At 37.9% G+C, this 72089-nt stretch overlaps 2 protein-coding genes and 2 long non-coding RNA genes across 13 annotated transcripts; 2 read left to right on the top strand and 2 right to left on the bottom strand.

Moving 5' to 3' along the window:
- Positions 1 to 7050: 7050 nt before the first annotated feature.
- Positions 7051 to 12893, bottom strand: LOC125269559. The gene is made up of 4 exons (XR_007185152.1): positions 12761 to 12893; positions 11233 to 11839; positions 10950 to 11085; positions 7051 to 7959 (listed from the first exon to the last, which is right to left on the bottom strand). It is a non-coding gene; the product is annotated as an uncharacterized LOC125269559 (long non-coding RNA).
- Positions 12894 to 13160: 267 nt separating this feature from the next.
- Positions 13161 to 27936, top strand: LOC125269560. Of its 2 annotated transcripts, XM_048192451.1 has the most exons (17): positions 13161 to 13222; positions 14223 to 14244; positions 14352 to 14408; positions 14909 to 14930; positions 15038 to 15094; positions 15299 to 15327; positions 16297 to 16373; positions 19749 to 19838; positions 19929 to 20043; positions 20189 to 20332; positions 20875 to 20934; positions 21021 to 21056; positions 21228 to 21281; positions 21388 to 21444; positions 21515 to 21729; positions 26077 to 26236; positions 26382 to 27936. In XM_048192451.1, the coding sequence occupies exons 8-17, from the start codon at positions 19749 to 19751 to the stop codon at positions 26480 to 26482; spliced, it is 1032 nt and encodes a 343-aa protein (XP_048048408.1). In that variant the 5' UTR covers positions 13161 to 13222; positions 14223 to 14244; positions 14352 to 14408; positions 14909 to 14930; positions 15038 to 15094; positions 15299 to 15327; positions 16297 to 16373; the 3' UTR covers positions 26483 to 27936. The 2 variants fall into 2 exon arrangements, with proteins under 2 accessions (XP_048048408.1, XP_048048409.1); XM_048192452.1 differs by lacking the exons at positions 13161 to 13222; positions 14223 to 14244; positions 14352 to 14408; ... (2 more) ...; positions 15299 to 15327; positions 16297 to 16373 and adding an exon at positions 19475 to 19596.
- LOC125269561 lies at positions 24195 to 26066 on the bottom strand. The gene is made up of 2 exons (XR_007185153.1): positions 24555 to 26066; positions 24195 to 24417 (listed from the first exon to the last, which is right to left on the bottom strand). It is a non-coding gene; the product is annotated as an uncharacterized LOC125269561 (long non-coding RNA).
- A 64-nt stretch (positions 27937 to 28000) lies between the features above and the next one.
- On the top strand, positions 28001 to 48150 carry LOC125269563. 9 transcript variants are annotated; one of them, XM_048192454.1, is made up of 7 exons: positions 28006 to 28390; positions 29655 to 29706; positions 33657 to 33745; positions 36406 to 37386; positions 37479 to 37640; positions 42579 to 42671; positions 47191 to 48150. In XM_048192454.1, the coding sequence occupies exons 4-7, from the start codon at positions 36412 to 36414 to the stop codon at positions 47509 to 47511; spliced, it is 1551 nt and encodes a 516-aa protein (XP_048048411.1). In that variant the 5' UTR covers positions 28006 to 28390; positions 29655 to 29706; positions 33657 to 33745; positions 36406 to 36411; the 3' UTR covers positions 47512 to 48150. The 9 variants fall into 9 exon arrangements, 7 of the variants coding, with proteins under 7 accessions (XP_048048413.1, XP_048048416.1, XP_048048415.1 ...); XR_007185155.1 differs by lacking the exon at positions 36406 to 37386 and having other exon boundaries at positions 28001 to 28390; XR_007185154.1 differs by having other exon boundaries at positions 28001 to 28390; positions 29655 to 29691; positions 33657 to 37386.
- The last annotated feature ends 23939 nt before the right edge of the window (positions 48151 to 72089 follow it).

The raw sequence follows: 72089 nt of genomic DNA on the forward strand, positions 1-72089 counted from the left end.
GGCCATATTAACATTCAAGTGCAAGAAAGCGCAACATTTCAGAAAATTACTTTCCTTTGCAATATTTCTCATTTACTTCCAATTTCATTAGGCCTACTAACATATTATACTATAAATATTTTATTTACCATACTAAATGTAAACAGCAGTGTCTCTCTCATTGTTACAGAGTGTAATATAATTATATAATACTATTACTAATATAATACTACTAATATAATACTATTAATTGCAATAGTCTGGTGCAACTTCTCACATCCAACAAGGTGCATGGAATAAAAAAAAAAAAAATAGTAATTTAGGAACAAAACCAGCAACACTTGTGGCGTGGAGGGGTCAGAAATAAACAAAAAAACTGGAGCTATATATATATCAACTTTATTTTGCCAAAAAATAAAAATCTCTCATTGTTACATACTTTATTAGTTTTTAACATTTAGTGGAAGTATTTTCACTTACTTTATGTTAGCTTAAATAACATTAAAATCTTGCACTGAACAACACTGTACTGAACAAATACAATCCCTGAATGCATTTGTACACTCCTCTGTTTCTTGACAGACACCTGGCAGAGCTTGTGCTCACACAGCTGAGACACATTTGCCCAAGATGCCGTTTGAGCATCGGTAACGTTTAATGGTTGCATCGGACGCGTTTCGGTGGTTTAAATCGACGCTCGTGACTTAAAGTCGAGTGCTTTTACTGTAATTTAGGCAAGCGCGCTCATAATAGAAGCGACGCGGTTGAGAGCGCGGTTCATGGTTGCATAGCAACGACAGATGCCACTGGAGCGAAAGCGCATTGGAAAGAAGAATGCGGCGCGGCCGCTTAATGTGACGCGATATGTGAATGCCCCTAGAACGGCGACTTTTTCTTTGCATATCAGAGAGGTACTAGATAATAATAATAATAATAATAATAATAATAATAATTTAGCGGGCCGGATTATGTTTTATTTTTGAGATCAGTTGCGGGCCGTAAATGGCCTGCGGGCCGGCAGTTTGAGACCACTGCTTTAAGGTCTTTTTTTTATCCTTGGTTGATTTCATCTAAGGCTGTGGCTGGAAGTTTTTCACTTTTTCTGATGTTGTTTCTTTCCTTCAGTAATTCTGCTCGTTAACAGCAGGACTGGTTTACGTCACGTGACAAGCATTGATAACGACACAAGAGTGGGTAACTTCTGTCCACCTCGTCTATAGGCAAGTATTGATTCTGGAATAAAAATGTTTTTGTTTTTTTAAATCATAAACAAATTGCGATAGGTGAATCGATTTTTTTCCCCCCAGCCCTAACATCTATATAGCAATAATGAATAGTGCGTGTAATTTCTCCAGTACCGACGGCAGAACCAATATTGTTCAAGCTTATCGATACTCTGGTCTTTCAGAATTTAGCCCCGGGGCCTGTTTAATACCATGTTTCGGTACCCATCCCTACATATGGGTGAGTTCATAAGGATGAAAGCTTGAGTCAGTCTCTTGATTTGTGACTGTGCAGCTATTGTGAAACTCACCATCTTCATGTATCAAGTGTGAATGGCATCTTGTCCTGAAGAATCACAGCTCCAAACGCTAGAGATTACATCTCATCTGGTAACAAGAGCATAGTACAGCCATAACTGTAAGAACTGTAATGATATCTTTACCCCCTAATATTGCATTGATGATATAAATTCAAACACATTAGAGGCTAAGAGTATGAGCAATGAGTAAGCTGCCCAGATTTCTGTCGAAAATAACTTACTTGCCTAAAGTTGTCGACCCCCTGGACCACAATCAGCATTTATAAGTAAAAATATTTAAGAATATATCATTAAAAAATGCATGCACGTATACAAATAAATAAATACCTTTGAGTGGAACAGTATGGCGTCTGTCACTGGCAAACATAACTACAAATAGAGAGAAATAAAATAAAATAGATTAATGACCATGATATCCTGTTATCATAATAGTTAAATAAATGATTATAACTACAAGCATTATAACATTATACTTGTCACGTATGTTACCTCTTTTAGCTGATTATTTAGCCTACAGGCCTTTCAAGAACAACCTCACTGAAACAACCTGGGGTTAATGATTTTAAAATGTGAGACTTCTTTCAAAGACATGTAAAAATCTTACAGACCCACAACTTTTCAACAGTAGTGTAGTGAATGATTGAGGTTTTGCTTACAATAGTCATCTGGTTCATGGCCTTTGACAGGAGGTCGCTCAGCTCTGCTGGGGTGCAGGAGGCCATCCTCATGGAAGGATCTAGGAACATAACATGCAATTTGTCACAGAGCCAACCACAATTATTACAGGTTTATTACAAGGAACCAAGCTAGAGCAGAGGTGGAAAGAATAAAATACATAATATTAAAAAATAATTTCTTAAGTTAACAGAATTTATATTTTTAGTATTAGAATTCACTATTGTACATACAGTGTCACTTACGTTTGGATGTCAAAGCCTTCTTAACTAATGCATTAAAAATAATTTTACAAAAGAAAACTGCAGATGCATGGTGATATAGGTAAAATATATTGTGAAATAAATGCATATTAAATTATTTAATGAGCTTTCTCAGTTCACCTGTGTTTCCTCCAGAAATGCTGCAAACTTTGGAATTTACCCTTTGTTGGAGGGGGTTTTCTGTCCTCCCTGAAATTACAGAACATTTTTTATCAATATTTGTTTACCATTAGAGATCAAACCGTGTTTGAAATAGTTTCAGCTAATATTCGCGCTCATGTAAGTGACGTCACCGATTAACGGTACAGCCAGCGCATACTTTTAGGTTAAATAAATAAGTTTACCATCATTCATTGATAATATGCCAGCAAAACGTTAACAAAGCTATCAAAACATCTCATCTACACATAAAGATGAGATTAAAAGCCCAAACTTTCATTAAACAAGGGCTCAAAATATAGAGTTAGCCAACCGCTTCTGAAAACGGTTGAGATGCTAACGGACTTTTTCAAAGACACTAAATCATTTCTTTTAAGTAAATATTTAACAGAAGTGTGTCAGTTACACTTAAGAAAAGTGTCAGGAACAGTTTTATATATTATGTGTGTGATTTTGTGGACTAAACTTACCTAAAATCAGTGAAAACAACAGCGAGACGGAGGCTTGCTGCTTGACGTTTCCCCGTTTCCATGGCAACTCAGATCCGCTACAGCATTTGAAAGCGATTCGAACGTTCAACGCGCACGCGCATTAAAACACGTCACAGTCATGCAGCATTTACAAACATAAACATATAGAATTATAACATTACATACAATTATTAAATCATGAATTTAAAATGCATTTTGTAGTTCTATCGACCCATTGTGCAAAATGAGAAAGTGAAACTTTAAAAGAACTTCTTTATATTTTTGGAAAACGTGCTTGGAGTATTTTTATACTAACACTTTACTTTTGTTATATATATATATATATATATATATATATATATATATATATATATATATATATATATATATAAGCCAGTTTTTTGTGCTTTTCAGATTCTCTTTAACTGTAAAAAAATAAATAAAATAAATGTACAATATATTAGATTTATTCATGTCCACTACAATGGGCACCAGGACGGAAGCAACAACAACAACAAAAAACATATTTTAACCATACAGTATTATGAGCTAGAGTTCAAACACAGTATGTGAACTAGCGTTGAAGATTTTGAACTTAACACATACTGAAACAATGAGCAATGGCAATCAGAATGAAAAAATGTAAGATAGGATGGAGTCTCAAAAAACATTTTGATTCTTTTTGTTGGTCGAGTGGGTGAATTGAAGTATATGTACTTGCTGATTATGGGTGTAAATTAATGGCAAATGTTTTTGAAATAACATTCGTTGTTTCAAAATTGTCTCTAACTATACATAACAAATGAATAGCATTACATATACTATGTACACAGGCCTATTTATACATGTAACATGTCAATTTTTAAGGCTATGCATTTTTATATATAAATTTAAATAGTATATAAATATACACATACACACACACACACACACATTTCACACACACACACATATACACACACTCACACACATATTTCATATATGAAGAATTCAGATGCAAAAGCCTCTAAGTGCCATCTGAAATTTTCTTTTATAAAATGAGCATTTTTATCAAATTCGGCAGAAAATTCAACATTTCACATCCGGGAACTGCAGGAAGAGCAGTAGAGTGCCGATGCAAGCTTATATGTTTATGTTCAGTTATTTCACTTTAATGGCAATGAAAAGGACCTATTAATTGCCATTCAAGTGTTAAATTACTGAACCTACGAGCTTGCTATAAAAATGCTTAATGGACATTATAAAAGACCAAACTTCATTTGAAGAATAGGCTTCATACTTCAACGACGGCTACTTAGAGGCTTTTGCATGCAGTTCATCACTTAAGTCTTCATAATATAAAATAACAATGTTTCACATACAGTATGTTGCATTCATGGTTTTCATTAACGCTCCTTCTCGTGTGTTTTATGACCTGTTGTTGTATTTGTTAATCCGTGCGATACCGTTTGAGCAATCTTCGGTAGGCTAGAAGTGCAGTTCATCATTTAATATTTTAAAATAAACATCAAAAATCTAAAAGGATGACACCTAGATGAACATCGGACAAGTCATTTTCTTTAAATGCTATTGAAAGAAAAAAAAAAAAAAAAAAAATCACGGAAACTTTGAGGACTATATAGCTCATTTTATCAGTGTCAGAAGAGTTTATATGTCTGATGGCAGAGACGGATAGGGAGATAGCCTGCTAGATTTCGCTGCTCAATTGTTATGTGGATTTATTATAAATAGCCACTTCTATAAACTTGTTTCAATTTACTTAAATAGGGTTTTTATAATTAATTAAAATTATATCAGTAAATAAGACAAAAGACATGCACGTCCTATTCCGTCCGAAAAGGGATTTATAGTGCACGCAATGTCCGATTCCTCTAACCAAGTTTCAACATTTATCAGACGTTATGATTTCGATCATATGCGTCGGCGTAGCTATCTGTAAATCCGTTGATGAAACAACCTCATTTCGACATTGAATCGATGTTATATTTTCGACGTAATAACGTTCTGATGTTCCGATCAAATAGTGAACGTTGAATCAACATTGAAATTTGATCGGCGACTGATACTGATCTTTACAACCAAAAATAAACGTTGAATCGACGTCTGTTTGCTATCTGGGTAGCTACTTCATCTTATTTAAACGCAATCATGCTTAAAGTCTGGCATGTTAACTTGAACGAATTTCGTCTGAGAGTATTTGTTTAGGCCTATTTTTTACAAGCTCTGAGAGAAAGTCCGCGGGAGCGGGCGGGAGTGGACACAAACATTGCGGGCGCGGGCGGGAGTGGAGCATGCGGGTTGCGGGAGCGGGCGGTCCTGGGGTGCGTTTCCCGAAAGCATCGTTGGTGAACCATGGTCGTAAGTCCCATTGAACTCTATTGGTAACGACGGAACTTGCGACCATAGTTCGCTTTGGGAAACGCACCCCTGGTCAGATATTCAGCGGGAGCGGGCGGGTGCGGGTTAAGGAAATCAGTCCCGCGCAGGACTCTACTCCAGTGTTTTCCTCTGTGGGTGAAAGAGAATGATGGTGAACAATTCCAGGATATGCTTTTTTTTTTTCATTGGTTGTTGCGTTAAATCTTACCGAGATACAATAGTGCTATTTTCTGATTGGCTGTGTAGCCTCTTTCTTTTTTTGATTGGCTGATAAGTGGCAGGCTACTCCAGGGGAGACGCGCTTGATTCCTGCCCGGCGCAGCGGCATATTAAATATATGAAAACTATTTTTTCTGCGTGAGAAATACAATGTGTGGCGGGAGTGCGTGACAAAAGACCGAAATGAGTGACTGTCACGCTCAGTGCGTTACACTTGAGAGCCCTGAAAAACTTTCAGAGTTGCTAACACGTTAAAACCAATAGGCAACAACACCACTTCCGTTGCCAAAATGCGCGCGCAACTATTTGATCACGTGGGCTGTACCCAGTAAACACAGAACGTTCCCCTAACGTTCCCATATGGTTCCCGTTTGGTTATTTTTTTGGGGAACCAAATAAGAACGTTCTGAGAACGTTCTCTATTGGTTCCCTTTTTTTAACCTAAAGAGAACGTTCCCAGAACGTTCCCTGCAGGTTCTTTTTTTGGGATCATTTTACAACCTAAGGAGAACGTTCCCAGAACGTTCCCTGTAGGTTATTTTTTGGGTTCATTTTATAACCTAAAGAGAACGTTCCCAGAACGTTCCCTGTTGGTTATTGTTTGGTTTTATTTTTATAACCTAAAGAGAACGTTCTGGGAACGTTCCCTGCAGGTTCTTTTTTTGGGATAATTTTACAACCTAAGGAGAACGTTCCCAGAACGTTCCCTGTAGGTTATTTTTTGAGTTCATTTTATAACCTAATGAGAACGTTCCCAGAACGTTCCCTGTAGGTTATTTTTTGAGTTCATTTTATAACCTAAAGAGAACGTTCCCAGAACGTTCCCTACAGGTTATTTTTAGTTATGAGTGCAGCTGTGTGATTTGAGATTATAATGCATTGACAAAGTTCAAAAGTAACCATTCACAGCAGCCGAAAATGAATCAAATTTGATGTGCACACTTTCTACAGTCCTTTAAAATGTTTTAAAAACTAAGATGTAATTTGTAATAAAAAATATTCACCGAAACTGTGATCAGTTAATTCAACAAGCCAGATATTACATTACCATTATCTCACAGTAGAGGACGCTCATGCACAATATTTTTTGTGTTTTGTTGTAAACATTTTCGGACGAATATTAACTGTATAATATCCATCTGTATAATATGGTGTAAGACAGTACATTAACCAGGTCTAGTGTTCAAACAGCTGCACTACATGAATAAGTGGTCAAACATTTCTGTACTCAGCTCACTAGGAAAAAAAAGAAAAAAGAGGCAGTCAGGTAAGGCAATGTAAATATTTGTGTTTTTTACCATTACACACACATTTTTGGGTTGTAATCTCTTGGGCAAGACTAAAGACGACAATACAATAGCAATTCATTTTTAAAAAGTTTTATTAAAACAGGAACAAATTGAACAACAGAACAAGGTCTTGTTACAGCATTAAAAAGATATAACTGGGGAAATAGTTTTAAAGCAGGACCAAAAAAGGGGGGAGGGGGGGGGGCAAGAGTGTAAAGAATGGTTTCAGCTTCATGTACACAACAGTAAGCAACAAAATAATCAACATCACTCAAAATCAACATAAAGAACATCCCCATACACAATAAAACAGTGATAGGCAGCGATGTCAGGGATAGTGTGTCCATTTTAAATTGAGAGAGCCTTGGTGAGCAGCTGCAGCACTATTAAAGGGAGATAATAAATTAGAAGCATGTTGGAAACATTGTAATGCTGATTTCACTTGGCTATTATTTAGATATTAAAAGATGGGGGGGGGGGGGTTAATGTTTTAAATTGTTACAACTTCTACTGTGGTCTTAAGGGCTTTGTCGACAGCTCACAACTAGGTGTTGTTCCATGAAACAAAAAGTCATACATGACTGGAGCAACATTAGGGAAAGTAAATTACAATTTAAGGTGCTATAAACACTATTGTCACATGTAGTAATGAGTAAATTATATATAGGTTTATTTTTTTTGCAGAGAGTTTCGCCAAGAATTTTTGTAGCACATGTCCATGAGCCTGCAATGCTGGAGACTGACACTTGGAGGGCTCTGGAAGCTTTATGTTAAAATGACACTACACAGTCAGGCAGGATTAACTAGAAGCCAGTCAGATTGGTTTTGCACATTTCCATGGACACTACGAAAAGTTCATGTTTAACTTAACCCTTGTACTTGTGTTGTATTTCTTCTGCCTGTTTTGTGTCATTGACCATTCAACCATCTGTGTCTTTTCTGTAATCCTTCCAAACCAGCCAAATAAGGAAACAGATGAACACCTGTAAAATAATGATCGGAGATTAAATTAATAATGATAATCATCATCGACAGGTAAACAACAGGGGTTTGTTTTTCGTATGTGAATTAATCATCAGTATTTACAGTTGATGATTAGAGATGATCCAGGATTGTTAGATTCTTTGAAGTCATTAAGCTCAAACTTGCTCAGGAGCAGGCATATTTGACAGAAACAAAATTAGACTGTCTTTATAAGGTGAAAGTTTATCACAGCCACTGTTACTTTCTGAACCAGGGAAATAATTAAAAATATAAACTTACTTGTCATTACATACAGTTGTGCTCAGAATTATTCATACCCTTAGTAAATATTACCAAAGAAGGCTGTGAAAATAAATCTGCAACCGTTTATTGGAGAATAAGAATTTTAAATGGTTAATAATACTAATAATAATCTCATTATGAAATAAATGTTTTTTTCTCTAATACACACTGCTCACAATTAATCATACCCTTTTAATCTGTTTGTAACCTCTTTTTTTGTCAAGATAAGAGCTATGAAAAGTACTGCTGGAATATTGTGGGCCTATTTTTCCGCCGGATATCCAGGACATCTTGTTCAGATACATGGCATCATTGATTCTATCAAACAGCAAAAGATAAAAAAAATAAAAAAAAATCAACTTGACTGTCCCTGTTAGAAGTCATATAATGGCTATCTTGGCAAAAGGAGGTTAAAAAAGTTTTGAATAAAAGGGTATGATTAATTGTGAGCAATGTGTATTATAGAAAATCATTTATTTCACAATGAGATTATTATTAGTATTATTAACCATTTAAAATTCTTATTCTCCAATGAACGGTTGGATTTTTATAAAGTTTTAAAATAAAAGATCAAAAGGATGAACAATGCAGATTTATTTTCACAGCCTTCTTTGATTATATTTACAAAGGGTATGAATAATTTTGAGCACAACTGTACATAATGTGTAGTCAATAGAGACAATTTTACTCATTGAGAGATTTATTTGTGAGTGAATAATTATCTTAATTTAATTGGAGCTTTACATTAAATACAGTTTGGATGAACCTTGCATTAATAATCTGAACGATGACAGCTATTATACTTTATGCAAAATGTAAACAATTAGGATAGTGGTTCCCAACCACATTCCTGGAGGCCCACCAGCACTGCACGTTGTCCCCTCAATCAAACACACCTGATTAAGGTTATCAGCTCATTAGTAGTGACTCCAAGATCTAAAATGGGTGTGTCAAAACAATCATTTACAAATTTTATTTATCTATTAAACATTTTATATTATTTTGCCAGCTTGGCTGTTTCCTATTTTAATTATATGATTTATTTATTTATTTTATTTTTTATTTGAATTAGGACAGTACACATTGATCAACAAATCAGCAATGAGCATCAGTGTAAATATGCTGGAATTAGCACAATTTCATCCGTTGTCCTAAGGCAGGTATCATAAAACACAAAATACAGATTATTTACAAACATAACAACATACATGTAGACATATTACACAGAACAACAAAGACTAAGTACTGTAAACAGCAGTCACATAGAAGTTAAAAGGCCAGAAGGTATGAGACCAGATTGTATAACATTAAGTTATGTAAATATCATTGCATGCATATAAGCCTTTGCTGACTCAACAGTAAGAAAAGGCCATATACGTTGGAAATTTGACAAGTTAAATTTTATAATATTTGTGATTTTTTTTTTTACATGTTGCTTAAATGTAAGATGTGAATCAAAGACCACACCAAGATACTTAAATTGTTCTAACACATCTAGTCTATCTCCACTGACAAAGACAGATGGCTCTGGCCCCACTGCTGGCTGCCGTGAGAATACAATACTGTATCATCAGCGTATAATTGCATTTTTATATTTGAACAGACATTTGGTAAGTTATTAACATAGAGACTGAATAAAATCGGTCCCAGTATTGAGCCTTGTGGGACTCCAGCAGAACAAGTAAGATAAGATGACTGTGAATTTCCTATTTGTACAGCTTGTTTTCAGTGTGACAAATATGATTGCATATAACAATGTGCTCTTTCAGAGAAATTAAAATAAGTCAATTTAGCAAGAAGCACATTATGATTAATGGCATCAAAGGCTCGTTTCAAGTCCAGAAAAACAGCCCCTACAAAGCCCGCTTTTTAAATTCTCAAGAATTTAATTAAATATTTAATTTAATTATTTAATTAAGCTTTCTCAAGAAAATAACAAGTGGCTGTTTCTGTAGAGTGATGTTTGCGAAATCCAAACTGAATTGGATGGAAAGGGGTATCACTACTGTTTAGGTGTTCAATTAACTGTGAGGCAACCCATTTTTCAGCTATTTTGAAATTATTGGTAGAATGCTTATTGGACGAAAATTCTCTGGTTTTGACTTATCACCAGCCTTAAAGACTGGGATAACCGTCTTCCATGTCTTCCATGTTTAGGGCACTATTCCCTGTTTTATAGATAGATTTATCAAGTGTGCAATTGGGCTTGCAAGAGCCTCTTTATGGAGTTTTAAAAGATCATTAGTGAAACCAAAAGTATCTCTGGCTTTTGAACTTTTTAGAGATGAAATTATTTTTATAACGTCAGTAACAGATATATCCTGTATACTAAATATTGGTTTATTAGCATCTAGAGGCTTGTATGGGATGTTTGCGCATTTAAAATGCATTGTCAAATCCTCAACTGAGCTAATAAAGTATCTGTTAAAGCTATTGACGATAATGTCTAAATTATCAGTTAGCATACCTTTAACTTGAAGTTGCAGATCTTTGAAATTTATATCTTTATTTCGTCCTAACAGATTATTTAAATTTTCCCATATTAATTTTCCATTTCCATTTGTCCCTTTAATTATCTCAATAAAGAAATTTGCTTTAGCTTTACGGATCTGATTTACATTTTTAAAGTGATGTAAAAATCTGATGGTCACTTGTAATTAATTATATGATGCTGTTATGGTGCTTCCTTTCTGGGCATGTGACTTACCCAGAGGTGAACAACCTCATTCTATGCACCAATGACACATGATAAGACGTCATGGCCCATCCGCTGTGCCATTCACCTGTCACCCATCAATGTCTTCCCAGTAACACTGCCAATTGGTCCCACCAAACCAGCAAACCTGGATTTTACAGAAGAAGCCATAAAAGACATTCAGGAACTACTTGAAAATGGTTTGGATGGAAAAGACATAAAAAAACAGATGTGTTGTGTGTGACACACCCGCAAGAGCCATGGTAAAAAAAGTCTACGGACCAATGCCACATACCGTGCTGAAATGACAAGACGTCAGGAGAATGAAGACATTCCAATGTCTCCATTTTTGAACCTCCCACTGGACATGGTAGAGCAATTTTCAATCGACTCCATGCACCAAGCCTGCCTGGGTATAATGAAAAAGCTCATCACAGAGTGGGTTAGAGGAGACAGAAAGGTGAGAATGTCTGCTGGGCAAATAAATGAAGTGACCCAATGGCTGCTGTCACTCCAAGGGAAGGAGGTCATTCCAAGCTGTTTTGCCCAAAAACCAAGGAACCTGTATACAGTGGTGCTGAAGGGAATTCTGGCGGACCAGTTGTACGAACATTTCATGGCGTTCAGTGTTGCCTTGGGTCTTCTGCTCTGCCCTACTCTGGCAGTGGACCACAACAGCTACTGTAAAGAGCTGATGACATACTTTGTTGGAGAAACAAAATAAATCACTTCATGGTGTACAATATACATTCAATGGTGCATCTACCGGGACCGATTTTGGGAAACTGAAACGTCTCGTAAGGTCAGGAAAGCAGCCACTTACTCAAGTGGTCAAACGGCTGGGGGAAATGTCAAATTCCCCACTGTCTGTGGAGGCTTCCAAGTCCAAAATCAAAAGAACTCTATGGAGAAAAACAAAGTCATAATTTAGCATATGATATGCATTTTTCAGACCACTGAAAAGGTGTCAATTTAACAATTTATTCATGAAATTATACTGAGATCCCAATATCTCTAGAATTAAACAGTATAGGGCCTTCAAAATGACAATAACAAAAGAAAGTTTAAGAACCAGAATCTAAAAGGATATTAAGATATATTAAATATTTCTTTAGTTACAGGTATGGGGTATTAAAATAGCAACAAATATTGCTAAAAACAACAGATTTTCCAAATAGACCTACCAAGCCTAATGGTTAGGGAGTCAAACTTGTAACCTGAAGGTCACAGGTTCGAGTCTCAATACAGGCAGGAAATTACTGAGGTGCCCTTGAGCAAGGCACCTAAACCCCAATTGCACCAGGCACCAAAAGTGAATGGTTGCCCACTGCTCTGTGTGTGTGTGTGTCTTCACTACTCACTACACCTAATGTGTGTGCACTAACTTCAATGGGTTAATAGCAGAGGACAAATTCTGGGTTACCATACTTGGCCTTCACATGGCACTTTCACCTTTTTTTCAATAAACAAAATTAATAAAATGATATAAAATCAATACTTGGTCTTCACTTTCACAAATGTCATTTTTACCCCCTGTAATTTGGGTTAATTTCAGGTGACATATTAATTTTCACCCCCTCTACAAAATATGTGATTAACGTTACTCAATAGCCATTATTTGTCATGGTATTCTTTGTAATAAACACCTAATAACATATAACTTCTCTGACACATTTGATTAAGTTTCAATAGTAAAGATAGATTTTAACAGTGATCCATTTTCAAAGTAATTTTATTTAGCGCGTGCATACCATAGACTGCATACACTGTGGTGCACGTCGGGGGGAAAACACACATATATCCCACAAATGACTACTACGTACCTCCAACCACTTGCACGTCAAAAACATCAAATGGTCCCACGCAACGTAGTTCTCTCGTGCATACATGCTTCTTCTCTTCCAGCATCTTTGGCGACTCACTAGCGATATCGCCACCTATGGGTTGTTTAATATTATATACATTATATACTATATTATACATATTTCCACATCCAGGTATCACCAATATAATATAATATAATATAATATAATATAATATAATATAATACAATAAATCTAAGTTTATATATAATATACAAGGAATCAAAATTTACATTATATATATATATATATATATATATATATATATATATATATATATATATTGTCTTCATTTAAATTCTTACTCGCGTGCCAAGCCCGCGAAACCTGCCGACGGGCAGATATAAGCTGGGGTCTTGTGACCACCGCGCGCAGAGCACGGTACCTTGTGAGAGGAAATCCCATCCTGCGAGTTTTTCTCAGGTAAAGTACTTTTTTATTTAACCGATTTAGGTAAATTACTTTGTAATGTATAAATGACTTTAATGTAAATGTATGAACCCACTATAAATGTAAATAACATTTAAAACTTGAAGAAAGAAAGCAAATAATAAAATCTAATTATAGCCTATACTCAGGGTATACCACTAAATAACGGCCACTTTTACATAACGAACCTTTTAAATTGTCATAAAACTGATTAACTGTCATTTCCAGTAAATGTACATATATTGTTCACATAAACAATGGATTTCTGTCTTTTTATCCATTTATCAGCACCGTCAAATACCTGGTAGCGTTAAATACCGTTAAATGCCGTTAGTCTGTGTGACGTCACTTGGGATAATAGAGCATATCCGCTCGGATTGAGAGAAGCTCTTTCATTTCAGAGTTATGTCTTTCCTGTTAACCTTGCGTAAAAAGAAATAAATTCTACAATTATAATATGTTCACTTTGTAATTATAATATAGGCCTATTCACTTTGTATGGAAAGTAGCGCCTTCAGGGCTGCGAGCGCGCACACGCGTCACTTCTAGAGCGAGACAAAAGCCGCTGTAAGATGAAAACTGTATAATGAAATTAAATATTGAAATTTTTTAATTTAATTAAAAAAATATTATTATTGTTATTATTATTTATTATTGATACTACTACTATTAATATTTCATATTTAAATATATTAATTAATTAATGTTTAAAATTATTATATTTTAAATGATTATATTATACAATTATTATATTTTATTTGATTATTATTGTTAACAGTATTAATAATAATAATAATTATTATTAGTAGTAGTAGTATAAACAATAATACTATTATTGTATTAATAAATTATTTAATGTTATTATTTTTATAATTCTTCCTATTAATAGGCCTATTATTACCACTATTATTGATATTATTTAATATTTAAATATTTAATCATTAATTAACTTTTGTAATTTATACTAATAATTATTCTCTTCTCTCTTTTTTAGTGTCGATTGTCGTCTGATTATTGTAAGTGATAATTCTACACATCCTGATAAGTCAGAAATCGCTGATGCAACTGAAAGCATTTTAATTTGTATACTCATGTTCTCGCCTCTTTCATTGTGTGTTAACAGCAGTTAAATACACCCAAAGGCTCTTTTAAGAGCCCAGCACAGAACGTTTTTGGCTTTGTAAGTATGTTTGATTTTTTTTTTTAAGACGCATCCTGCATCTCTGATTTGTCATGCTCCTCATAACCTTAGTCATAAAACACTGATGAAACTGAATGCATTTTAATTTATATCATATTCAGACATGTTTCTATCCCCTTGTGTTTCTTACTTGTTATTTGGTTACTAGTATTAGTAATACCAATAATAATAATAACAGTTATTATGTTTTGTTATTATTTTAGTTTAATAGTAATAATACAAATAATACAAATAATAATAATAATAATTAGCATATTACTATTGTTATTGTTATTATTATGATTATATTCAAGAATGACCATGTATTTTACTGACTTTATATGGTTTCTTACTTGTTATTGTAAAGTTTTATCAGATGCACTGCTGCCTGCAGTCTTCTCATCTTCATGCACTTTCAGAAGCTATTAATAGTTCAAGAGCCTTAAGTAACTTTTGTAATTTATACTATAAATAATTATTCTCTTCTCTCTCTTTTTCAGTGTCAATTGTCGTCTGATTATTGTAAGTTATAATTCTACACATTCTGAGAAGTCAGAAATCGCTGATGCAACTGAAAGCATTTTAATTTGTATACTCATGTTCTCTCCTCTTTCATTGTGTGTTAACAGCAGTTAAATACACCCAAAGGCTCTTTTAAGAGCCCAGCACAGAACGTTTTTGGCTTTGTAAGTATATGTATGACTAACAATCAGACATATTTGGGTTTCTTTAAATAACTGAAGATTTTTTTTTCTTCTTTAAAATGCATCCTGCATCTATGATTTGTCATGTTCATCATAACCTTAGTCAAAAACCACTGATGAAACTGAATGCATTTTAAATCATATTCAGACATTTCTACTTTCTCTCCCCTTTCCTTGTGTCAACAGCAGCTACACAAGTCATCTTAGACTTTCAGGTAACTTCATATGTTTTAATGTTGTTTTACCTATCTAGACATGGCTGTTCAATAAAATATTTTGTTGTTTTACCCCCAACTCAAATCCATTTTTTTTTTTTGTTTGTTTGTTTTTTGTTTTTTAAAATCTCAACTGAAAAGTTTACCCCTTGCAGAATCAGCAAAAAATGTTAATCATTTTAACAAAAAAGGATCATGAAAATTGCATGTTATCTGTTCTGAATAAAGTATTTCACATAATGGTTGTTTACATAAAGTGCACAAGAGAAAAAAAAAGAGCAGAATTTATAAAAATGACCCCATTTAAAAGTTTACATAGCCTACCGTTGATTCTTAAAACTGTGTGTGGTTACCTGAATGATCCACGACTGTTTTTATGTTTTGTGATGGTTGTTCATGAGTCCCTTGTTTGTCCTGAACAGTAAAACTGACCAGCGTTCTTCAGAAAAATTCTCCAGATCCTGCACATCATCTTCTTGTTCAAACGTTTTCACCCCCGGCTCTTAATGCGTCATGTTTTCTTCTGGAGCATTGAGTCCCTCAGTTGTCCTCAGTGTGAAAAGATGGATCTCAAAATCATTCAGTCACTGCTGGAGAGGGTTCAAATATGCAAAAGGTGCTGGTAAACTGAAGAATTTGCAGGACCTGAAGGATTTTTTCTGAAGAACGGTGGTCAGTTTAACTGTTCAGGACAAACTAGAGACTCATGAACAACCATCACAAGGTAACCACACACAATATTAAGAATCAAGGGTATGCACATTTTTGAACGGGTTAATTTTATATATTCAGCTATTTTTTGACTTAGTACTGTATATTCAGGACAGTACTATCTATCCAAATTACCCAAATAAGATGGGCTGAATTCTTCTTGTTCTATTTAATGGCAGGTCACAACTTAACTGTTATTATGGACACTTTCTGTTAGCAAGAACACTAATCTCTTCTACCCCCTCCCCTTTCCCCCAGTCTCTTGACCCATCAGTGCCAAAGCTTCAGCAAGCACTGTGTGCTCAGCTGCTCTGGTCTCCACAGTTCAGGGAAAGGTAAGAAGTATATAGAAATATTTGTGTTGCCCCAATACAGTTTTCTAAAATTTCTAAAAAAAAATTAATTTTTCAGTGATTTCAAGGCAAAAATTTTGTAATCGTTTAATGATTTTCAAACATGACAATGAGTTCAAGGTGCATATTTTTATTACACACACAAAAATGTTTATCTTTAACTTAATCATGACTCTTTTAAACTTCTCTTAACAAATGTACATGTGCCACTCAAACAGCAAACGAGGAGCAAACAATCATCTAAATCAGACTTTGCTGTGATAGTGCAACATTAAAGACAGTATCAGAGGTGCATATGCAGGACACATCACTTCAAGAAAACAACAACAACAAAAACAGAAAATATGATTGTGCTATATACCAAATATTATGCTGAAAATTGCTTTATTTACTATTTATGTTTAAATATGGTCTGAAAAATCTACAGAGAGGTTTAAAAAAGTATGGAAAGAATTTTGAAAGGGAAAGTTTTACAGGCATTTCCTCAATTGGGATCAAACAATTTCACTGTAAAATGCAAATCTCTTGCAGTTAACCATTATGCATGCGATAATATAAACATCACTGTGTTACTGATTTCACAGTTATTGCTTTTAAATAAAGCAACATGCAGCATAACATCAATATTTTCTGGCCCATGTTGAGACTTAAAGTTAGATGTTAAAGACATCTTTAATGTCTTCCTTTATCAATGCAGAAAAGTTTTCTGAAAACACCTACAATACTGAAAGAGAACTAAAATGAGAAAATTCAAGGGTCGATAGCCCAACTAAACCAAACACACAAATGAAACATTTTCAACCAAACATCAACATCTAAACTTCTGTTAATCTCAATAAGAAGATTGAAGATTGCCAGTGAGTGTGATGTTTAAGTGTCCACATTCTTTTGGCCATGTAGTGTAGGTACAGTGAAATATTGCAAAATATGCCATTACCACATTTTTATCAAGTCTAATATTTTTAATTTAGAATGGATTCAAAATCCAAGAGGCAGCGCTACACAAGGCAGTGGAAATATGCACGAAGATCATTGGCTGAAAGGTTTATAGGAGAGGAATCGTCAGAAACATCTGATCATCCGATAACACCTCATTCAATAACACCTCTTCCAATAGCACCTCAACACATCAATTCCATTGATGAAAACTTGTCAAGTGTTATTGAAAGTGTGCAAATTGGGGTCAGTGGGGAAAGCTGCAGTTCTGGACCTGGCAGTGTGGATGATGGGCTCAGTGAAGGAAATTTCATCTCAGGAACTGAGAGTGAAAAAGAAATAGCCTCAACTTCCCTCACAACATTTTTACAAGAATGGGCAACAAAACACTTAATCACACATAATGCCTTAGATGATCTCCTGAGGGGACTTAAAACAAATGGACACCCAGAGCTTCCATCAACAGCAAGGACATTGCTGAAAACTCCAAGACTTGTTAAATCAGTGATAAAGTCTGGAATGGAGTGTGTCCATTTTAATTTAAGAGAGACCCTTCACATGCAGCTGCAGCGCTATCCAAGGGAGGTAACAGAAGGAGTTAGCACTTTGGAACTATCATTTAATATAGATGGCCTGCCCATTTTTAAAAGCAGCAGGGCACATCTTTGGCCCATCCTCTGTGCCATTCACCTGACACCCATCAGTGTCTTCCCTGTAACACTGACACTTGGACCCACCAAACCAGCAAACCTGGATTTTACAGAAGAAGCCATAAAGGACATTCAGGAACTGCTTGAAAATGGTTTGGATGGAAAAGATATAAAAATCAGATGTGTTGTGTGTGACGCACCCGCAAGAGCCATGGTAAAAAAGATCAAGCAGTATTCTGGGTATTATGGGTGCGACAAATGCACACAGAAGGGCACATGGGTTTCTGGTCGAGTGACTTACCCAGAGGTGGACAACCTCACTCTACGCACCAATGCCACATACCGTGCTGAAATGACAAGACGTCAGGAGAATGAAGACATTCCAATGTCTCCATTTTTGAACCTCCCACTGGACATGGTAGAGCAATTTCCAATTGACTACATGCACCAAGCCTGCCTGGGTGTAATGAAAAAGCTCATCACAGAGTGGGTTAGAGGAGACAGAAAGGTGAGAATGTCTGCTGGTCAAATAAATGAAGTGACTCAAAGGCTGCTGTCACTTAGGGAGGTCATTCCAAGCTGTTTTGCCCGAAAACCAAGGAACCTAGAAGACATCGACAGGTGGAAGGCAACAGAACTGCGTCAGTTTGCTGTATACACTGGCAAGATCGTGCTGAAGGGAATTCTGGCAGACCAGTTGTATGAACATTTCATGGCGTTCAGTGTTGCCTTGGGTCTTCTGCTCTGCCCTACTCTGGCAGTGGACCACAACAGCTACTGTAAAGAGCTGATGACATACTTTGTTGGAGAAACAAAAGAACTCTATGGAAGTCACTTCATGGTGTACAATATACATTCAATGGTACATCTACCGGAACAGGCAATGGCTTTTGGCAGTCTTGATGCGTGCAGCGCATTCCCATTTGAGAACTATCTTGGGAAACTGAAACGTCTCGTAAGATCAGGAAAGCAGCCACTTACTCAAGTGGTCAAACGGCTGGGGGAAACGTCAAATTCCCCACTGTCTGTGGATACTTCCAAGTCCAAAATCAAAAGGCCTAACAATGCCTTCATTCTTGCTGAAGGACATTGTTGCGAGGCCATCGAAGAGAGAGAAGAATTGGATGATTCAGGTTCCCAGATGCTGTTGTGCAAACTTTTTGAAAAAACTGAACCACTTTTCAGAGATCCGTGTGACTCAAGAATACTTGGCTGTTTCAAAGTGCAATCAAGACATTCAGTTATGAAGCTCATTCCAGAATGGCAGCTGACAAGAAATGCCATAATGGTAGAAAAGAGACAAGAGATGATTTTCTTAGCAATCCTGCATGAGCACTGATCACACTCTCTCTCTCTCTCTCTCTCTCTCTCTCTCTCTCTCTCACTCACTCACTCTCTCTCTCTCTCTCTCTCTCTCTCTCTCTCTCTCTCACACACACACACACACACACACACATTCTGGTTTATACTGCTGGCCCCACTAAGATAGTAAAGTCAGGAATTTACAACGTTGTGGTGAAAAGAACACACACAGACACACACACACTGCACTAGACTGCCAATGTTGAGATCTCCAGTTACAGGACATTCAGAGAAATCAAGGACAAGAAACAGTGAAGGTCATTAAATTTATAATGTTATAATACGCAAATACGCAATAATAAGTTGTTGAATAACTGTAATGCAATATCTTTATCTTTACATTTATTTATATATATATATATATATATAATGTGTGTGTGTGTGTGTGTGTTTAATTTAATCTCAACAGATGGACACAAAAAAATATGCAGTGGTGGAATTTACAGAGGACAGTGCAGTGGAACTAGTCCCAACCTCGTGGTTGGAAGAGACCAAAGAGGTATGTTTTTGGTTTCAATAAGCTTTCGCAATCATTTACAGTATAAATGTCTGTTCAAGAATGGTAAAGCAACCCCTTTTTTTCTTTCAGGGAACGTTCTGTTACTGGACATTTGGAAACATAAGGCAGCTTGTAAAAAACTGCACAATGCCAGACAAAGGAAAGTGGAGGCGGTGTCTAATAAAAAAAATCTGGCTAAGAACAGGTAATTTAATAGTTTTTGCATTATTTAAATTAATCTACAGTATCTTCAGTACAGTGAGGATTGTTAAAATCATATCTAATTATCAAGAAAATTGCTTTAAAAAAAAGAAAAAAACTATACTTTACACCAACAACATATTTTCCAGACTCATACACCAAAGGTGTCCAGAAATGCCGGCGTGTTGTGGAGACCTCAAATATTGAAACAGAGGAAAGCTCCACAACGAAAAAAAAGAGGGCACACAAAAAGCCAACAAGATATCTGTCTGAAACAGATTCCTCCTCAGATGGTAAGTATTCAATAATGTTTTTGAGGATGAATTTTGTCCATGTTCTAAGCAGGGTCTAATCGTAATGTAAGATTATTAAAAAAAAAATTCAGCAAAAAAAAAAAAGATAAACTTTGACAAAAAGTAATTTTTATTCTTATAATTGTGATTTCATAATATTTAGATATGAATCCAACTGAAAAAAAACTTGTGAAAAGATATATTTCAGTTAGTCAAATAGCACAAATCAAAAGGTGGAGCTCTGCAGCCATTTACTGGTGAAAGATTTTTTTTTACTTTTAAAACTGCATTTTCCAAAAGATGGGCAAAAATCTTACACTAAACCATGTCAAATTATCCATGTTATCCACTTGAATGAAAGTTAGAAATGTGGGTCTTTTATAAAGTGATTTAAAGAGAGACCCTGAATGTACCCCAAACAAAGATCGCACAAGGGTTAAGAAAAAATATATATATTTATCTCAAACATTATGGAGTGCACGATGTGTCATAATTGTTTTATTAATTTCAGTTCTATTTGTGAACTCTGTTTTTAATTTTAGATGATAGCAGAGTTTTCCCAACTGAGAATAAAACCCTTTCAAAACCTCTTCCACCCAAATGTAAGTTGTTAAACATGTAACATGATTAACACATAACTTTTAACCAACCTATTAGATGCCTTTTCCTTTTTATTTTATATTCACAGATAAGCCATTCTCCAATTTTCAGCCTCTGGACAATGGTTTGTAGAATATACAAATATATTTTTAAGTATAAAGACATAATTAAAAAAAATATTTCTCTCTCTGCCTTCTCACTGGCAACAGATACATTTTGACTTGTCTCTCTTTTTTATGTATACTTATCCCTTCAACTTATGAATGCTAAGTCTGTTTGGATTTTATTTTTGCAGCAGAAGCATCACCGCCAGCATCCCGGCTATCGTGTATGGCACAACCCCTTCAAGGTATTTTACAAAATTTCATTATATTATTATATTATTGTATTAACCATTCTAGATAGAGTGATTTACTTCTAAACTTTGAAAAGTAAATTCTAATGTAATGCCACAGCTGCCTCACAGCTCCTCTTAGAAGAGCACTGGGGTTCTTCAGAAGCAGCAACAAAGAGTAAGTCACGTTTTTGATTTTTCACACTATACTGTATTTTCAAGTACCAATCTGCAATATTGCTTCACAGACTATCGCACAAAAGTCTTGCAAAAACTGCAAGACATTGCAGAAACCCAGCAAGACATCTTAGCGATGCAAAGAAGCATACTGGCTGCTGTTGCTGGGACGGTGACAGTGACTGAGGAAGGGGGGGACATCCTGGAAAATGGACCATGCCAGACTGTGGATGAGCTGAATACGCTAAACACAGAACTGGGAAATAAGGACAAAAGGACCAAGCTGGTAATACATAAGTCACTTAAATGTACAACTATCTTTCGTAAGGTTGGTTAGGACCACTCTTAGCTGTACCTTATCACTGTTGACAGTCTATACGAATATAATTCTGAAGCTGTAATACACCCAGTGTTAGATTAGAATTATGGCAAAAAAATAAACTGCAAATATTCACTGCTAAATTCATATATATAACGGCTCCTGATTTTTTTCTCTGTGATTAGAAAAAACACGCTTCAACTGATGCCTTTGTTTGCTTCAATTATAATGTCTGCTTCTTAAGAATTATTCCCATGGTGCGGAATGTACCAACTATTGCCTTCTTTTGGTGTGGCATCTGCATCTTTGGCATCACCAACTTTAAAGACACTGTTCATAAATCTCAAATAGTCCTCTCTGTACTTAGGACTTTTCTCCAGTTTTCTTTTCAAATGCTTCAAATGAACTGTAGCATGCTGCTTATTGTTTAGTAATTGAGGAAGCTCTCTGAAAGGTAAGGGCATTTCCACATGTCCTTCTTTGTTGTGTTGAACCCTTTCATCCAACTGTTGAAGAAATTGAAGCAATTTTTGGTTTTCTTCACAATCGTCCAAAACTTCTAGACCTACTACATGAGGCATTGAATTTTTGCAGGAGATGAGGAAATCACTAAACTCCCTTAACTTCTGTGATTCCTTAGGTCTGATTTTTGGCCAATTACTCAGCTTTGCCCTAAATGCTCTTTCAACTACAAAAGGGTGTCCATAGCGTTTGATCAGGGCATCCCAAGCTTGAGTGTATGAATCCTCATCACTCCTATAAAAGGTTCCCTCTAGTACACTAAGTGCATCTCCACTTATGTACCTTTTAAGATAGAACAGCCTCTGCGCTGGGGTTGTGTAGTTCGTTTCAATCAAAGCTTTAAAGCAAGTGCGCCATTCAGTGAACTTGAGTGGATCACCTGTAAACGTGAATGGCTCTGGAGCTGGAAGTTTGGTCATCATCAGGGATTCTTTTAATGCCTTCACTAACAAGACCTCATCTACTTTCGTCCCCAGCTCCTTTTCAGACCAAGGTTGAGCTAAAGTTTCTTGGGAAACCTTGATGCATGAAGGGTTATTGTGTTGCAGAGGGTGCTGACATGGAGGCAATGTGCTTCTCTCTTTAGTATCTCCTATTTCAGCGTTCAATCTTGATTCCACTTCTGCATACACAAAGTATTCAGCTTCCATGACTTCAAGATCCCTTTGCTCCTCCAGCATTTTTAACCTCTCTTGTTGGGCTAGCACCTCTTTTCTTTGAGCTGAGATTTCTTTTTCTCTCTTCAGTTCAGCACGTTTCGCAGCTAAGCGTGCCGCTGCTTCCGCTCTTTTTACTGACATATGGCTTCCTGCTGACTATCTCCTTCAGCTCTCGAAACAGTTGATCCATAAACTGACCTGGCGTCATCTCTTTGAAGTAGCTGGAGGAGTGTTTCTTTTACAGCCTCCGCATCAAACACTTTAGTACCAACTTGTGCGCAGCCTCTTTTCAGTGCAGTTATTTCACTAGTAACCGAAGCGCAGCTATCCATTCTCCTTCTTATATCTTGAGATGGGACGTTCAATGCACGAATGCTCTCATATAACTCTGCTTCACGTTTTTCTGCAGTTACCATCATGTTGTCTAACTCGGTTTTAGAGCACTCTTCTTTCAGTTTAGATCTGATAAACTGAGCTTCAGCTTTAAAGTTTAAGTATGTGAACATAAACTTCCGTTCTCTTTTAACTAACTCGTCACGTCTCAACTCAAGCATTTTTTCTGTTGGACGCCTTTCTCTTTCTGATCACCTAACTTCTTGCTCAACTCATGATGATGATTCCTGGAGTCTCTTTTAACTTCCAGATCTGCATTAACTTCAGCTAAGCATTCTTCACATTTTTGTCTGTCTGAGACATCAATTTCAGTTTCTAATTTCTCCTCTAATTGTGCCTTTTCATCTTCAAGAGCTTTAATCACTTGGTCTAATCACTTGATTCTAATCACTTGGTCACTTGGATCTTTAAACCACACTATTATTCAGCTTTAAACACTAATAGCAAGCTGTAATACCACAAGAAAATGCTCAATGACAATTATTAAACAAGTTACACACTTCTATAAACTAAGCAAATATTTGTTTCAACCATTTGCATACAATTTCAACTATTAAAAAAATGTTAAGGCAGCATAAACCAAGAAATTAAATTTCAAGCTGAAAAGATACAGTCTGACCTGTGAACCCAAAGGTAGCAACTCTTATTGACAACCGAATTGTCATAAAACTTTGCAACGTTGTCGCCTTGTGGCTATCTCGTCACTGCAGCAATAACTTCTTGCGTTGCTCTTCTGCACGGCAAGGAATGCAGTCACGATAAACAATGGAGTTTCAATGCGACGAAATCGCGTTGCTCCCTGAATCTTCTCCATCACCAATGGCTGCAGTTTTCCAGCGGGGTCGATTGGATGCTCTTCACGTCGAAGTCTGACAACGATCTTTCTTTTTCCACGATGAAATCTGGCACTCTTCCAGGGAATGTGAATACACGTTTTTTCACTATAACGACTCCTGAATTTTTTCTCCGTGACTAAAAAAAACACGGTTCAACTGATGCCTATGATTGCTTCAATTTTAATGTCTTCTTCTTAGGAGTAGAGACAGTCGACATCACCCATCAAATGAACACCGTGAAAAAACTGAAAATAAATACAAATTACAATCAAATTTGTGAAGTGAATTTTGCCATGACGTCGTTCAATTAAGCCCATAGCTTATTAAACATAATACACACAATAGCTACCTTAAATTATGAACAAAATATAAGCAAACATACCGTGTGCCTTTCAATAAGGATCCAGGAGACATTATGAGACATCTTCTTATCAAATTCTCAATCTTTGTGTCAGATCAGATCACCTCTCAATTCGTGTCATCACCTCATGTTTTCCGTTGCTCACGCAGCAAAAAAAGTCACATATCAAACGCTAGTCATGTACTCCACTAGATGTCACTATTGCTAGCTATCATGCAAATAAAATATACAATACCCAAACAAGTATTCAATTATTTATAACAACATTTATAACAAAAATAAACTTTCAAGTGACCAAAATATTCAGCGAGAAAATGCTCTTTATCTGCGACATCTACAGTGCTTTAGCGCTGATCCAGAGCCAGACGCGCGCTCCGCGCTTGCCATGTATCACAACTATTCGGTGTTTTTAAGTTATAGTTAAATGGTTGGTGAATATTTTGAATTAAACATGAAAAAAACGATATAAACGCGATACCTACATGTCTGTCAGCTGCATGACGCGTCTCAAAGGAATTAAAACTGTTCAAAAATAACGGCCTTAAACTCAGGCTGATGGGGGCTCCGCGCCCCCAGAATATAGATAAATTACATTATAGATTTAGTTTGCAATTTGGATTACATTTATAACATCCCATGAGTCCCGATAAATGCAATTTCTACTTCTGAAGTGCTTCTTTTTATAAAGAACACGTATTTCTCACATAATGCAGTGAAGCAGCCCCTGTATAGAGTTAATTATCGATTCTCGAGCCATCGATATCAACCAATTCAGCACCAGCGCCGTGGACAGCACCTAACGTCGCAATTAAGAAGATATACCTTAAGCAACCTCCTAAGGAACAGTTCGGGGAACACGCCTGGAAACGGTAGCCTATATTCAGTTAAGGTCTACCTTTAGAGTCTTCGTAGCGCGCTAAGAAACAACGTTATCGGGAAATCCAGCCCTGATCTCCAGCTTAACTAGCATAGTAGCCTACGGATGCAAACGTTGGTTAATGATGTCACGCAGGTGGTGAAATAACTTATTTAAATTAATCTGTTTGAGATACAGATTTTTGCTGTATTTTTGCAGATTTTTGCTGCAAATAACGGACATGGCATCTGATGACTAATTCCTCAGTTATCTTATTGATTTTACATTTTTGCTCTTAGTAAACCTGTGCATGTCTGCCTTGTTGTGACGGAAACAAGTTGCGCGAAAGCCTTAAAATGAAATGTATTGATTTGTTTAGTTACAAACCCTAAACAGAAGTTATTTGTTAAGTTTAAAAGCAATTAATTAAAAACTATAATTACGATAAAGACATTTCAAAATAAAATATATTTGAACAGGTGTTGTTGCAAAGTACAGTAAATCTTAACAATGGAGATGAACGCGCTTCTGTCTCTCTTTCCCTTCCTCATTAAAAAACTTTATGAGGAAGGATTCAACAGTTTCCATTCATTCAAACAAACAAAACACTCTTTCAGCTGCTATCATAATGGCAAAATTCTAAATAACAGTGTTGTTTAATTATGATTTTTGTTTGTTTTCTAACAGATGAACTACCTTCGATCGCTTGGAGGAACAAATTCAGGGGCAGCCGTGCGCAAAATGTTGCGCAAGGTTGCATCAAACAACGTCTTGAGTGCCTACAGTTTAAAAGGGAAAAAAGGGAAACTAGCCTTCAAAGACTTAATTATCTGTGATATAATTATAGGCAAGTTTTTTTTTTCCACAACTACTATCAATCATTGTTTTGTATTTTGCACTTTGAAATAAAATAAATATTGTTATGGTACCATATCTCAAATCTAACACCAATTTTCGCATAAATCAACCTTCTATGTTATTCTTTCTTCTAGGAGCAACGCAAAAGCTTTTTAGGTCTTTAAAGGCAGCTGACGTGGAAGACCTTATTTCAATGGTGCTAAAATTTGCCCCACACAGGCATTTAAAATGGTAAGCAATAATGCTAATTTTGTTTTGAGATTATCAATTATCAATGCTATGTCAGTAAGAGTTGGTGGTAGCCTACACCATTGTTTTGTCATTAATAGGCTCTTTTTTATTACTCAGTATGACTCTGACATTCAGTTTATATCATGGCATGACTCATCAATTCTATCGATTTATGACCTAAAAACTAGACTATTTCTAAATATTCGCATATATAATAAATCTTAAACAAGTAATGAAAAATTAGAGACTCGTTTTTCTCAAATGGATCCACACAGTTATTAATAATTAACCCAAACACTGTATCGCGACTTCTGGAACAGTCTTCCTTGCTTTGTCATGCGTATATTTCTCATGCGCCATCACATCCAGCACATCTATGGCCACTAGCCTATTGCGCTTTTGCGCTACATTTGTAACAATTATAGTTAACTAACAAAAACTAAAACTATTAAAAACATTTATGCTAATCGAAATAAACCTGAAATATAATAAAATATAAATAATAGTTGAAAAACCTAAACTAAACGAAAATGAGAAATGTTGCCTTGTCAATATCCTTTCGTTTTTTCCCCCTGACTTTCAACCGACGCGATCATTATCCTTTCACCTTTCATTAACCGACAAGATTATGCTAAATTATAATTAAACAAAATTAGAATGAAGACAAAAAATCCAGGGGTTTAGTTTTAGCCTACAATACAGGCACAAATAGCAGAATAAACAACAGAACACGAGGATTCATATTCATCATCATCATCACGCACCGGCAGCGCTTCTCGGAGAAAAAAATAGGGTAAAATCATATAAAAGGAATAAACAGCCTATGCCTATACGCGAAATATATTTCACTTAAACGATTAACAGATAAAAAAAAAATGAAAGAAAAAACTGCGACAAGTAATAGTCTATATGCTGAGTTTCGGTTCATTTTTGAGAAGCTCAAAGGAAAAGGAGACGGCCGAAAATTACTTTTGTTTTCTTTATTTTACAAGCAATGTTTTGTTTTTATTGTGAGTGTACAAAAATAATAAGCCTAGCCCTTCACAGATTCGAATGAATGATGTTACTCTTATGACCATAAACTTCTAAGTATTTTAAGTTTTTTCCGCTTTTATAAGAAAATTCAAGTGATAGCGCCGGCGCCTCACGGGCACGCACAACATAAGAATTTTTAGTAACTTGACATTGCAGCCTGTTCATTGTCAAAATAAAATACAGTCAACTATATAAAAAGTTACACTCCTCATTTTAAATAGTCTGTGTACAATCACAGAGTTTAAATAATAGTTTAGCATCCAAATACATGGTGATATAACATTTGGATTTGTGCCAAATGAGAGAGGTCGGTTAACGCCGGTTTCTGTTTCAAGTTTTAAATGAATTCATTTTGGCTTGACGTTTATATATTAGATTTTTCATTCTTATTCTGTTCTGAATAATACTATTAAGTTTTAAAGATTTGTTGTAGTGTGAGGGGAAATAAAATAGCCTATGTACACTGTAAAAAAATTTTTTTTTTGAAAAATTTTGGAAACTGACAATTAAATATTGACTCAACAAATTGCTTTCAAATAATTATCCCCAAACAAAAAGATGCGTTGGGGTAATGGTAGCTTATGGTCTAAAGGTAAAATAAAAAAAAATAGATTCACTGAACATATTAAATTGTGTTCAGCCAATTCATCAAGTAAAAGTGAAATATCTGTGTTTGCCGAACAAGCCTTGCGGAGGAAAAAACGCATGCGCATGCCAGACAGGCGCATGCACCTGAGAGAAACCGTTGGTATAGTGGATTCAAATGTATCTGCGCGGGAGAGTGAGGAGACTGAGGAGACTGAGGAGTCGATGCTGAAGTACGACGACAGAAGTTCAGACATCATTTGCAAAAAGATTTTTCTTCATTTAAGTTATGGTGAGTACTGAAATATGTATTTATTAAGTCTTGTTTACGTTAAACCGAGTGCAGGTCTCAATGTTTCAGCATAAAACCGTAAAACATGGGCATTAATGTTACACTACCGCGGCCATTACACTAGCATTGGGTAAGGTTAAACGAATTAACGACTCTCCGAATGTTTTACTTGAGGACATAGTATATTGTAATGTCTGAAAAATGACAGACAAGGGAAGCTCTATTTCCGAACTTTTAATCAGAACGAAGACAGTCTATGAGATGAACACTGTTCCGGACCTCCGAACTATGCTCCGAACTTTGTTAAAGGATTAGTTCACTTTTAAATATGCTTTTCCTGATAAATTTACTCACCCCCATGTCATCCAAGATGTTCATGTCTTTCTTTCGTCAGTCGAAAAGAAATGAAGGTTTTTGAGGAAAACATTCCAGGATTTTTCTCCATATAGTGCATTTCAGTGGCTACCAACAGGTTGAAGGTCAAAATTACAGTTTCAGTGCAGCTTCAAGAGCTTTAAACGATACCAGATGAGTAATAAGGGTCTAATCTAGTGAATCGATCGGTCATTTTCGAAAAAAATACAACCGTTTATGCTTTATAAACAAAATATTCCCTTGAACGTACTTTCCGCTTCCGCATTCTTCATAACGCTTACGCTGAATGTCCTACGCCTTCCCTATTCAACTTACGGAAAAAAACTAAACTGGCGCCGCATTCGTTCAGAATGATTAGACCCTTATTACTCATCTGGTATCGTTTAAAGCCCTTGAAGCTGCACTGAAACTGCAGTTTGGACCTTCAATCTCTTGGTAGCCATTGAAATGCACTATATGGAGAAAAATCCTGGAATGTTTTCCTCAAAAACCTTCATTTCTTTTCGACTGACGAAAGAAAGACATGAACATCTTGGATGACATGGGGGTGAGTAAATTTATCAGGAAAAGTGTATTTAAAAGTGGACTTATCCTTTAACCCCATCACTGCCGGTGCAAAACAAACAGCAGTTTCACAACTATGAAGAGTCTGTGCGCTACAATATTTTCCATAGCCTACATAACATTGTATTTTGTAGAATAACAGTGAATTCACGCCTTGGTTTCATGATAGCCTTTTATAAACTAATTTAGCCCGATACTAATATCTCATTTTCTATTTATTGAACTAAATAATTTTGTCAAACTACATTGTGATTATGTTAAATGTATGAGACACTAGGTATTAGTTATATGTTTCTGTTATAACTTTTTTTTTCTCTCAATGTAGCCAAACATCGTAGGTCTGACTCAACGGAACGACTAACGTTACGACTTTCACAGTGAGTATTTAAAAGTTTTTATTGCATATTTGTTCATACCATATTCGTGTCAAATACCCTTAGCTCTTATGATATTTAAATTGTGTTAAACTGCTTTATTGAGAGCCGCCATGAGACGCTTCTAAAATTTGTGACACTGTAATTCAGGCTGCATAATTTACAAAGTGGTTGGCCATTTTGTGTTACACCCGTTTGACACATAGGGCTGTGACGATAACCGCATTACCGCATAACCGCGGTGATAAGATGTCGACCGCGGTGTTTAGGTCATCACCGCACTCTTTTTTTTTTTTCTTTTTATTATTTGCTAGTGAAAGTTACAGGAATGCATATGGTGTGTTATATGAAGTACAAACAATTTGTCATTGTTTGCCAATTTACTGTCTTCTGTCCCGGCAGCATCTGCAGTATTTCCTCTGTGTTTTTTTTTTTTTGCAAGGTGGTGGGGGTGTCTGCCGAACGAACAGCAATAGCAGAACGAATTTGTCAAACGTTTTAAACTCAACAAAATTCTGAAATGCATATAGCATGCTCACAGATGAAAATAACAGAGAACAAAACAGCGTTGAATGAAGTAGATTAGCGCCCTGCACAGTCCTCAAATATAGGCCCTCTCCAGTCTTTTTTTCCCCTTCTCCCAAAACAGCTTATATACTACTGTTTCAGCTATTAAAATAGTTCAGTTTTGTATGTAATGTAAAAATGGTTATATTTCGTTTCTTTTCTTTATAAAATTAATTTACAAAAACGTTTTGAGCATTTTTTTGTTAGTTAAATGTAAGTTGTTGTTTTTTTTTTTAAGTAGGCTAATGGCCAAGCGGCCAGCGGCAGACAATGAGTTGATCATAGCCTATGTTTTAATAAATTTAGCCTTCTCAAATCATAAGGACTTGTCTAAAATATAATCTATAGATATAAAACAGTTCAAGCATATCACAATGTTAGTTTAAATGTTTAACCTAAATAAATGTGCGCTCTTAGACGCATATCCAGTCGTTTGTACGGAGTGAAGCTGAAGCGGGCTCTGCAGGACATGGAGGCGTTAGCGAGATCTCTTGCATTTTTTTTTAACAGTGGAAACATCTTAAAATAGGCATTCATTTTTGCTCATAAAGGTAAGAGTAATATGTCATTCCAAACTGTAAAGGTCTACTTTTGTTCGTGTACACTCACAATATCAACAAAAAGTTGTGCTTACACAGGCATGACGAATATATATAGAAATCTTTAAATTACTACTTTAAAACGAAAATAGAAACTCTTTCATGTAATCCGTGCATTTCTCTCTAAAGGCACATTCAATGAGGAGATGGCTAGTCATTTTTTTTCATAACCATAATTGATGGATGTCTAAAATATAAAAATAAGGAAAGGCCTAAAACAGGCCCGATTAAAATTTGCGTTTTATTTTATAATTCGATACAATTAAAAAAAAAAAAAACACACAAATTATAATGGCATATATGTAAAACTTTGTCCTATAATCGTATAGCTGCTTATATATTCAGATTTTTATGTTGCTCTGTTCTGAATAGGCCTACCTTAAAATTTAAAGGATTTGCTGCAACGCAATTTTGTCTGATATATGAATATATTTACTAGCCTATTTTTTAATCCATACAGCAAATGCTTTAAAACAGCTTTCATATATAGCCTACATCTCAGGGCCGGATTTCCCGATAATGATTGATCTTAGCGCTTAAGAGCGTTTTCTACGAGGCATTTTGCTCAATGCATAACGGATGAGTTTGTTCATTCGTTGCAACACATTTTTTTTTGTGTTATCTCTTCAATGAATGAGGAATTCGTTGGGTCTTCTATGCAAGGAAACAATGCTAATACTTACAATGTTAGTTGTTAGTTCTTGTATGACATGGCTGTCTTTTCATACAGATTACATAAACAGAGAATGTTTGTTTTTGATTTGACTTGCACGATTTAAAACCTGACATTTCAACGTTTCTTTTTTTTTTTTTTTTTTTTTTTTTTTTAAGATTTATTTTTGGCGTTTTTGCCTTTATTATGATAGGACAGTGATCAGACAGGAAGCGAAGTGGGAGAGAGAGAGGGGGACGGGATCGGGAAAGGACCACGAGCCGGGACTCGAACTCGGGTCGCCCGAAGCGCATTAGCGCTACATGTCGGCGCACTACCCATGAGGCCACCGGCGCTGACCATTTCAACGTTTCTTTAGACATAAGTGTAATTTTTTTTTTCATTAGTATCCACTAAGTTACAGTTCATTTTCTGAGAACTATCAGATTGGAGTTCGTTCAGAGGGAGACGAGAGATCACGCATCATGTTAGTTTTCTTTATTTTACAAAAAGCACAACATTTTGTTTTTACTCTGAGTGTACACAAATGAAAGAAGATATTCCACAGATTAAAATGGTGTATAACTCTTAATTGTATGTGCAACATTGACGGAGTATTTTGAGTCTCTTTCACACTGGTAAGAAAAAAAAAAAAAACGCGGTGGTATCGCCGGCAATACCTCAGACCTCAGAGTGTTAAATAATAAAGAAGACCGACTGCTTTATTTCCATGTTCATTTACAAGCTGCATGCGTTCTTAAGTCATTATATTTCCACGGAGGTCGGGGGAGGGGGGTTGCGATTAACCGCCAAACCGCGGTGATATGTTGCGTCTTCACCGCGGTAAGAAAAATCCCATACCGTCACAGCCCTATTGACACATACTCCGTCTGCAGTACTTATGTGCGTGTTGCAGTACATGTATGGCAAGCTATAAGGCTCAGAATTACGTAATGTTAATTAAATCACTATTTATTAATAGCAATCTGTTAATTAATAATTAAATACTGTTGGGTTTCTCACACAAACCGATCATTTCATGTCAGACATCAATGTGTCAGTGACAGTATTTATACCTCAAATCAGCCGTCCCCACACCATCACTTCTGGTAAGTGAGGTCAAATTACACGATATGGCATAGAGATACGCACGAGAGATCACTTCTGCCGCTTGCATCCCATTGAGATACGCCATATTGTGTACATGACTTTGGAACAGAGTAGAGTTATAAATTATATTCAAATTAAATGCACATGTGTTAAAATTACTAGATTTACTAGAAATCAGATACATTTTAAATTAAAACTTACAACAGGCTTGACAAAAACAGCCGATTCTCATCTTTTCTTTTGTTTTAAAATCTTTTTTACAAGAAATTCTGCAGGTCATAAAGAAATTCGTTTTTCCACCTCCAAGAAAGGATGAGTGCTAACCATTATGTCACTAATGCCAGGTATAGTGTCATTTTCCTTGCTTTATCCAAGGAAAAAAGCCATGTGTTGACTTTGAAACAGTAGACTTTAAATTATGTGCATCTGTGGTGAAATTACTAGATTTTCACGTCAATACATGTTTATTTTAATGCGAACAATGTGCTGTCACTTTAATTCAGTGGGTCCAGCACAGCAAAAAATAGACTCAATGTGGAAACGCCGCACTGCTGCAGACATACCGCACCTGGAACACACTGCCGGACCGCATCCGCTTGCAGTGTGAAAGCTCTAACCGGTTAACATACGCACTGCAAATGGAGTATGTGTGAAACGGGCATTAGTCTGGGAACCAGTTTTGCCAAACCCCTCCCTCAGAAAATCTCTACAAACTTGAACAAATTTTATTTTATATAATTTTACATCTAATTAATTTTTTCTAAAGATTTCTAACTCTTTTTTTTTTTTTTAGATGTAACAGTAATTGATCAATATTACTCTGGGTCTTTTGCCCTTTCAGCAGTGTGGACTTGACTATCACCAGCATGCTGGTCACACAGTCCACAGTTTGCTATATTTTCCATTAGTTGCTGTACAGACTGCCTGACAACTTTTCCCCATTTAGCTCTATCTTTAGAAAGCCTTTTTTATGCAAAAGTATCAGCTATTAAATATTTCAGCTTTGTCATTTATTTATTTTGCAGGTTTAGAAAAAGTCCATGCAGTGCCGCTTCTGCAAGTTTTCATCACCTCACCAAGACCTAATTTTCAAGCACTACAGAACTTGCCATTGGTCAGTTAATGCAACTTCCTTTCCATGTTTACACCTAGAATGTGTTTGCATTTTCAAGACAATTGGAGCTTTAAAAACACATTTGTGGAGGGTACATCCAAAGACTGGCAACAAGGGGAATACCACATTTTCTTGTGACAACTGCGATTTTAGGGACATCTGCTCTCAATCAACATTTCTTCACCATTTAAGAGGACATCTTAAAAACCACGAGAGGGTTCATTGTCCATTTTTAAATTGTAATTTTATTAGCAACAGTTACCGTACATTCACATCTCATAAGAACAGGAAGCACAAATCCCATGGATTAAATGACTTCCGGACATCAGTTTGTCCTGAGAACAGGTGCAATGATGCGAGTCCATCTTCTTCCTTAGGATGTGCACCAAATTTAGACGAAGAAGTACAAGTGCATTTAGACGAAGAAGTACAAGTGCATACTACTGATACTCCTGATGATAACCCTGCAGAAACTAAGCAAGCACTTGAACATAAACTTGCAGCCTTGTTTTTGTGTATGCAAACACAACTACATGTGTCCAAAAGGGCCTCTCAGCATATCAGCAGTGCTGTAACTGATATTCTAACTATCTCCAAATCAAATACTTTGGCTGCAATCAAAGACATTCTGCAGTCACATAATTGTGATGTTGATCAGTCAGTTTTTACTGATATTGCACATGTTTTACATGAAACTGACCCATTTTTGACTGCTTGCTCTCACAACGGTATTCTTTCAACTGAATATAAACGAACCAACTACTTTAAACAAAAATTCCAAGTAACTGAACCAATTGAATATGTGTTCAGCAGGGCAGACAAACAAACATTTTTTTATGTTCCCCTTCTGAAAGTCCTGCAGACATTGCTTGATCAACCGGAGGTATTTGAGAAGACATTTACCACCAATGAAAGTGCCCACGGTGTTTATCAGTCTTGTTTTGATGGAAAATATTTCAAAGAAAATCGCCTTTTCAGTAGTCAGGATTTTTCACTTGTACTTGGGTTGTACGTTGACGACTTTGAAGTTGTCAACCCCTTGGGCACATCCCGCAAAAAATATAAACTAACTGCAGTTTATTGGGTCATCTTGAACTGGCCATCCCATAATCAATCAAGTCTCAATTCAATTCAGTTGGCACTGCTTGGGAAAAGTTCAGAAGTGAATGCAAATGGATATGAAGCCTTTTTTGACCCTTTGATAAAAGATTTAAAGTGTCTTGAGCAGGATGGCATCTTTGTTCAAAGGCTTGGAAAGAACGTTAGGGGAACAGTGTTCACTGTTTCTGCGGATAATCTTGGAGCACATGGACTTGCAGGGTTTCAAGAGAGTTTCAGGGTGGAGAAGTTCTGTCGCTTTTGTTTGGCATCTTTAAACGACATTCAAAACACAGAGGTGAAAGAAGGTATTTTTCAGCTAAGAAGTCCAGGACAACATGATTGCTGCATAACAGAGTTGAACAGCAGTGAGACTTTATCATCTGTGGATGGTGTGAAATCTGAATGTGTTCTCCAGAAACATCTTAAATTCTTCCACACCATTACTGGCTTCCCTCCAGATCTAATGCACGACCTTTTTGAGGGAATAGTGCCTTTTGAGATAAGTTTATGTCTGAAGAAATGGATTGAGTCTAAATATTTTACTCTTGAAGAGCTAAACAACAAAATCCACTCATTTCAATACTGCTTTTCTGACCAGGTCAACAGACCTCAAAAAATTCCAAAGACTTTTTCTTCAAAGAAAACAATTGGAGGAAACGCTCACGAAAACTGGACCTTACTAAGACTGATATCTCTGATGATTGGTGGTTTGGTGCCTGAGAGTGACAAGACATGGGATCTCATCATGGATTTGAAAGATATTGTCGAGCTTGTGGTAAGCCAAAAACTAACAGTGGAGGCTGTCTGGTATCTGGAAAGCAAGATTTCCTGCCATCGTGAGTTGTTTAAAGAGGTCTTTCCTGATGCATACTTGCGTCCAAAACATCACTTTCTTGAACACTATCCTCACCTGATCTGTTGCTTTGGTCCTCTAGTGGATCTGTGGACAATGCGCTTTGAGGCAAAGCACAGTTTTTTCAAGAAGGTTGTTCATGAAACACAGAATTTCAGAAACCTTCTCAAGACGTTATCCAACAAGCATCAACTCATGATGGCATGCACAATTGACTCGCATAGCTTTTTTAAAGCACCTCTACATGTCGAAAATGTTAAGGTACTTAAAATATCCTCTCTTGATGCAAGGCTGAGATTGGCAGTTGAGAACAAGTATGCAAACCAAACTTCCTTTTCTTTAACCACAAAGGCAACTGTACATGGAACCCAGTACAGTCGAGGAATGATTCTGTGTATTGGAAATGGAAATGGATTTCCAGAGTTTGGTCAGATTGATCATATCCTAATTTGTGGCACAGAGGTTGCATTCATTGTGCACAGACTTACCTCATGGTACATTGAACATTTCCGGGCATATGAGATAAATCAAAGTACGCACTGTGATGTTGCAATTGTGACTCCACAAGAGCTTGTTGATTTTTATCCTCTGGCTGCTTACAATGTTGGCGGAAGACGCATGGTTGTACCAAAGAGATTTTTACTTGGTTGATTACTTGGTTGTTCTAAACTTACCAATTCTGCTTATACTGTCCCCTGTCCTCCAGGTTGCAATGTTGCTGCGAGTCATTCTTTCACCTGACAACGTTAGAAAAATATCTGTGCCTACCCCATCCTCAGTAGAAGAACTTTGCACGTGTCTGTGTGAAAAATTGCAAATAGAGAAAGGCTTTACCATTCAGTATGAAGATCCAGATTTCAATAATCAACTTTGTAATCTGCATGACATCTCCGAGCTTCCACCAGAAAAAGCTACTTTGAGACTTCATTGGGAATTATTTTTAACCCCAATTTCAGTGCATTCTGAATTGACAGATCCCCTTGCAGATGCAGAAAGCACATTATCCGTCCAACCATCTACATCAGCAACTTCCTCAGATTCAACACAGGTCGCTTCTCTATTAAGGTCAGAACATTGGCCAAGCAAGTTTCCAATACCCTGCTTCTCCTATGATGTGGAACTAAAGCTTCAGAAAGCCAATGAGGAATACGAGAAAAATGGAAAGTCCTTAACTGTCTCAAGAGACATCTTGATGGAAGTGTTGGGCAAGTTGGCAGAAGCCATATACATATTTAAGGCATACCCAAAGGACACTGATTTGAAGAAGGTTGTATCTGCATTGATAGAGAAGCATCCCTGCCTTAAACGTCCTGGATCTGAAACTGGATGTGAAGGATGGACATTAAGTTTGAAGAACAAAATGCAGAATTACCGTCAAAAACTTCGTGAGCTTGGTTGTGCAGAATTGATACTGAATAGACGAGATGCATCCAAACAAACACTGAAAAGACCACGAAGATCTGAACTGAACTTTCTTCCTGACATTCCAACTGGTTCTGATGAAGAAGCTTTGGAGAATGAACGCAAATGGATGGAAGAAGAGGTGAAGAAGAAAGATGTGAACATGCGTGCTTTGAACACAAAGATGGATTTCACCTTCTCTCTTAGAAGACGTGAGGTTGTTGAAGATCAGCCTCTTGTATCAACACTCAAACAACGATGGCCAGCACTCTTTAATGAGGAACAGGTATGTTTTCTAAGGTCATATTGTACAGACAGTTGTTTTGTTTATTTGCTTGAACTCTCTCCTTTTTTCTTTCTCTTATGTTTCTCACATAGGTTTATGCAGAATTTAGAAGGATCAACCATTTAGACCTTAAATCCACATTCCTTACATCATTGGATAACAACTCCAGAGGCTTGCTGAAACTCTTCAGGGCAAAAGTAATACAGAGAGGCGATTGTGACTTGGAGACTTTGCTGGACAATCTAGATGAACAGGTAGGTCTTAATTTTTATTTAAAGGGATTGTTCACCCCAAAACGAAGATTATGTTGTCATTTACTCACCTTCATTTTGTTCCAAACTCATAAGAATTTTTTTTATCTTCAGAACACAGATGAAGATTTTTAATCAAATCTGAGAGATATGCCCCTTCATTGAAAGTCTGTTCACCCAAAGCTTTGACACTTCAAAGATACATTGATCAAAAATAAATCATTATGAGCCATTTAATCTGTGTTGTCGAAAGAGATTTGTTGCTTGATGCATGAGAACATTGGTTCTTGCAGAAGCTCAAACCAGAGCCATATTCAAGGGCTCTGGTTCAAATGTGCTGGCCTGGCATGCGAGAACCTTGTTGGTTCTAATATTTCGAGCAAGCATACTTCAGCTTCCTTGATCAAATTCCTTCCTTGTGTCACAGACACGTCAGGCTCCACCGTGCACCAACCACAACGCTCCCAATCACCGGAATACTAATCACCATCACCTGCACATCATTATCCCCTTCATCACCATCAGTATTTAAGAGCACTCACACCCTGCACTCACTGTCCGGTCTCGTTGAGCTATACTTACCTGTATGCTTACCTCAAGGACTCCCACGATCGCTACTTACCTGTCTCCTGTGCTACCTGATCTCCTAGTGTGTTCCTCGTCTGCGTGTGAGTGCTCCTCCATCTCCTGTGGTCTCCTGCTCCATCCAGTTCTGAGTCTCCACCATCTGCAATCACAAAAGGACAGTAACTATCACCAGACTTTACCATTGCTCACCTGCTTCACTCTGCTTACCATATCTGCTCACTGGTTATCAATAAAGACTACTTACCTTTTGTACATCTGTGTCCGACCCCTCTGTATCATAACAGAAGACCGGACCCAAACCGCTAAACCAGTATGAGCCAACAGGATCCCTTCCAAGCACTTGTGGATGCGCTACGCCGCACTCTGACCATCAATCCACCAACGCCATCCACAATCCCCTCTCCTTCACCGGCACCTGCAGTCACCACCGTCAACACAGCCCTATCTCCTTCTCCACCTGTGTACGCCAGTCCCATGGCCAAACCAGCGCCCTACTCAGGATCAGCGGAGGACTGCAGCGGTTTCCTGCTGCAGTGTGAACTGGTCCTGGAGATGCAGCCGCACCTATACCCGAACGACACAGCCAAAATTGCGTTCCTCATCTCTCAACTCAGCGGCAAAGCATTAAAATGGGCTGATTCTATCTGGTCACAACATGGCGCGGTAACTCAGTCATATTCAGCCTTCATTTCCCACTTCCGGGAGGTTTTCGGAAAACCCATCTCAGATTCGACTGCTGGTGAGAAACTTTACAATTTAAAACAAGGTTCCATGTCAATTTATGATTATGCTTTGCAATTCAGAACGCTGGCTGCCGTAAGTGGATGGAATGAACAAGCTTTGATCACGACTTACCGCCAAGGATTGGAGCCTCGGGTGTGACTGCATCTCGCTGCATACGAGGATTCCATCGGCCTAGAAAAGTTCATCCAGTTCTCCATCCGCTGCGCCACTCGTATGCAAGCGTGTCTTCAAGAACACCAGGACCAGTCATTCTCCGACTCTCTCCTCTGCCGGTCCGAACCCGTCAGCTCTCCAGAACCAGCCAATGAACCCATGGATATCGAGAACTCTCGTCTCACCCCCTCAGAACGAAGACGTCGGCTGACCCTGAACCTCTGTTTGTACTGCGGTATGCCGGGGCATGTCATCTCAGCATGCCCCACACGACCTCCTCGCCCAATGGTGAGTGCCATTCTTCCCTCTACTCATAAAATGAAACCACTCACCACTGTTGGCAACTTCATCTCCGGCGCCCTCTGCTGGCACCTCAACCTCAAGACCTCTCCGTCTCCGGTTGTCTACCAGATCAGTTCCATAACGGGAAAACCTCTCAGCCGAAAACATGTGCGCCGTGTGGTGGGACCCCTTCAACTGCAAGTCGGACTTCTTCACGTGGAGACCATTCATCTGCTGGTTCTGGAGGAATCCACCGCTGACGTGGTTCTATGGTTGGAGCAGCACAACCCGACCATCTCCTGGAAGACCGGCGAAATCCTGAAGTGGGGCGAGGCCTGTTTCTCTCACTGCATCTCTACGCTTCCTGTTCCACGAGCTCTTTCCAACGAACTTCCAATCTGTACAACCTCCATCGAAAGTCCAGTCGAGAAACATTCCATCGACATCCCTGAGTGCTACGCCCCCTTCAGCGACGTCTTCTGCCCCAGAGAGCCTCTAAGCTGCCTCCACACCGGCCATGGGACTGTGCCATCAATCTGCTTCCGGGTGAACCAGTGCCAAAGGGTAAGATATACCCACTTTCCATCCCGGAGGAGTACATCAAGGAGGCCCTCGACCAAGGTTACATTCGTCCATCAACGTCCCCTGCTGCATCCAGCTTCTTTTTCGTGGCCAAAAAGGACGGAGGCTTGAGGCCCTGCATAGACTACAGAGCCCTCAATAAGATCACCATCAAGTTCCGTTACCCCCTTCCTCTCGTCCCAGCGGCCCTGGAACATCTCCGTGGTGCCACTGTGTTCACGAAGCTGGACCTCCGCAATGCGTACAACCTCATCCGGATACGTGAGGGGGACGAGTGGAAGACCGCCTTCATCACGCCCACCGGCCACTACGAGTACCATACTACAGTACGAGTCATGCCGTATGGTCTGGTCAACGCCCCCTCCGTATTCCAGGACTTCATTCATGAGGTGCTCCGGGAGTTCCTCAACCGATTCGTTCTGGTGTACATCGACGACATCCGAAAAACCTGAACCGATCATTCCAAGTTCCCTCATCGTAAGCCCCATCACATGGTCGGAGGAGACCATACCCTCCACGAACCCTCCGCCGGGTTGCCCACCAGGCTTGCTCTTCATCACCGGGTCACGACGCACTCAAATCATCCACTCAGCCCACACGTCACTTGGCACTGGTCAATGGAACCCTCTCGTTGCTTAAACAACGCTTCTGGTGGCCCAACATGGCGGCAGACGTCAGAAGGTACGTGCAGGGCTGCAGGGAGTGCGCCACCTCCACCAGGTTCACGTCACCTACCAGCCGGCAAGCTCCTTCCTCTGCCCGTTCCAACCCGGCCCTGGTCACACCTAGGAGTGGACTTCATCACCGACCTTCCAGCCTCCGATGGATTCACCTGCATTCTGGTTATCATCGACTGCTTCTCCAAGTTATGTCGTCTTATCCCTCTGAAAGGACTAACTACTGCTATGGAAACAGCTGAACTGTTATTCAACCATGTGTTCCGGTACTTCGGAATTCCAGAAGACATTGTGTCCGATAGAGGACCACAGTTTATTTACCGTGTCTGGAAGGCCTTCCACTCACTCCTAGGTGTGGCCGTCAGCTTAACATCTGGATACCACCCACAGTCGAACGGGCAGACAGAAAGGAAAATCCAGGAGATCGGCCGCTTCCTCCGTACCTTCTGTCAAGACCACCAGAACTCCTGGAACCAGTACTTGGGTTGGGCCGAGTACGCGCAGAACTCCCTACGTCAACCCACTACAGGACTTACACCATTCCAATGCGTACTCGGGTACCAACCCCCACTGTTCCCCTGGGATGGGGAACCCTCCAACGTGCTAGCAGTGGATTACTGGTTCCGGGAGAGCGAGAGGGTATGGGATTCAGCACACCATCAACTGCAAAGAGCCCTGCGCAGACGCAGAATGACAGCCGACCTTCGCCGTTCCGACACTCCAGTCTACCAGCCGGACAGAAGGTCTGGCTGTCTACAAGGGACATCAGGCTGCGTCTGCCCTGCAGAAAGCTGAGTCCCAGATTCATTGGCCCCTTCAAGATCATCAAGCAGATCAATCCAGTCACTTACCAGCTCCAGCTCCCACCAGGTTACCGCATTCACCCCACATTCCACGTGTCCTTATTCAAACCTCACCATCCTTCTGTTTCCTCCTCCACAGGGCCTGACGTGGCAGCCGCCGAGCCTCCCCCTCCACTCATCCTAGAGGACGGAACAGCCTACGAAGTACACGAGATCTTGGACTTCCAACGCCGTGGTGGTCCAATACCACCACTTCCAATACCTCGTAGACTGGGAAGGTTATGGCCCTGAGGAACGCTCCTGGGTTCTAAGAAATGACATCCTCGATCCCAACCTACTCCAAGACTTCCACAGTAACCACCCTGACAGACCTGCCCCGCGTGGAAGAGGACGGCCACCACGACGTCGGGGCCTCAGGAGCGGGCCGTGGAGGGGGGGGTACTGTCACAGACACGTCAGGCTCCACCGTGCACCAACCACAACGCTCCCAATCACCGGAATATTAATCACCGTCACCTGCACATCATTATCACCTTCATCACCATCAGTATTTAAGAGCACTCACACCCTGCACTCACTGTCTGGTCTCGTTGAGCTATACTTACCTGTATGCTTACCTCAAGGACTCCCACGATCGCTACTTACCTGTCTCCTGTGCTACCTGATCTCCTAGTGTGTTCCTCGTCTGCGTGTGAGTGCTCCTCCGTCTCCTGTGTTCTCCTGCTCTATCCAGTTCCGAGTCTCCACCATCTGCAATCACAAAAGGACAGTAACTATCACCAGACTTTACCATTGCTCACCTGCTTCACTCTGCTTTCCATATCTGCTCACTGGTTATCAATAAAGACTACTTACCTTTTGTACATCTGTGTCCGACCCCTCTGTATCATAACACCTTGTTAGCTGACCAGTAGGGGTGTGACAATACAGGGTTAGTTCACCCCAAAATGAAAATTATGTCATTAATTACACACCCTCATGCCATTCCAGACTTGTTAGATTTTCATTTGTCTTCAGAACACAAATTAAATGAAATCTGAGAGAATGTCTGTTTGTTTATACATTTACAAATGTTATTAATCAGATGTTATTATTTTCATTTCCTTGTACAGATGGCAGACTTAACTGTGCAGAGAAGGGCTACTGCTCTTCGGGGTCTTCCTTTTTATTTCAAGGAACATGGAACCATATGCAAGACTATTCTGGTAATTTTTTTTATATTCTCTACTGTTCTTTGAAAATTAATGGGATCATGTTGTTTTGTCACTGCGTGTCGCTGGCAGTGTGAATGGGACTAACCTCCCTCAAAAGGCATTTTCTCCACCTAGTCACCCATAAATCTTGTACCCTCTAGTCACCTATCTAGTCACCCTAGCAAATCTCCTCCATTAAATCAGGTGCTTATGACTTAAGTATAAATAAATTAATAAATACATAAATGCATAATTTAATAAATAAATAAATGTAGAAATGCATAAATAAATGAATAATTAAATAATAAAATTCTAAAATAGATAAATGCAGCTATGCATAAATGAATGAATACATGAATAATTTTGTCCAAAGAATATTTTTTTAAATTGCGCTATGTTTGTACCATTTGTGTTATACTACATTTATGTATTTCTACATTTATTTATTTTACCAGTCAGAACAACCGTTTCTGTTAGGACCACTGGCTCAGCTGTTGCTGGATGTAGCTGACCAGCTTGAAAACAGTATGTTTCTCCAGTTTATATCTGATAGGTTGGTAAAATAATAAGTAGCTAAATGAATAGCTGATATACAGTACTGTGCAAAAGTCTTAGGCATGTTGGTATTTTCATACAAAAAGTTTTTAAGCCAGTTATTTATATCTTTTACTGTAGTGTGTCATTTCCAAACATTCATTTTGCAATTAATTGTAATAATCCAGTGAGATTTTTGTATGCATAAAGAGTCTGACAATAGTCTCTATGCTCCACATGGAGATCTGATCTCATCTTCATTGAGTCTGTCTGTGATTACATACAAAACTGAGATGGACTAAATCCAGAAGAACTGTGACACTTGAGGAAACCTTCCTGCAAAACTACATGAATAGGTGTAAGAATAGTTGCAGGTGACAAAAGCAGTGTTTCCCACAGGATTTTGTGAGACTGTGGTGGGTGGACACCAGTCCCTCTATGGGGGTCTGGGGGCATGCCCCCCCTGGAGGAAAATTTTGTACATTTTAAATTTAAATGCATAAATCTGGTGCATTCTGAGACCAAAATTTAAGTGATTAGATCAATGAAGAAATTTGTTATCTTGTAAACAATTTTGTGCTCTAATAGTAATTTATTTATTGGTGATGGCAGGGCACATTAGTCACGTACACAACATATAGTAGGCTAAATGATAGGTAATATGTGGTCAAACATGTAGAGTATACATTTAATCCATTAAAAAATATGTAGCAAAAGAGGTTACCTTTGTTGAATTAATTTATTTATAGAATAATTAGTGGAGGGATGTATCTACAGATCTGTATTTGTAAAACTAATGGCCACTCTTTGATTTGTTAAACACAATCCAGAATGCACTAAACACACTACTTCATTATAGAAAAAAATAACAAATGAATAAAAATATATAATCATAAGCTGACCAATAAATAAATAAATAATCTAGGTGACTATATAATTCAGCAGCAAAAAGTATGCTAGCCTAATTCTTGAAAAAAAACTTTGCACAGTAATTTTATAAAATCTGAATGTTAATAAAGTTTAAAATTACTATATGCATTCTTATGAAAGGAAAAAAAAAAAACATTTACATTTGATTTATATATTAATGTAAAGACATATGTATTTATAATAATCTAAGATTAAAATACATTTAAAAATTTATTTTAAATGTATTGAGCAGCTGTTTAATGAGAACAAAATAGGCTATTGATAAGAACGAAAGAACAAAATAGGCTATTAATAATCTTTCAGTGTGCAAAACCATGATAATATGAAACGCTTCAAAACAGCAGCAAAAAAAAACGCTAATGCACATCCCGGGTGCATAATGATGTGCTTGAAGCAATATCGAGTCAGAGCACGCAGTTGCGCAGCGCATTGAAAAGTTCACGGCACAAAGATAACCCCTGTGTATATCTGCAACTAAGACTTTATTGATCGTATGTTTCTTTTCAGTTTTAAATACCAGTTATTGTGCTTGTGACACCAATTCATAGTCCTTGTGTTGTGCGATCTAACTGTAGCCAGTATGACATCGTTCAGAAACAGCAATAAACTCCAGCAAGATTGTCATTTTATGCAAATCCACAGCCCTTTATCTACATATCAAGTATTATAATGGGAATATATCATATTGGAGAGTTTTACCGTGCAGACTGTCGTTACCGAACGCGATGCGCTGTTTGAGTGCTGAACAGAGAATGATTGACAGCTGCAGCGGAGAGAAGACGAGTTTCTTTGAACTTAAATTTAACAATGTACATATTCTTCCGTCCTCACATGAAGCTATGGAATGGCTTCAGATGAGTTTGAATATAGTGCACAAAAACTTAATTGGTGCAAGTCTATTTCTGTTGCCCTATGACTCAATTATCAGTCGATTATTTAAATATCGCGACAGGCGTACTTTGAGACTGTGGCGGGACAAATTAGAATGTGGCGGGCCGCCACAGTCTAGTCAATGTATCGGAAACACTGCAAAAGCCATTTCAAACGCAAAGGGTGCTCACTACAAATATCGTTTTGATTTAGTTAATAAAAGTTAATTCATAAATAAAAGCTATTTATGTTATTATTTTTGACAGCATTCTCACTTTAAAGCATTCTGATAAGTGCCCAAACTTCACAGTACTATAGTTTTGCAGGTAGGTTTCCTCAAGTGTCTGGGAGACGCTGCCTTAGTTTTTCTGGATTTAATCTGTCTCAGTTTTTTTCTGTTTCTTCATGTAATCACAGACAGACTCGATGATGGTGAGATCAGATCATACCGGCTGCTATCAGACTTCTTGTGCATAAAAAAATACACAATTAATTGAAAAATGAATGTTTGGAAATGTAAACTGATATTTCCTACTGACACACTACAGTAAAAGATATAAATAACTGGCTTAAAAACATTTTCCGTGTGAAAATATCAATGTGTCTAAGACTTTTGCACAGTACTGTACATCAGATATACTAATCAGACCGTTTTTGTGTAGAATTATTGGCAAATTTGCCTCCTACGTCACTTGCTTCCAGACATCCAGTGGACAGTAGATTTCTACAGCAAGATTTTAAAATGCTAAATTACTGAGCTACGCTATAACTAGGGATTGATGGTTTTTAGTCGAAAGAAAAATGGAAAATTTTAGTGGCAGAAAAATAAATGCACAAAATATCTTAAGCCCCCCTTCCATCAGTGCTTGCACAGTTTCACTGTAACTGTTATCAAAGGACAATTGTATCAGCCCATCATAACAACGAATAAACCAATAAATATAATAAGAAAAGCTCAAAAGAAGCAGACAGAAAATGACAAGCGGTTAAATAATAATAGTTGTATAACATCAGTGCTTGCACACACTTTCACCTCAGCCATTATCCAACCCTTATGGTTGACTATAAAACAACATAAAGCGCAGTCCCATGTATCAATCAGGTTTTGTCATTTACTGCTTATGGCACCTAATTCTACACAAAAACGGTCTGAATAATATATCTGCTAGTTATTATTTTATGAACCTATCAGATATAAACTTTGTAATTCTTTGTTAAAATTTGTAATACATGCATGGCCAAATTAAACCAGGGGGAACCACCATGAAATCTTTCAGAACAACAATCCTAATTAGACACTAGTGTTGTCAAAAAAAATATTACTTCGATACATATTGATACTAAAAATATCTGAAATGGTTCCAATACACTTTCTCTGCAGTATTGATACACCTGTTTCAGCTGCACGTTCTCACTCTTTCTTCTCTCCGATGGTGAAGTGACATTCACTCTTCTCATTTGCTCTGAATAGTTGAAATAGTGCTTGTATTGTGAATCCTTTTAGTCATTCCTACAAGTTTCATGCTCACACCAAAAGCATGTGCACCACTGATCTATATAAGTGGCATGCACAAAGCCTTCTGTCAGGTAGCTTTTGAGTTGCAAGTACCAAAATGAGTGGTTTGCTCCGCTTAAACAGTCAAATACACACAAAATTGTAAACGCCTGTATTGGTGAGTGGTCAGTTAAGCCATCAGTTTTGGAATGTAAATGGTTGTGAAAGATAATGCATGTTGTGTAACTGTATATTGGATCCGTGCATAAGCTCTTAAAGAGACAGCAGTCTAATAAGCCTGCTGCTGTCTGTCATGTTAATCAAAGAGAAAAAGACAAATCAAATCACTCTACTCTTGACTGAATAAATTTTGTAAGTGTAAGCATTCATCTGTATTTAATTTTTACAATGAAGACTAACCAGGGTTATTTTACATCTGATTACTTTGATTTATGTAGTATTTCTTAGTTCTCATCTTATTATTGACTTTTTTTATGAAAATGAAATTTTGCAATTTTTTTTTGTACATTCTGTCAATTATATTTCTTAGAAGTCTGTATCAGCCGGTCACACTATATATTTTAAAGTGGGAACTTTTTAATATTTTATTAAATAGCGAGAATATGGGGAATGAAGATGTTTTGTATTGTTCTGGATTTATTCACTATCAGTATTAATATTGCTATTTTATACTTTTTACAGAGTTCAGAGGCATTGGAGCATCACAAAGTTGGAATGAAAATGGGAATTCTTGAAGTGGTGAGCAGCAACAGTTCCACTTCAAGATCCCTCTCCGATGTGGTAAATGTTGCAATTGTCCTTGAAGAGGAAGTTGTCCTGGAAAACATGGGAGACTTTGTGAGTGCGTTCATTGTCCTCTTTGGCATGCTCTACGCACTTAACATGGAGTACAACAAGGACTTAAGATATACTTTTGAATTCATTCAGAAGGTCTTTTTGAACATGGGAACTGAGTGCAGCAAAAAAGTGCAAACTCTGATGAGCAAATTATTGGAAAACTAAGTGAAATTTCACTTAACCCTCACGGGAGAAGTACCCTTAAGCTCAAAGTACCTTTTGTGAGAATGTTTTTTGCTGCTTTCTATATATCTGTAAATGTGTTTACATGCTTAATATTTGATGAGTAAGATGCAGTTTCATGAGCTCATATTAAGATGAAATTAACTATAATAAACTAAACACAACCCTGAAGTAATTTTTTACTTCAGACTTTTGCAGCGTTTCAAATATTTGTAAATGTTTTACAAAAATTCAAGTAAATTTACACTGAATATTTAAAGTAACCCTCTCCTGTTACTTGCATTTTATGTTGTGTTGACGTTTTTGCACTTTAGCAAATATTAACATAATATTTTAAATTATTTAAATGTTTAATATTGTTAGTGCAGTTTCATAAATGTAGTACCTAAATACCAAAATGTCAGTGAAATTTCTCTAAACACTGATAATACATGTTTTTTAAATAATTGTTTTGTTAATGTAAGATCTAAGGTCTAATGAGTTTTGTGTATCTTGGAATCCTGAATTGAAATGCATGATTTTTATCTACTAAGGTCTACTGTGCAGAAATGTTCAATGTATTTACCATTTAAGGTATTTTCACAATACTGTTGTAGATTTAATAAAATGTATTAAATAAAATGTGGCAGTATGGCTTGAGTGTTTAATATATATATATATATATTTTTTTTTTTTTTTTTTTTGGGGCAACGGGGAATAAACAATACAGTGAAGTTGCTTTACTAATATAAATTTACCAAAATACATTTTTAGTTTAGGTAAAACTAAAAAGGAATGCTACTACAATTTAAAATGTATAATTGGGCCAATAACATGGGTTGGTAAACTAATTTCTTTTCAATTGTTTTAACGAATTATTTCTCATTGAGCCAATGTTAACAGACTATTGCTACAATTGATAAAATTACATTTACAGAATTTCACTTGGGCCAATTGAAAATTTTAGATGTGACCAGTCACTAGAAAATTTTGAGTTGGGAAGATTATAAATTTTTTACAGTGTACAATGTCATTTATGTCAGGCAAATACATAGGGCAAACGCTTGAGGTCCTATGTGCTTAAAAACTAAAGAAGTCAATTGGTAGCGGTAGATTGTTAAACTATTATGGATTTAAATCGGATTGTAGGTTTTTATTTCTATTTGGGTTTGCAATACAGAGAGATTCTCGAAGTTCTTAGCCATCAGCATGGCATAATAATGTGTCTTAGAACTCTCCAAAACATACTGAGGAAGAATAGGCTTTGTCGGAGGAAGAACTTTACTGACGTGTTAGATGTTGCTTACTTTGTTAATCAGCAGATTGAAACGTCGGGCCAGATGGCTGGCTATCGGATGATGCACCTGAAGTGCATTCAAGAGGGACTTGTTGTGAAAAGAGAAACGGTCAGATTGCTCTTAAATGTTTTGGATCCAGTTGGAGTGGCTCACAGGCGAGCGAGAAAACTGCGACGGAGGAGATACCACAACCCTGGGCCAAATTTCATGTGGCATCTCGATTCATATGATAAATTAAAACCGTATGGCCTCTGCATAAATGGATGTGTAGACGGGTTTTCACGGCATCTGATGTGGTTGAAAGTCTCTTTTACAAATAGCGACCCAAAGGTGATTGCATCATACTACATTGAAACCGTGAAAGAAAGGCGAGGATGCCCTCAAAGGATCCGTGCTGATCGTGGAACAGAGAACGTCGCTGTTGAACAGATGCAAATGTTCCTTCGACGTGCTGCTACAGATGACTTCGCCTACCACCGCAGTTTCATTTACGGTTCGAGTAATCACAACCAAAGGATTGAAAGCCTTTGGGGTATACTGCGCAAGGAAAATGTTCAGTTTTGGATGAATTTCTTTCAAACTCTAAAAGAAGAAGGGCGTTTTACTGGGGATTTCCTTGATCGATCACTTGTACAGTTTTGCTTCATGAGGATTCTGCAGGTAAGTTAAACTTTCAACTTTGTTTATACATTAATATACAACACGATCATGAGAATGCGTATCAGTAGTACGAGTGTGTAATCTCGTAGAATATATACGCCAAAATGAGTTTTGGCGTGCTTATTGTACGCAGTTTTTCGCGTGCATATTTATGGCGTATATATAACACGCTCTTCGTACGTATAATATGCCATAAAGTGCGTATCATATGCACGCGAAAAACTACGTACCATAAGCACGCCAAACTCATTTTGTCATATATTCTACGAGATTACAAACTACTATTGATACGCATTTTCGTGTGATCGGCCTCTAATATAAGTGATCGGAAAACCAAACAGACCATATAATAAAGAACAATAAATTAAATGTCATGACATTTGTTACGGACTTCACTCCACACGCGACGTTCTTGTTTTTTTTTTTTTTTTTTTTTTGGTTCCTATTTATTAAATCCAGGCAATTGGTTGACGAATCGTTGATTAAAATTAAGATACAATTTATACAAAACGAAATTCACTTTAAAGAAAGGCTTTCTACAAAATAAAACATAATGAAGTGGTCATCTTGACCATATAGCCTATCTTTGCGCATCTTATGTGCTTAACTTAGTCATGCTGTTCACTTTTCATAGTCAACATAGATTACATTTAAAAACTAGGCTATTAGGCTACCAGAATCTAAATAGGCTACATTTTAATCACTCTGGCCGATTAACGCGCCGGCGCGTTCTGGTGGATTTTTTCTTCATGCTTTAGGTATAACAAGATTTCATAAACATTATTTAACTGCATTAGTTAACATTAACAATGACCTGCACGCTTCACAATTCAGTTTTCAGACCAGACAATGCAAATGCAAAAATGAAAAATTGAAACCAGGCGTTCATTTTTCTTGTTTTTCGTGTACTTATTTAATAGATACTTTTGTTAAATTATGACTTTAGAAACAACCATTTGAATAAATTAAATCTAACAGATTTTCTATTTTTCCATTTTTTTTGTCTTTTAATTTGCGTAGTGGGCTGTACCATTAGCACGGGGTGTGGCCACGGACTATCATCTCATTGATGTAATTGCTTTATTTACACCTTATGCATGTTGAGGAGTAGTTTAAAAGACTGAACAGAGAGGATGACCTTTTCCACCCGAAGTGCTATCGTTTTTATTGTTAATATAGTAACTGCTAAATATAAGGCATGGACTAGCCATCGCGAGAAGCTAGGAAAAGTGAAATCCCGGTGGCTTGGCTGTTTTGGCACATTGTCCAGGGTAGCGTTTCCCAAAAGCTGAAAAAGTTGATCGTAGCTCCACTGGTTTCCTGCCCAGGTCTATCATCTCTAGTCACACACTTCAGTTAGCCTATGTGTCCCACCCCAGCACACACCTGAGAAAAAACTTTGCAGATCATATGAGAGAGAGCATACTCACATTCAGTGAGCTTATGCTGCATTTTATTGTCAGTAAAGGTAAGGGCGTTGTAAAAAGAAAAAAGGCATAAGTGGGAAAATTAAATCTATTTTTTCATTAAACGGCAATTTAAATATTTAATTTCTATAGATTATACAAAAATGACCAAATAAAAAGGCTGAATAAGCTGATCTATCATGTTAAATGGTGGCATCTTAGTAAATGAATGGTACACCCCATTAAGCTCACAGAAATGGTTTGACCCAAGTTCTCAGCAGCCAATGACACTGACCCGTTCAAACAGATTTTTAACGCGTATTTCACATGTATTTAACGCGTATTTCACATGTATTTAACACGTATTTCATGCGTGAAATACACGTCAAATACACGTATTTAACGTGTTGTTGACGTGTTAAATTTCACGTGTATTTGGCCCTCTTGTCTTTCCATATTCAAAATGATTTGCTATAAAAACGCGCGTTATCGGCGTGCGCTTTAGCCTCTTTAGTCTCGGGACCCGTCACGGGTATACGCGTGTTTGTTAGCGTTGCGCTTGCCTCTAGATCTCTGTTCACAGCTACCAGACACTCGATTGATGCACGCGAGCAAACAAATACATGAATAAGAGCAGGACTGCAGGCTTACACGGAGCCAAGAGACGCGCTCCATTTTGGACAAAAAAAGCGAATAGGGCCTAAAATATAAGATAAGATGACAAATAGTGCAATCCTGCTCTTATTTATCTATCTGTTTCACGCAGATCAATCGGAGTGTCTGGTAGCTGTAGTACGGCAGGTGAAAAGCGTTTGGTTTATGATATTTTGTGCGTCCCGTTATGACTCCCGCTGGATACGCGCTGCATTTTGTTTAAAAACACCTTACATATTGTTGAAGATCGCGAGGCAGGTGCATATCTACTCGTGACGGGTCCCGTGGCAGGCGCTCCCCCTGCCACGCAAAGATTTTACTTCCTCTTAGCCTTGCATTTTAAGGCTTATTCTGTTATGTCTTCATGTTTTATCCACGTCCACTAAAATGTTAGGTTTGCATTAGTGTAGTCTATAATAAAAAAATCTACTTTATAAAGAGTATACTTAACAAGATTTGTCTCGACCATTCCTTTTTTTAGGGGGAACTCGACGATTTTGCTCAGATGTGGAATGCACACCGCATACGATCACAGCGTAATATTGCTGCACCACATGGACGACCGGCCGTAATGTATATGGCTCCTCACCTTTACGGGTCAGAAGATCATATCTTTCGGTGTGACCCTGCTGATGTTCAAAATTGCCAAGAGGAGTGTGTAACACCGACGTACCCATGTGATGACACAGTTTTTGAACTTTGTTGTTTGATAATGGATGAACTTCATCTCAGTTTCCCAGAAGATGCAGAGACTGGCAGAGCCCTGTACATCAGGCTTAGGCAAGAGATACTACGCGTGTTGTAATTTGCCTTTACAATATCTTTGGAAGGAAAAACATATAGTGTAATCTTATAAGTTAATAAATTGAGTCATTTTTATATAATTTTAAGTTTTTTTGAGTAGGAGCCTGCGATTTAAATTCTAAGGGTATGTTATTTTACAACACTTGGACATGATACTGTAGATTTTCAATCCCTTTTGTTATAAAGTCTTTACTTATAGATCTGTAAATGTATAATGCACACATTATCAAATAAAAGACAGCTTTATGGATAGCCTACTTTAGAATTTATTGAACATAAACATACAGTGTGAGACTGAACACTTTTCTCATTCAGCCAGGGACTGTTTTATGCTTGAAAATATAGTTACAGAAAATAAGATGTACAAAGAGGTACTGATATAAGGTAATATAACACAAGATTAAAAAGTACTGCAGGCTATTTCTTTTTGTGGTTCAAATAAATTCTAGAACTGCCTTATAAGAACATAACATTCAACTGAACAGTCAGTTCCCAACATTTATTCAACAAACCATATTAAAACACTAGTAAGACTGAACTTACTGATATTTATGTAACAGTGTAAGGCCAACAAACAGAAATGACTGACAATGTATGTTTTGTTTTTTTTAAAAACTGAAATGTCTTATAAGACCTATGTCTTTTAACCAATGTATTTTAGTTTGTCCTAGAAAACAGATTAACAGAGTATAAAAAAAGAATCCTGATTCATTTAGTTTAGCTGGAGATCATTTACCTTGCAAGCTATTGTCAGCTTTACAACAGATCCATTTTCAAGTAGTTTGTATCCAAAACATTTACAAACTCTCTTCGAAATTCAGAGTATGTACTGTAAGTGCAGGGTATCTGCAACAGTGGACCACATGTATGCGCCACTGGATACCTCTGTAAGCCCCTTACATCAGTAAACTCAACATCAATGTGTGAAACACAGATCACATCAGCCCCAGTGGTGAAACGCAAAAACTTATGCAGTTTTTCTTTGTCAAGTGATCGAATGAACAGCTTTAAAAACTGCATTGTTTTGGAGTGAGAAGCTTCCTTCTCATTAGGTTTAAGCAACGCAATGATGTTTTTAGCCGTTGGAATTTTTGCTTCATAAAGGGCTTTAACTGCAGAAACAGTTGGAAGCAAAATTTTAAAAGAAGACTGAGCACTAGCGGCCATCATTTTCAGAGCATACATTGCCTCTTGTATTAGCTGTTTGTGTGCAGTCTGTATGATGGTGTCCTTTACAGCATCTCCATCTGGTACAGCGTGCCCACCCATTCTGGAAAGCATGTCCAGTAGGCCATCCCTGTCATACTCTCTTCCTTCTAGCACAGAGCTGATGATGTCTTTCTCAAATGGCGTGACAAACCTTGAATTAAACAGAATGTATAAAACAGATAAATTACAGTGCATAGTGGGATCCAAGTACCCCAGAGTGCAGTCTGGATGATGGGGCAGGTCGACACACACACACACACACACACACACACACACACTATATTATATATATATATATATATATATATATATATATATATATATATATATATATACACACAGTCATGCCCAAAATTATTAATATCCTTGGCAAATATGACCAAAGAAGGCTGTGAAAAATCTGCATCATTAATACTTTTGATCTTTTATTTAAAAAATCTACAAAAATCCAAACTTTCATTGGAGAATAATAATTTCAAATGGGAGGAAAATCTCATTATGAGAGAAATGTTTTTCTCTAATACACACTGCTCACAATTAATCATACCCTATTATTCAATACTTTTTGCAACCTCCTTTTCCCAAGAGAACAGCTCTGAGTCTTCACCTATAATGCCTGATGAGTTTGGAGAACCTGAGGAGAGATCAGAGACCATTCCTTCATGCAGAATCTCTCCAGATCCTTCAGATTCCAGCTCCATGTTGGTGCTTCTTCTCTTCAGTTCACTCTACTCATTTTCTTTAGGGTTTAGGTCAGGGGACTGGGATGGCCATGGCAGAAGCATGGTTTTGTGTTCAGTGACCCATTTTTGTGTTGGTTTTGATGTTTGTTTTGGATCATTGTCCTGATGGAAGATCCAACCACATTGATTTTTTAGCTGTTGGTATTTGCTAGAATCCATGATGCCATGTATCTGATCAAGATGTCCAGGACCTCCAGCAGAATAATAAGCCCACAACATTAAAGATCCAGCAGTATATTTCATTGTACACATGGGGCACTTTTTACCCCTGTGTGCACCAAACCCATCTTAAGTGTTTGCTGCTAAAAAAAGCTAATTTTTTTGCTTCATCTGACCATAAAACATTTAAAAAGTAACTGACACTACTGGAACTTCAAACGGGATGGGTTATATAGTCAGATAAAGCAAAAAAATTAGCTTTTATAGCAGCAAACACTTAAGATGGGTTTGGTGCACACAGGGGTAAAAAGTGCCCCATGTGTACAATGAAATATACTGCTGGATCTTTAATGTTGTGGGCTTATTATTCTGCTGGAGGTCCTGGACATATTGATCAGATACATGGCATCATGGATTCTAGTAAATACCAACAGATAAAAAATCAAAACCTGACTGTCCCTGTTAGAAATCTTATAATGGGCTGTGGTTGGATCTTCCATCAGGACAATGATCCAAAACAAACATCAAAACCAACACAAAAATGGGTCACTGAACACAAAACCATGCTTCTGCCATGGCCATCCCAGTCCCCTGACCTGAACCCTAAAGAAAATGAGTAGAGTGAACTGAAGAGAAGAAGCACCAACATGGAGCTGGAATCTGAAGGATCTGGAGAGATTCTGCATGAAGGAATGGTCTCTGATCTCTCCTCAGGTTCTCCAAACTCATCAGGCATTATAGGTGAAGACTCAGAGCTGTTCTCTTGGGAAAAGGAGGTTGCAAAAAGTATTGAATAAAAGGGTATGATTAATTGTGAGCAGTGTGTATTAGAGAAAAACATTTCTCTCATAATGAGATTTTCCCCCCATTTGAAATTATTATTCTCCAATGAAAGGTTGTATTTTTGTAGATTTTTTAAATAAAAGATCAAAAGTATTAACGATGCAGATTTATTTTCACAGCCTTCTTCGGTCATATTTACCAAGGGTATGAATAATTTTGGGCACGACTATATACATATATATATATATATATATATATATATATATATATATATATATATATATAAGCTAAATGCAGTGTGGACAATTGGTAGCCTATTATTGTCTTATTTCTCACTGCGATTTTGCTTTAAAATGTAAAATCAAATGCACTTTGGGTTTATCCAATGTCTTAATAAAATACAGTTAATTATGATATTACATTTGTGTAAAATCCCTATTCCCAATCATAATGGAAATAAGAAGCCTAAATAGGTATTGTAAAAATAGAGCCCTGCATGATATCGGCCTGTAGAAAGTATCTTTCTTTTGCAATGCCATAATTTCATGCAGTCTTAAAAGTGGCACTGACTTATCTACTGGATATAATAATAAATACAATATAGCTAAGCTAAATCTCAAACTATCATATCAGCAACATATTTCTATTGCCCGCTATAAAACTGTTCAATATTGAAGCTTGCAGACAACATGACGTTTTGTAAAGCTACTTTTGAAGCAATGTGTATTGAGAGTTATACAAATAAATCTAACTTTATTAACTTTATTCACAATGTAGTTTGACAGAAATTCCTTTCCCCAGATTTAGCAGTATGATAGAAAATGAGCGATTAGTATCTGGGCTGAAGAACTTGGAGATGCCTACCAAGTGCTATCAGTACAACCAACTTCGTCGAAGATTTAAGTGTTAAGTTCATCAAAACATACAATGTTATGTAGGCCGTAACTGGAAAATCACTTGTAGCGTTACAGACTCTTCAATAGTTGTGAAACTGCTAGTTTGATTTTGCAAACAGGCAGTGATAAGTATTTAAAGGATTAAGTCCACTTTTAAATACACTATTTCCTGATAAATTTACTCACCCCCATGTCATCCAAGATGTTCATGTCTTTCTTTCGTCAGTCGAATAAGAAATGAAGGTTTTTGATGGAAAACACTTCCAGGATTTTTCTCCATGTAGTGGACTTTCAATGGTTACCAACAGACTTGAAGGTCCAAATTACAGTTTCAGTGCAGCTTCAAGGGCTTTAAACAATACCAGATGCACTTAATAAGGGTCTTATCTAGTGAAACGATCTGTCATTTTCGAAAAAAAATACAACCGTTTATGCTTTATAAACAAAATATTGCCTTGAACGTACTTTCCGCTTCCGCATTCTTCATAACGCTTACGCTGAATGTCCTACGCCTTCCCTATTCAACTTACGGAACGAACGCTGTGCCAGTTTAGTTTTTTTCCGTAAGTTGAATAGGGAAGGCGTAGGACATTCAGCGTAAGCCTTATGAAGAATGCGGAAGCGGAAAGTACGTTCAAGGCAATATTTTGTTTATAACGCATAAATGGTTGTATTTTTTTCGAAAATGACCGATCGTTTCACTAGATAAGACCCTTATTACTCATCTTGGTATCGTTTAAAGCCCTTTGAAGCTGCACTGAAACTGCAATTTGGACCTTCAGTCCTGTTGGTAGCCACTGAAGTCCACTATATGGAGAAAAATCCTGGAGTGCTTTTCCTCAAAAACCTTCATTTCTTTTCGACTGACGAAAGAAAGACATGGAACATCTTGGATGACATGGGGGTGAGTAAATTTATCAGGAAAAGTGTATTTAAAAGTAGACTAATCCTTTAATTCATAAAGTAGTACATAAAGGAAGACCCCAACCCAATCGTCCAGACTGCACTCTGCACTTACTAACGTGATCTCATCAGAATACGTTTATTTTTATGTAAAGTGCGGTTCTAGCAAATGTGAATGTGTTTTGTGGCATTAACAGTGGAACTAAACAGAGGCATTAAATTAAAATCCTTACATTAATGTATATTAATTAATGTTGCATTTATTAAATGGAGTTTAATCATCTACTTAATATGTTTGTGACATTTCTGTTTGTGACTTGTGCTGCAAACTCGTTTCGGAGGAATACATATTGTAAACAAGACTACACTTTGAAACCTTAAAATGAATAACATTTCTGTAATTGTTTAATTACAGTACATACCTCATAAAAGATTCAGTCAGCATGCCTGGTGTCACTTTGTTCTCCCCATGAAGGAGACAGACTGCAAAGGCCAATGATAGCTTCACTGGAAAGAATCCATGATCCTGGTATCCTTTTAGTAGAATTCTACCAACTGCCTCCCATTCTTCTTTTCCATACTCAGGCTGAAGTGCTGGGACATACTCAATTTCCCCATCTGCACAATTCAGGAAAAAATCTTCCCAAAAACCTGAATATGCATCCCGGGCAACACCTGATGCATCAATGCCACATTCATCAACAAAGATAAATGACAGTCTGGCCTCCACAACACTGGCATCTTTGAACTGTTCCACCATATCATGAATGATGTTGACACGATGCAGTCTCAGCACCTTTGGAGCAGAATCTTGAGGTGTTAACAAATGAGCTTCCTCTCTTGACTGGGATGGTATCTCTTCTTGAGGTGTCACAAAATGTGCTTCCTCTCTTGACTGGGATGGTATCTCTTCTTGAGGTGCTACCAAATGAGCTTCCTCTCTTGACTGGGATGGTATCTCTTCTTGAGGTACATCTATGGAAAGAGTATCGTCAGAGTTGTAGTCAGGATCCTCCACTGGACCAAACTGTATTTCATCATCAGATGACAAATAGGTCTCGCCTGTTATGTAGCAGTCATCATTTTGTTCTGATGGTGTGTCTGAAGTTTGAAGATCATCAGAAGAAGCTTCAGATTCTTCAAGATCAAGTGTTACCAAGTAGAATCTCAGTACTCCCAGTTTAACCGATTCATACAGCCCTCCAACCGTGATATTACGTGGCATTTCACACTCTTGAAAATCATATATTTTGAAAGAGAAATTGATTTCAGGACCTTTCTTTGACTGACCCCGAGGGAAAAAAAGCTCCTTTCCCAGCTTGACGAGGTCATCATAAACAGCAGTTTTCGGAACATTCAGCTTTCTTGTCCCCCCACCACATTTGGTTCGAACTTGTTTTCCATTGTGTATCCATCCAAGTTCAATCCGTCTTGAGTCTTTGCAAGCATTTTTGTTTCCAATCATTGTCTTTCTTGTGGTCCCACATTCCTCATTTTCACCAGCGTCCTCTGAGAAGATTGAGCCATGTCTAAGTTTCATTTTTTTCCTTAGTTTTTCAAGAAGACTTAGTTTTCTAGATTGTTTAACATAGTTGTCATTGTCACAGTAATGCCTTAATGCAACCCTATCACCAAGGGCTGGCAGGAATCTCTCCAGTGTGTTGTCATCCATTGTTTTTACAGTTGATTGGTCAATCTATGAACATAAACATGTGTAAAGACATGTTTAGGGATACATAAAGGCTGCAGTTTCACCCATCATGAGCAAAATTATTGACACTTAAAACTTACAACCCTAGTCCAAAGATGGAATATGTCTGTTAATGTTCTATTTGTAACATTTTATTTAATTCCTCTTGTAATTAGGGATGTAACGATGCACCAGGAACTGGTTGAAAATCAATTAAAATATGTGACGATTCAAGTCGGTTGAGATGCTAAATGAATCGCGACACATTTGGGGTGGGATTTATATGAATGTATAGCTGAGGGGAACTGACTGTTCAGGAAAATGTTTATTTGTATACATTTATTTATTTGGTTTCACGTTTGTTTCAAATTTTAAATTTAGTTTTGTTATAAAGTAGATATTTCAATTTCACAAAGAAATATGCAACATTTTGTTTAATAAATATTAAAAAGAAACTTTCTCATTTATAATGTCTTACATGTAATTTTGTTAAAACTCGTATCGCATTGTGAGTTGAGTAAATGCATTCAAAATAATGAACATGTTTAATATGCATGTTTAAATCACCTTTTGCTCAATCATACGCTTTACTGTGTCCTCTGACACTCCACGATTGCGAAGGAAGTCATACAATTGATCCTCCTTCTCCGCCATGACTGCGATGTTCAAGGCCGTTCTCTGCGTTTGCTCCGGTTTGCTGCCGCCAGCTTTGACCTTCCGGTTGTGTTGCGATCAAATATGGCCGATGTACAAATGTAGTTTGGTCAAAAAACTCTTCTATCTTGTCTGTAACTTAGTAGGTTTAATAATAGTATACTCTATCACCTACAATACAGTAACAACAAAAATAATAGTTAAAATAATATTATTCGTAATAATAGCCGGAGCAAAGCAGTGCAAACCAAGTAGATTAAAAAAGAGTTTCTGATCGGACCAATAAAAGTCAAACACATAAAGCTACATCATAAGAAAGAATAGGGGATTATATGATACATGTAACTTTACATTATAACTTTATGTAAAGTTAACAAAAAAAATAAATTAAATCCATAAATTATAAAGCTGGCCGAAAGAGCAAATACTAGCAATTACCACAAAACTAAATAACTTAGCTATGTAATTGCTAAATAAGTTAATTGCCTATTAGGCCACATTAGAAATTATTAATTGGTAGAAGATGAAGATCCAGTGTTATGAAAACTACAGAACACTCAACTGCTATTTTGAGTCGCCATGAAATATGAACTAAAATGTGCTACTAATTCTAGTATGATAAAAGCATATTTTTAGCATATATTTTATTTTTGAGACATTTTTTGTTGTCAGTTGTTGTTTCTCCGTTTCCATGGCAACTCTGTGCCTGTTTAAATGCGGTTCGAATGTTCGCACCAGGGTTCGCACACGTATTCAAACACGTCAGTCATGCAACATTTACATAAATAAACATGTAGAATTGAAACATTAACGTTACATTAAAAAAAAAACATGAATATTAAATAATGAGTTTTGTAGTTCTATGACCCGTTCATAGGGGCAAAATGCCACCCCTGCACATGATAGTGGGACAATTGTGGCACTTTTATAACTTGAGATTTTATATTGTTGTTTTTACAAACATTCAACCACCTTATTTAATTTGAAAGCGTGCTCAAAAACAGTTTTTTATACCAACACTTTGCTTTTGATACCTATAGGGTATTTATGACAACCTTTTACAGTAATAGCACATGGGCAAAATAAATTTAACCGCAATAAGTGTTAGCCTGGAATGAATGCATATGCCTGGCATTAATGCAAATTCCCATGATAAAGCTCTGGGATTTTGGAGCACCAAATTGTAACAGTAGTTCAACATAACTATTGCGCTCTTTAATTGATTCCCTGTCTTATTCTGCCCTCTAGTGGGTAATATCGAACATGCTGCTAACCCTGCCCAATAAATACTTTTAAATGTTATTAAACACTCGTTAGGCAGGTTATTTGCACTTTTATAATATTGTTTTAATTTTTATTGAAAATGAATGCCTTTTTTGATATGTGATGTGAAACTAGAGAAGAACGAACTCGGCAAAAGGCGGATTCGAAACCGCGGCGATCGCAGTAAAAGCTAGAACTGGCGGTCCAATACTTTAGCGTTGCGCCACTGAGGGACGTTGGTCACGATGACATCGTCCTTTATCATACTTGATAGATAATGAAGAGTTATTATGTTGAAATAACGACTTATTATGTCGTTATAACGACTTATTATGTTGAAATAACGAGATATTATGTCGTTATAACGAGATATTATGTCGTTATAACGACTTAATATCTTGAAATAACGAGACATTATGTCGTTATAACGACTTATTATGTTGAAATAACGAGATATTATGTCGTTATAACGACTTATTATGTTGAAATAACGAGATATTATGTCGCTTATAACGACTTATTATGTTGAAATAACGAGATATTATGTCGTTATAACGAGATATTATGTCGAAATAACGAGATATTATGTCGTTATAACGAGATATTATGTCGTTATAACGACTTAATATCTTGAAATAACGAGATATTATGTCGTTATAACGACTTATTATGTTGAAATAACGAGATATTATGTCGTTATAACGACTTATTATGTTGAAATAACGAGTTATAACGACTTAATATCTTGAAATAACGAGATATTTTGTCGTTATAACGACTTAATATCTTGAAATAACGAGATATTATGTCGTTATAACGACTTATTATGTTGAAATAACGAGATATTATGTCGTTATAACGACTTATTATGTTGAAATAACGAGATATTATGTCGTTATAACGACTTAATATCTTGAAATAACGACATAATATCTCGTTATTTCAACATAATAAGTCGTTATAACGACATAATAAGTCGTTATTTCAACATAATAACTCTTCATTATCTATCAAGTATGATAAAGGAGATTCACCTATTAACGTCCCCAGTGGCGCAACGCTAAAGTATTGAACCGCCAGTCTAGCTTTTACTGCGATCGCCGCGGTTTCGAATCCGCCTTTTGCCGAGTTCGTTCTTCTCTAGTTTCACATCACATATCAAAAAAGGCATTTATTTTCAATAAAAATTAAAACAATATTATAAAAGTAATTATGTCGTTATAACGACTTAATATCTTGAAATAACGAGATATTATGTCGTTATAACGACTTATTATGTTGAAATAACGAGATATTATGTTGAAATAACGACTTAATATCTTGATATAACGACATAATATCTCGTTATTTCAACATAATAAGTCGTTATAACGACATAATAAGTCGTTATTTCAACATAATAACTCTTCATTATCTATCAAGTATGATAAAGGAGGTTTGCCTATCAACGTCTCCAGTGGCGCAACGCTAAAGTATTGGACCGCCAGTCTAGCTTTTACTGCTATCGCCGCGGTTTCGAATCCGCCTTTTGCCGAGTTCGTTCTTCTCTAGTTTCACATCACATATCAAAAAGGCATTCATTTTCAATAAAAATTAAAACAATGTTATAAAAGTGCAAATAACCTGCCTAACGAGTGTTTAATAACATTAAAAGTATTTATTGGGCAGGATTAGCAGCATGTTCGATATTACCCACTAGAGGGCAGAATAAGACAGGGAATCAATTAAAGAACGCAATAGTTATGTTGAACTACTGTTACAATTTGGTGCTCCAAAATCCCAGAGGTTTATCATGGGAATTTGCGTTCATCCCAGGCTAACCTTTATTGAGGTTAAATTTATTAGACCATAGTAAATAAAACAATTTACAGTGCAAATGTCAGGGGTGTCAAACTTACAGCCTGGTGTCCAATCTGATTTGAACTATAACTAGATTAAAAAGTTTGTAGACAAACTTTAAGTTGGCTTGAAAAAGTTGGTCCAGAAATTTTAAAGTAGTTTTTAAAGTTTAAAGTTTGAAAGTTATGAGTTTGAATGAGTTTTAGTAGATAGATAGATTTGATGAGTTTGAGTTCATGAGTTTGAATGAGTTTTAATAGATAGATAGATAAGGTGTTGCTATGCAGTTGCTAGGGTATTTAGGGTGGTTGCTAAAGTGTTGCTATGTGGTTGCTAGAGTACTCGGGGTGGTTGCTAGGGTGTTGCTATGCGGTTGCTAGGGTACCAGGGGTGGTTGCTAAGGTGTTGCTTTGCGGTTGCTAGGGTAATCTGAGTGGTTGCTAGGGTGTTGCTATGCGGTTGCTAGGGTACTCAGGGTGGTTGCTAGGGTGTTGCTATGCAGTTGCTAGGGTACTTGGGGTGGTTACTAAGGTGTTGCTATGCGGTTGCTAGGGTACTCGGGGTGGTTGCCATGGTTGCTAAGGTGTTGCTATGCGGTTGCTAGGGTACTCAGGGTGGTTGCTAAGGTGTTGCTATGCAGTTGCTAGGGTACTCGGGGTGGTTGCTATGGTGTTGCTATGCGGTTGCTAGGGTACTCGGGGTGGTTGCCATGGTGTTGCTATGCAGTTTCCAGGGTACTCGGAGTGGTTGCCATGGTGTTGCTATGCGGTTGCTATTGTACCCAGGCTGGTTGCTAGGATGATGCCAGGGTGATTTGTGTGGTTGTGTGGTTGTGTGGTGTTCTGGGTGGTTGCTAGGTTGTTTTGGGTGGTTGCTATGAGAGTTGATCATAGATAGATAGATAACGTATATGAATTTGAATAAGTTGATAGATAGATAGATAGATAGATAGATAGATAGATAGATAGATAGATAGATAGATAGATAGATAGATAGATGAGAAGTCATAGATGAGAAGTCATAGATGAGAATTCATAGATGAGAAGAGAGATAGATGAGAAGTGATAGATGAGAAGACAGATGAGAAGAGAGATAGATGAGAAGAGAGATAGATGAGAAGTGATAGATGAGAAAAGATAGATGAGAAGTGATAGATGAGAAGAAAGATAGATGAGATAGATAGATAGATAGATAGATAGATAGATAGATAGATAGATAGATAGATCGCTGAGAAGAGAGATAGATGAGAAGTGTTAGATGAGAAGAGAGATAGATGAGAAGATAGATAGATAGATAGATAGATAGATAGATAGATGAGAAGATAGATAGATGAGAAGAGAGATAGATGAGAAGTGATAGATGAGAAGTGATAGATGAGAAGAGAGATAGATGAGAAGAGATAGATAGATAGATAGATAGATAGATAGATGAGTTTGAATGATAGATAGATGAGTTTGAATGATAGATAGATAGATAGATAGATAGATAGAGAGATGAGAAGAGAGATAGATGAGAAGTGATAGATGAGAAGATAGATAGATTGATAGATGAGAAGTCATAGATAGATAGATAGATGAGAAGTGATAGATGAGAAGAGATAGATGAGAAGTGTAAGATGAGAAGAGAGATAGATGAGAAGTGATAGATGAGAAAAGAGATACAGAGATAGAGAGATAGATGAGAAGAGAGATAGATGAGAAGTGATAGATAGATAGATTGATAGATGAGAAGTGATAGATAGATAGATAGATAGATAGATAGATAGATAGATAGATAGATAGATAGATAGATAGATAGATAGATAGATAGATAGATAGATAGATAAGTTTGAATGAGTTTGAATGGCTCAGTAATAGTACATAGAATGGAAGCTTCATTGAGTTTAATGGGCTTCAGTGTGTTTAGATTTGAATTTTTGACAGTTGGAGTTTGATGGAATGTTCAGATTTTCAATGGGAGTCAATGGGAGTTTTTTTCAGTTTTAATCAGCATTTTTAGGAAAACCGTAAGTCGGATCAGTCTGAAAAGATATAGCACACTAAGTCAGAACAGTCTGAAGGTCTAGTCCGAGTTTGGTGGTTGTAGCTTGAACAGTCTAGGAGGAGTAGCATTTAGAAATTTAGTCTAAGAAGAATAATAATAAGCTTAAGACGTAGATCAATAAGTTGGCTTTTTCAAGCCAACTTAATAAAACATAGAGATGCACTAGTCCAGGGGCCAAAAACGTTTTTAAGCGGTTTTTTTTTATTATTATTCTGGGTTTGCAAACAAACTGCTTTGTAATATTTTCTAAAGATATAAAAATCAAAATAGGTGCTAATATATTGAAATAATAGGACACGGAGTGTCTATTTACAGTAAGTGCAAATAGCGTCCCTTGTTGACAAACACTCTTTACAGTATAGTTCCAATGTCTGGTTGGGCCACTGAAGTTTAAAAAGGGACAGTTGTAATTCGATGTATTCAGTGGCGTAACAATAGCATGAAGGGTTTCAGATTTTGGCTTTTACAGCGATCGCTGCAGGGTCGAATCAGCATTTTGCAGAGCTCACCCAATAATAGAGCTCACTCCTATTTTCTCATCATATACATTTTCAATAAAATGAAAATAATGTTCAAAAAGTGGAAATAAAATGTAGCCACATCTAGCCAAGTACAGTTAAATATCCCGGATGTGTTCTTGATCCGCCCCTTTTATCGAGGATGCATCGAGAAGTGACCTGTGTGGACTTAAAGCATCTCGCGCTAATCAGCAAGCGTCAATAATAAAGGAGAAAACCCGCATAATTTAAACATATTACTGTCATGATTATGTCATAATGTGTAGATTTAAGAGATTTTCAGGGGAGAAAATAATGGTTTAAAGCTCAAATGTGTGGTTTATTGATAAAGATAGTGCCTTTCTGAAAATTTGATCTGACGTTGTCAGAGTTGTGAGATCCAGATGATCACCGGGCGCTCATCGCTCATGTACCCAGCTGAGAGCAACCTCACCTCGGCTAGTCCTTCTGACGTTTGCCGCTGGTTCTGATGTCTCTGTAGCAGTTAAACATGACACAGAGCTGTCAACTCTCATGCTTTTGGTTTTGCTGTTTTTACACGCACTCACGCCACACATCCAATTACTCACGCAAAAAAAAAAAAAAAAAAAAAAATCTGATAAATAACCCGCAAACACATTGCAAAAAAGTCTGACCAGCATACAGGTCACGCACGCGCCGCTACTTCATGAAGAAGGTGAGAGGAGAGCGCCATTATCGTCAGTTATCAAAAGAAACATCGTAATCGTTTTCAGCTTTCAAGGTAGTAACATACTAACTATTCATGTTAAATTAAAGTAACACGGTTATGTGTTTTATAACAGGGCCTCAACAGGATGCGGGATTGTTTTAGACAATTTTAAACGTCCCCAGTCACAGCAATTTCCACACACATCTTAACTATATCACGTGGTGAAGGTACACTCAAATATGAATAAATAATAATAATAATAATAATAATAATAATACATTCGCAACACACCCAGTGCTTAAAATGAGTCTAAAATGCAAAATAGTAGTTAAAAATAGTTAAAAGTTTAAAAACGTTGTAAGGCTACAGTAGGCATATAAACAGCTTGTGAAAATGGAAAATATTAAAGTCCGCGTGAACCGGAAGTTGCAAACGTCTTTTCTCCAGTGTTGTGACATATTTCCAAGTGAAACAGAATATTGAATAGAGGGCAGAGTTTTACTTTAGCGCTCCTCCTCTCCGTCTCTCGCTCATAGCAGACGAACGGTTGCAGAGGAGTGGTTTAAGCATTTTCAACCCAAGCCGTCAAACTGACGTCATCAGAGAAGGAACGCCATTCCAGACCGGAAGTAACTTTTCAGATTTTGATTAAAGATTACCGTGACAAACAATTTTTTTCTGTGTTTTAACTTGCACAGATTAATTGTTCACCACAAGATTAGTAATATGCACTAACAAAGTAAATAGGGTAAATTTTGATTTCATGTGTACTTTAAATAAATGTTAAAAATATTTGTTAAATGCCGTTTTATTTATCTTATGTTTATGTTGTTTTATTTTGTAATATGATTTTTCAAAATAAATAGTTTAATAGTTTTTTTGTAGTTAGGCCTACTGGTTAGTTTTTTTGGGGAATTGTATTAAAACCAGACCAAAAATCCTAATAATAAAATTAAATCATAATAATTATTAATGTAAAATGTGGAACACCCAAAAGTTAAAAAAATAAATATTAAAAATGTATTGTCCCCGTTTTTTAATTAATAGAGAATAACAAATGAAATTTTAGTGATATTTTGACCACTCAAATAGGAAATGTCCCGGTTTCCATTTCAGAAATCTGGTCACCTTACTCCAAGAAGGCCACAGGCCAGTATAACCATGCCCACAGATCATAGACAAGGACTTTACCCAGCTTCTGTTCTGCATCTGATACTGATTATGCCTTATTTTTAGTTATTTTTGTAATGCATTCATCTGTTTTATTGCTTGAAAAAGTTGTACTGTTTAAGCACTTTATTTGTTGCACTTTATTTGTTTCTGATGGACCGTGTGGTGGGAAGCTTTTTTAACAGTGGTGTATTAACTGTTACTTTAAAATCTATAATGCAAATGTCTGAATTTTTACTGTTAGTCAGTACACTGTAAATACAATACACTGTAAAAAAAATAAAACAAAGATTATTAGAGCACATTTTACAAGACAATGTTATTTCAGTTTTTATAGTTCAAAATTTCACATTTATTTCAATGTTACTTGCCGTTTCTTTGTAAGTGTTTAAGAAAATCACCAGCAATTTCTGAGTAAAAAATTACAGCACTACTATATTCTCATCTCCATTCAGACTAGAGCTTCATCAACATCAAATTAGTGATCAATTATGACACAAATTCAAATTGTGCTGTAAAATAGTTTTAAAGTGACAATAGTGTCATTTTATGTGAGTGAGAGACTTTAATACAGTGCAGTCAGAAATGTATGTTATTTATACAGTTTATACAGACGGTCACACCCAGGAGCGACAGGAAGGCCTTCCAGACACGGGAGATGAATTGGGGCCCTCGGTCTGATACAATGTCTTCGGGGATTCCATAATATCGGAAGACTTGGTTGAACATGAGCTCAGCTGTAGTTAAGGCGGTGGGTAGACCTCTCAGGGGGATGAGACGGCAGGCCTTGGAGAATCGGTCTACAACCACGAGCACACAGGTGTAACCGTCCGACGCTGGGAGATCCGTGATAAAGTCAACTCCCAGTTGTGACCAGGTGTAAAGTAGTTTTAAAGTGACAATAGTGTCATTTTATGTGAGTGAGAGACTTTAATACAGTGCAGTCAGAAATGTATGTTATTTATACAGTTATACAGTATTTTATACATACATATATACAAGTTAACAGAGTTAGTGTATAACTCTCATACTGTACAGTCATCATTAACATTTATGAAACCCTGTCTTAAAAGAGCTATAATTATTAATCTATCAGTCTCTATTCAGTATGTATAGCAAGAAACACAATTGGTGTCTCTCTGTCAGCTCTCTGAGCTCTCTGCTTCAGGACCCTGTGGTTTCTGCTGCGTGATTCAGATCAGAGGAGTTTATAAACACTGTGGTGAATTTCTCAAGTTAGAGTGGAGAAAGAAGAGAGTGTCCGTGAGGAGAGTGTGTGGAGCCGGACTCAGAGCGGATATTTTAATGGAAATGGGAATTTCCCCAACCTGTAAATCCAAAAATAAAACACAGTCATTTCTATAAAATCAGAAATTCATTTCAAATAATAAGTCTGAAACGTACCTTAACTATTTTAATACAGATCAATTATAAACAAGCCAAATCTCTTTGTTTATCAAATATGCAAATATTGAAACTGTAAGAGCTAAAAATGAATGATGAACTAAAATTAATTTTGTTGACTGCATGAAACCAAATATTATGCACTAACCAGCCAAAAACAATGCATGCCAATATATAAAAAACAATGCTACCAGTTCTAACTAATGTTATATATAGTATATACAGTATAAGTTAATGTACAATAACAATATAGACTCCAATAAAATCTATATTTAAAAAAAAAACTGCAATTAAGTGTCAGTGTTGATCAATGGTTGAAACAACTTTCAAACTGTTACAACAGAGACGGCTCGGAGGCAGATGTAAAAGTTATGACAATGTTTTATTGAGTTCAGCAGAGTAAACGGTAAGTATGTAGCAATGATGGAAGTTTGGTGAGTTGATAGAAGAAGTGATACTGTCCTTTTGTTGATTGCAGATGGTATATGGAGAAGCACGCTGGAGACTGAAGACTGGGAACACTCACACACAGTTGGAGAAGCACACGGGGAGACTGGAGACACTGGAGACGATGGAAGCAGGTAAGTAGCAGATTGGAGTCCTTAAGGTAAGTACACATGGAGTTGTAGTACAAACGAGACCGGACAGTGACTGTGTGTGAGTGTGGGGTATTTAAGGTGGTGGTGATGACAGAGTTGATGACGTGCAGGTGGCGGTGATTAGTACTCGGGTGATTGTGTGCGTGGGTACTGGATGGAGGTGGAATCTGACGTGTCTGTGACAGTACCCCCCCCTCCCACAGCCCGCTCCTGAGGGCCGAGGATCCCGACGTCGTGGTGGTCGTCCTCTAGGGCATGGGGCAGGTCTGTCAGGGTGGCTGGCGTGGAATGCTTGTAGAAGATTGGGATCGAGGATATCGTTTCTAGGCACCCATGAGCGTTCTTCGGGGCCGTAGCCCTCCCAGTCGACCAGGTATTCAAGTAGACCACCACGGCGCCGGGAGTCCAGTGTCTCGCGAACCTCGTAAGCAGCACCGTCGTCCAGGATGAGTGGAAGGGGGGGTTCGGCGGCTGCCACGTCAAGTTCTGTGGAGGGAGAAACAGAAGGGTGGTGAGGTTTCAGTAAGGAGACATGAAAGGTAGGATGAATCTTGTATTGAGGTGGAAGTTGCAAACGATACTGATGGGATTGATCTGTCTGGTGATGGTGAATGGGCCAATGAAACGAGGACTCAGCTTCTTGCAGGGCAGACGCAGGCGGATGTCCTTGGTTAACAGCCAGACCTTCTGCCCCGGTTGGTAGGATGGGGCATTGGAGCGCCGAAGGTCTGCTGTCATCCTGCGTCTGCGCAGGGCTCTCTGCAGTTGATGGTGGGCTGAGTCCCATACCCTCTCGCTCTCCCGGAACCAGTAGTCGACTGCGGGAACATTGGAGCGTTGACGGTCACACCCAGGAGCGACAGGAAGGCCTTCCAGACACGGGAGATGAATTGGGGCCCTCGGTCTGATACAATGTCTTCGGGGATTCCATAATATCGGAAGACTTGGTTGAACATGAGCTCAGCTGTAGTTAAGGCGGTAGGTAGACCTCTCAGGGGGATGAGACGGCAGGCCTTGGAGAATCGGTCTACAACCACGAGCACACAGGTGTAACCGTCCGACGCTGGGAGATCCGTGATAAAGTCAACTCCCAGGTGTGACCATGGTCGCTCAGGAACGGGCAGCGGAGAGAGCTTGCCGGCTGGCAGGTGACGAGGGCTCTTGGCGATGGCACACTCCCTGCAGCCCTGCACATACCTTCTGACATCCCTGGCCATGTTGGGCCACCAGAAGCGCTCCTTAAGCAGCGAGAGGGTCTCATTGACCCCCGGGTGACCAGTGCCAAGTGATGAGTGAGCAGAGTGTACCAGTGGAGTGGGACGTGTCCGGGTGATGTACTGAAGGCCCTGGGGACAACCCGGCGGAGCGTAGGAGGAGGCATTGGAGGAGGGTAAAGTTTCTTCGGACCATTGGATGGGGTTCACGAAGATGGATTCTGGCAGGATGGTTTCAGGAGATTCGTTCTTTTCCTCTGGAGCATAGAGACGGGATAATGCATCAGCTTTGAGGTTTTTGGAGCCGGGGCGATAGGAGATCGTGAAATCAAATCTGGAGAAGAACATGGCCCAGCGGGCTTGTCGAGGGTTGAGTCTTTTGGCAGCTTTGAGGTATTCCAAGTTTTTATGATCGGTGAGTACTTGAAAAGGGTGATTGGCTCCCTCCAGCCAATACCTCCATTCCTCCAGCGCAAGCTTGACGGCCAGGAGCTCACGGTCACCGATGTCGTAGTTGACCTCCGACGGGTTGAGTTTGCGGGAGAAGAAGGCACATGGGTGGAGTCTACTTGGATTCCCCTGCTGCTGGGAGAGTACCGCTCCCACTCCTGTGGTGGAGGCGTCCACCTCGACGACAAAGGGCAGGTCAGGGTTTCGGGTGGACGAGGAGGGGAGCGGTGGTGAAGGCTTCCTTGAGGGCTTCGAAGGCGTTGGTGGCATCTTCGGACCAGGACAGAGACTTGGGCTGATGACGGAGGAGGTTGGTTAGTGGGTGGACGATGGAACTGTAATTTTTGATGAAGCGACGGTAGAAATTGGCAAAGCCGAGGAAGCGTTGAAGTTCTTTGATGGTTGTGGGAGCTGGCCAGGATTTGATGGCTTCAACCTTCCCCTCGTCCATCCGGATTCCACTGTGATCAATGAAGTATCCCAGGAAGTGGACTGAGGGCTGGTGAAAGGAACACTTTTCTGCCTTGAGGAATAGATGATACTGCCGTAAGCGTTGGAGGACCTCCGCAACGTGGTGGCGATGTTCGGCCAGGCTCCGGGAGTAAATCAAGATGTCATCAATATACACGAGAACAAACTTGTGGAGGAACTCCCGGAGCACCTCATGGATAAAATCCTGGAATACGGAGGGGGCGTTGACAAGTCCATAGGGCATGACCAGATATTCATAATGGCTGGTGGGCGTGATGAAGGCGGTCTTCCACTCGTCCCCCTCGCGTATCCGGATGAGGTTGTACGCGCTGCGGAGGTCCAACTTGGTGAACACAGTGGCACCACGGAGATGTTCCAGGGCCGCTGGGACGAGGGAAGTGGGTACCGGAATTTGACTGTTATCTTGTTTAAGGAGCGATAGTCTATACAGGGCCGCAAGCCTCCGTCCTTTTTTGCCACGAAGAAGAAACTTGAGGCAGCAGGGGAAGTAGACGGGCGTATATATCCTTGGTTAAGGGCCTCTTCGATGTATTCTTCCATGGCCTTCTCCTCTGGCACTGACAGGGGGTAGATCCGTCCCCTGGGCACTGGTTCACCCGGTAACAGATCTATAGCACAGTTCCATGGCCGGTGTGGAGGAAGCTTGGAGGCGCGTTGCGGGCAGAAGACGTCGCTGAAGGGGGCGTAGCAAGATGGAATCTCGGTGGAACGTTTCTCTATGGGGCTTTCAATGGAAGTAGTACAGATGGAGATCTTCTTGGAGCATGAAGACTTGGGAACAGGAAGTTCAGAGAAGCAATTGGAGAAGCAGTGTTCGCCCCACTTCAGGATCTCGTGGTGGTGGGGCTGTGCTGTTCGAGCCACGGGCGCCCTAGAACCACGTCAGCGGTGGAATCCTCCAGAACCAGCAAATGGATGTCTTCCACTTGTAGGATACCTACACGGAGTTGAAGGGGTCCCACACAGCGACTGATCCTCTTCCTGCTCAGGGGTTTGCCCGTGATGGAGTGAACTTGGTAGATGGTCGGAGAGGGCGAGGTTTTGAGCTTGAGTTGTCGAC

This window comes from Megalobrama amblycephala, linkage group LG6 (assembly GCF_018812025.1).
Source record: "Megalobrama amblycephala isolate DHTTF-2021 linkage group LG6, ASM1881202v1, whole genome shotgun sequence".
Lineage (NCBI taxonomy): Eukaryota > Metazoa > Chordata > Actinopteri > Cypriniformes > Xenocyprididae > Megalobrama > Megalobrama amblycephala.

Bases quoted from the DNA above. Each gene is read 5' to 3' on its own strand.
- LOC125269563 (XM_048192453.1), top strand. From the start codon at position 36,301: ATGTTGGCGGAAGACGCATGGTTGTACCAAAGAGATTTTTACTTGGTT. The intron at 37,641-42,578 runs GTAGGTCTTAAT...TTCCTTGTACAG, and splicing joins TGGACAATCTAGATGAACAG to ATGGCAGACTTAACTGTGCA. The intron at 42,672-47,190 runs GTAATTTTTTTT...TACTTTTTACAG, and splicing joins CCATATGCAAGACTATTCTG to AGTTCAGAGGCATTGGAGCA.
- LOC125269560 (XM_048192451.1), top strand. From the start codon at position 19,749: ATGGACACAAAAAAATATGCAGTGGTGGAATTTACAGAGGACAGTGCA. The intron at 20,333-20,874 runs GTAAGTATTCAA...TTTTAATTTTAG, and splicing joins AACAGATTCCTCCTCAGATG to ATGATAGCAGAGTTTTCCCA. The intron at 21,282-21,387 runs GTATTTTACAAA...GTAATGCCACAG, and splicing joins TATGGCACAACCCCTTCAAG to CTGCCTCACAGCTCCTCTTA.